At 39.4% G+C, this 65878-nt stretch overlaps 1 protein-coding gene across 1 annotated transcript; it reads left to right on the top strand.

Moving 5' to 3' along the window:
- Positions 1 to 20224: 20224 nt before the first annotated feature.
- Positions 20225 to 50039, top strand: SMCO2 (single-pass membrane protein with coiled-coil domains 2; the record flags this gene model as incomplete). The annotated part of the gene is given in 12 exon segments (XM_079714966.1): positions 20225 to 20341; positions 23870 to 23958; positions 25816 to 25930; positions 32110 to 32247; positions 33108 to 33225; positions 33228 to 33255; positions 38547 to 38637; positions 42077 to 42133; positions 43568 to 43624; positions 44646 to 44821; positions 49842 to 49864; positions 49867 to 50039. Coding segments are annotated over 12 exon segments (1182 nt in total).
- Positions 50040 to 65878: the final 15839 nt, after the last annotated feature.

Genomic DNA, 65878 nt, shown 5'->3' with positions numbered 1-65878 from the left:
ACTGGTAAAAGTAAACATACAGTTAAATTCAAAATACACTAGTGTTGTAATGTGGGTCTAAAAGTATTAAAAATTACTACAGTTTGTTAATGGATACACAAGGTAAAATGATATGAATTATGATATCAAAAACAAAATATGTGGGGGGCAGTGTAAAAATGTAGAGCTTTTGTATGTGTTCAAAGCTAAATTGCTTTCAGCTTAAAACAAACTTATAAATGTTTTATGTAAGTCTCATGGTAACCACAGAGCATAAGTGTATAATAGATGCACAAGGGATGAAGAGAAAGGAATTGAAGCACACCACTACAGAAAATCATCAAATCACAAAGGAAGAGAGCAAGAGAGGAAGAAAGGAACAACGGACTAAAAACAATCAGAAATCAATGAACAAAACAGCAATAGTAAGTTCATACCTATCAATAATTTGTTTAAATGTAAATGGTCTAAATTCTAAAAGACAGAGTAGCTGAATGGATTAAAAAAGACTCAACTATATGTTGCTACAAGAGGCTCACTTTGCCTTTAAGGATACACATACACTAAAAGTGAAGGGACAGAAAAATATATTCCATGCAAATAGAAACTAAAAGAAAGTAGGCGTGGCTAAACTTATACCAGCCTAAGTAGATTTTAAGCCAAAGTCTAAGAGACAAAGATGGTCATATAATGATAAAGGGGTCAATTCAACCTAAATATATAAAGTAAATATTAACAGATCTGAAGGGAGAAATAGGCAGCAATACAACAATAGTAGAGGACTTTAATACACCACTTTCAAGAATCCAGACAGATCATCTAGACAGAAAATAAGGAAATATTGAATATATACTACACACTAGATCAGATGAACCTAAGAGATATTTACAGAATATTCTACCCAACAGCAGCAGAATACACAGTCCTCTCAAGTGCACATGAAATGTTCTCTAGGATAGATCATATATTAGTCCACAAAAGGAGACTTAACTTTAAGAATATTGAAATCATATTAAGCATCTTTTCTGACTATATTAAGCATTTTTTCTGCCTATAAATGTATAAAACTAGAAATCAATCACAAGAAGAAAATTGGAAAATTCACAAACGTAGAGATTAAACAACATGCTCCTGAACAACCAATGGGTCAAAGAAGAAGTTGAAAGACAAATCAAATAACACCCTGAGACAAATGAAAATAGAAACAACGTACTAAAATGTATGGGGTGCAGCAAAAGAATTTCTCAGAGGGAACTTTATAGGGAAAAATGACCACATTAAAAAAAAAATCTCAAAATGACCTAACTTAACACCTCAAGGAACTAGAAAATTAACAACAAACTAAGCCCAAAGTTAGCAGAAGAGAGGAAATAAAGATCAAAGCAAAAATAAATGAAATAAAGACTAAAAAGATCATAGAAAAGATCAATGAAACTAAGCTTTTAAAAATTTTCAAAAATTTTTTATTTTGTATTGGAGTATAGTTGATTAACAGTGCTATGTTAGTTTCAGTTATACAGCAAAGTGATTCAGTTATACATATACATGTATCTATTCTTTTTCAAATTATTTTCCCATTTAGGTTATTACAGAGCATTGAGCAGGTTTCCCTGTGCCATTCAGTAGGTCCTTGTTGGTTATCTATTTTAAACATAGCAGTATGTACATGTCAATCCCCAAAACTAAGCTTTTTTAAAAAAAATAAACAATAGACAAACCTTTAGCTAGACTTAACAAGAAAGATGACACAAAATTGTAAACAAAAAAGGAAACATTACAACTGGTACCATAAAAATACAAAGGATCATAAGGCTACTATGAACAGTTGTATGCCAACAAAGTGGACAACCTAGAAGAAATGGATAAATTCCTAAGAACATATAACCTACCAAGACTGAATCATGAAAAAACAGAAAATCTGAACAGACCAATTACTAGTAAGGAGATTGGGAGGTTTTGATTACTGATTCAAAGTCCAGAAGTAGATGGCTTAACTGTTGAATTCTACCAAACATTTAAAGAATACATACTAATCCTTCTCAAACTCTTCAAAAAAAATTGAAGAGGGAATGCTTCCAAAGTGATTTAAGAGGCCAATATTACCCTGATACCAAGCTAGATGAGGACACAAGAAAAGAAAATTACAGGCTAATATCTCTGATGAATACAGATACAAAAATCCTCAACGAAATATTATAAGACTGTATTCAACAGCACATTAGAAGGATCATACACCACAATTAAGTGGAATTTAATCCAGAAATTCAAGGATGATTCAACACACACACACACACAAAAAATCAATGTGTTACACTATACTAATGTGAACAAAATGGGAGATAAAAATCACATGATCATCTCAATAAATGCAGAAAAAAGCTTGACAAAATTCAATATCCTTTCATAATAAAAAGCTGTCAACAAAGGTGGTATAGAGGGATTGTACCTCAACATAATAATGGGTACATACGACCAGCACACCGCTAACATCATATTCAGTGATGAGCAGAAAGCATATCCTCTAAGATCAGGAAGAAGATAAGGATGCCCATTTGTGCCACTTTTATTCAACATACTACTGGAAGTCCTAGCTAGAGCAAGCAGACAAGAAAAGGAAATAAAAACATTCAAATGTGAAAGGCAGAAGTAAAATTGTCTGTTTGCAGATGACATCATCTTATATATAGAAAGTGCTAAAGAATCCACCAAAAAACTATTAAAACAAATGAATTCAGTAATTTTCAGGATACAAAATAAACATTTAAAAATCAGTGGCATTTCTATACACTAACAAACCATCAAAAAAAAGAAAGTAGTCTCATTTGTAATGAAAAAAAAACAATAAAATAATTAGGAATATATTTAACCAATGTTACAAAAAATCTGTACACTGAAAACTATAAGACATCAATGAAAGAAACTGAAGAAGACACAAATAAATGGAAAGATATCCTGGGCTCATGGACTGGAAGAAGTAATATTGTTTAAATGGCCACACTACCCAAAACAATCTTCAGTTTTAATGTATTCTGTATCAAAATTCTAATGGCATTTTTCACAGACAGAGAAAAGATGTATGGAGCCACAAAAGAACCTGAGCAGCAAAGTAATCTTGAGGAAAAAAAAAAAGCTGTAGGCTTCTTTTTCAAATTATATTACAAATATCATGTATTTGTAATATATATTATATTCCAAAGAAGAATATACAAGAGAAAAGGAGAGTCTCTTCAGTAAATCGTGTTGGGAAAACTGAACAGCCACATGCAAAAGCAAGAAACTGAACCCCTACCTTATACCACACACAGTAGTCAACTGAAACTGGATTAAAGACTTGAATGTAAGATCTGAAACCATAAAACTCTTAGAAGAAAACAGAGGGTATGCTCCTTGACATCAGTCTTTGCAATGATATTTTGGATTTGGCACCAAAAGTAAAGGCAACTAAAGCAAAATAAACAAATGGGACTACATCAAACTAAAAACAGCTTCTGTACAGCAAAGGAAACCATCAACACAGTGAAAAGACAACCTACAGAATGAAGGAAAATGTTTGCAAATCATATATCTGATAAGGGGTTAATATCTAAAATATACAAGGAACTCATAAAACTCATTAGCAAAGAAAGCAACTCAATTTAAAAAATGGACAAAGGACCTGAATAGACATTTTTGCAAAGAAGACATACAGATGGGCAACAAATACATGAAAAGATGCTCAACACTACTAATTATCAGGGACATGCAAATCAAAACCACAATGACATATCCGTTCATATCTGTCAGAATGGCTATCATCAAAAAGACAAGAGACAACAAACGTTGGTGAGAATTTAGAGAAAAGGAAACGGTTGAACACTGCTGGTGGGAACGTGAATTGGTATAGCCATTATGAAAAACAGTATGGAGGTTCCTTTAAAAATTAAAAATAGAACTACCATGTGATCTAGGAATCCTACTTCCAAGTATATATATCCAAAGGAAATGAAATTAGTATCTCAAAGTGATATCTGCACCCTCACATTTACTGCAGTGTTATTCACAGTAGCCAAGATATGGAAACAATCTAAGTGTCCATTGGGACTTCCCGGGCGGTCCAGTGGGTAAGACTCTGTGCTTTCACTGCAAGGGGCATGGGTTGGATCCCTGGTTGGGGAAATAAGATTCTGCATGTTGTGCACTGTGGCAAAAAAAAAAAAAAAGAATTAAAAATCTAAGTGTCCAACAAAATGAACAAATGGAGAAAATGTGAGATATGTAATATTCGGCCATAAAAAAGAAGAAAATCCTGTCATTTGTGACAACGGATGAACTTGGAGGATATTATGCTAAGTAAAATAAGTCAGACAGAAAAAGGCAAATGCTGCATGATCTCACTTATACAGAGAATCTACAAAGTGGAACTCAGAGTAACAGAGAGTGGAATGGTTACGACCAGGGGCAGAGAAGTGGGAGAAAAGGGGAGATGTTGGTCAAAGGGTACATCAGTTAGAAGATGAATAAATTCTAGAGACCTAATGTACATCATGGTGACTATAGTTAATAACATACTGTATACTTGAGATCTGCTAAGCGGGTAGATTTCAAGCGTTCTCATAACGCACAAAAAAAATGGTAGCTATGTGATGAGGGATGTTAATTAACTTGTTTATGGTAATCATTTCACAATGTATACATAAATCAAAACATCACACCGGGAGACTTCTGGGGAAGATGGCGGAAGAGTAAGACGCGGAGATCACCTTCCTCCCCACAGATACACCAGAAATACATCTACACGTGTAACAACTCCTACAGAACACCTACTGAACGCTGGCAGAAGACCTCAAACCTCCCAAAAGGCAAGAAACTCCCCACGTACCTGGGTAGGGCAAAGCAGAGAGATTCCCGCACAGAGGATCGGTGCCGACCGGCACTCACCAGCCCGAGAGCCTTGTCTGCTCTCCCGCCGGGGCGGGCGGGGGCTGGGAGCTGAGGCTCGGGCTTCGGTCGGAGCGCAGGGAGAGGACTCCGGTTGGCGGCGTGAACACAGCCTGAAGGGGCAAGTGCGCCACAGATAGCCGGGAGGGAGTCCGGGGAAAAGTCTGGAGCTGCCGAAGAGGCAAGAGACTTTTTCTTCCCTCTTTGTTTCCTGGTGCGCGAGGAGAGGGGATTAAGAGCGCTGCTTAAGGGAGCTCCAGAGACGGGCGCGAGCCGCAACTAAAAGCGCGGACCCCAGAGACGGGCGTGGGACGCTGGGGCTGCTGATGCCGCCTCCAAGAGGCCTGTGTGTGAGCGCAGGTCACTGTCCACGCCCCCCTTCCGGGGAGCCTGTGCAGCCCGCCACTGCCGGGGTCCGGGGACCCAGGGACGGCTTCCCCGGGAAAGCGCACGGCGCGTCTCGGGCTGGTGCAACGTCATGCCGTCCTCTGCCGCCGCCGCCGCAGGCTCGCCCCGCACTCCACGCAGAGGCGGGGCCAAATCCAAAACTGAGACCCGGGAGCTGTGAGAACAAAGAAGAGAAAGGGAAATCTCTCCCAGCAGCCTCAGAAGCAGCGGATTAAAGCTCCACAATCAACTTGATGTACCCTGCATCTGTGGAATACATGAATAGACAACGAATCATCCCAAACTGAGGAGGTGGACTTGGAGAGCAAGATTTATGATTTTTTCCCCTTTTCCTCTTTTTGTGAGTGTGTATGTATATGCTTCTGTGTGAGATTTTTTCTGTATAGCTTTGTTTCCACCATTTGTCCCAGGGTTCTATCCGTCCGTTTTTTTGTTTGTTTGTTTGTTCTTAATAATTATTTTTTATTTTAATTACTTTATTATATTTTATCATACTTTATTTTATTTTACTTTATCTTCTTTCTTTCTTTTTGTCTTTCCTTCCCTCCTTCCTGCCTCCCTCCCTCTTTTCTTTCTTTCTCTCTTTCTTTCTTTCTACTTCTACTAATTCTTTCTTTCTACTTTTTCTCCCGTTTATTCTGAGCCGTGTGGATGAAAGGCTCTTGGTGCTGCACCCAGGAGTCACTGCTGTGCCTCTGAGGTGGGAGAGCCAACTTCAGGACATTGGTCCACAAGAGACCTCCCAGCTCCACATAATATCAAACGACAAAAATCTCCCAGAGATCTCCATCTCAACACCAGCACCCAGCTTCACTCAACGACCAGCAAGCTACAATGCTGGACACCCTATGCCAAACAATTAGCAAGACAGGAACACAACCCCACCCATTAGCAGAGAGGCTGCCTAAAATCATAATAAGTCCACAGACACCCCAAAACACACCACCAGACGTGGACCTGCCCACCAGAAAGACAAGATCCAGCCTCATCCACCAGAACAAAGGCACTAGTCCCCTCCACCACGAAGCCTACACAACCCACTGAACCAACCTTAGCCACTGGGGACAGACACCAAAAACAACGGGAACTACGAACCTGCAGCCTGCAAAAAGGAGACCCCAAACACAGTAAGGTAAGCAAAATGGGAAGACAGAAAAACATACAACAGGTGAAGGAGCAAGATAAAAACCCACCAGACCTAACAAATGAAGAGGAAATAGGCAGTCTACCTGAAAAAGAATTCAGAATAATGATAGTAAAGATGATCCAAAATCTTGGAAATAGAATAGACAAAATGCAAGAAACAGTTAACAAGGACCTAGAAGAACTAAAGATGAAACAAGCAACGATGAACAACACAATAAATGAAATTAAAAATACTCTAGATGGGATCAATAGCAGAATAACTGAGGCAGAAGAATGGATAAGTGATGTGGAAGATAAAATAGTAGAAATAACTACTGCAGAGCAGAATAAAGAAAAAAGAATGAAAAGAACTGAGGACAGTCTCAGAGACCTCTGGGACAACATTAAACACACCACCATTTGAATTATAGGGGTTCCGGAAGAAGAAGAGAAAAAGAAAGGGACTGAGAAAATATTTGAAGAGATTATAGTGGAAAACTTCCCTAATATGGGAAAGGAAATAGTTAATCAAGTCCAGGAGGCACAGAGAGTCCCATATAGAATAAATCCAAGGAGAAATATGCCAAGACACATATTAATCAAACTGTCAAAAATTAAATACAAAGAAAACATATTAAAAGCAGCGAGGGAAAAACAAATGACATACAAGGGAATCCCCATAAGGTTAATAGCTGATCTTTCAGTAGAAACTCTGCAAGCCAGAAGGGAGTGGCAGGACATATTTAAAGTGATGAAAGAGAAAAACCTACAACCAAGATTACTCTACCCAGTAAGGATCTCATTCAGATTCGATGGAGAAATTAAAACCTTCACAGACAAGCAAAAGCTGAGAGAGATCAGCACCACCAAACCAGCTTTACAACAAATGCTAAAGGAACTTCTCTAGGCAAGAAACACAACGGAAGGAAAAGACCTACAATAACAAACCCAAAACAATTTAAAAAATGGGAATAGGAACACACATATCGATAATTACCTTAAATGTAAATGGACTAAATGCTCCCACCAAAAGACACAGATTGGCTGAATGGATACAAAAACAAGACCCATATATATGCTGTCTACAAGAGACCCACTTCAGACCTATAGACACACACAGACTGAAAGTAAGGGGATGGAAAAAGATATTCCATGCAAATGGAAACCAAAAGAAAGCTGGAGTAGCATTTCTCATATCTGACAAAATAGACTTTAAAATAAAGACTATTAGAAGAGACAAAGAAGGACACTACATAATGATCAAGGGATCTATCCAAGAAGAAGATATAACAATTGTAAATATTTATGCACCCAACATAGGAGCACCTCAATACATAAGGCAAATAGTAAACGCCATAAAAGGGGAAATCGACAGTAACATTCATAGTAGGGGACTTTAACACCCCACTTTCACCAATGGACAGATCATCCAAAATGAAAATAAATAAGGAAACACAAGCTTTAAATGATACATTAAACAAGATGGACTTAATTGATATTTATAGGACATTCCATCCAAAAACAACAGAATACACATTTTTCTCAAGTGCTCATGGATCATTCTCCAGGATAGATCATATCTTGGGTCACAAATCAAGCCTAGGTAAATATAAGAAAATTGAAAGTGTATCAAGTATCTTTTCCGACCACAACACTATGAGACTAGATATCAATTACAGGAAAAGATCTGTAAAAAATACAAACACATGGAGGCTAAACAATACACTACTTAATAACGAAGTGATCACTGAAGAAATCAAAGAGGAAATAAAAAAATACCTAGAAACAAATGACAATGGAGACACAATGACCCAAAACCTATGGGATGCAGCAAAAGCATTTCTAAGAGGGAAGTTTATAGCAATACCATCCCACCTTAAGAAACAGGAAACATCTCGAATAAACAAAGCGAGAGAGAGGCATGGATACATATACACTACCAAACGTAAGGTAGATAGCTAGTGGGAAGCAGCCGCATAGCACAGGGAGATCAGATCGGTGCTTTGTGACCACCCGGAGGGGTGGGATAGGGAGGGTGGGAGGAAGGGAGATGCAAGAGGGAAGGGATATGGGAACAGATGTATATGTATAACTGATCCACTTTGTTATAAAGCAGAATCTAATACACCATTGTGAAGCAATTATACTCCAATAAATTTGTAAAAAAAAAGTCACATTGTACACCTTAAATATATACAATTTTTGCCAATCATACATCAATAAAACTAGAAAGAATTATTGTAAACACACTAAGAAAAAATAGAAAGTCACTTTTAAAATGCTACATGTATAACAAACATTTTGTTTTAACCTAAAAATTTCGCCTCCATTTATTAATAATTCTGAGTTAGGACCAAGGCATTTTTGGGGCCGTCCATTACCTGGAGTTCTGCAGAAACCATGCCAATGATTTGTCATTTGTGTTGTCCAATTTGAATTTCTTTAGGTGAAGCAATGTGAGTGGAAAATCCTACTAGATGTTTTGTTTAGGTTTTTTTTTTAACTCCAAACATTTAAAGTTGCCCTACCCACACCTACTTTAACAACAACAAAAAAAAGAAAACAAAAAAGGGCAACTCACCGTTTTAAGATTTTTTCCCCCAAAGCTTAGCTTTCATAAAAACAGCTCTTTACATATCCAAGGCAATGAGTACAACTGGATGAACAGGTCACAAGGGGAAAAGTTCCTTCGGCAGAGAGTCTGTGCACAGGGCTCCTGCCACACTCCACATCCTTGCACTGAGCCCACCTGTTCACCACGCACAGAGCCATCCGCCCATCCTCCTCCCCATCTGAACAGAAGAGGGCTCCTCTTCTTGTCCAAAGAGCCCTTCTCCTGGACTCTGCATCTGGTCTCCCAATACCTTAGTCACCTCAGTCTGTCTCCTCTTTGGTTTTCAACATCTCCCTCTTTTCTACCTCTCCCCCTTCGGTATTTAAACCTACGCTATTGACTCTTGGTAGCAAAGCAATCATCCTCAGTTCCATGTATTCCTCTTCACAGTTTGCCCAGAGTCCATGCTGCCTGCTTTCAGTTTCTCCCCTCCAAGGTACTTCTTCTCTCACACTCCTCACTGAATTTCTCATCAGGTTCACCAGCGACCTCCTTGTTGTCTCTAGCATTTCTTTCTTTGTAATATTCATTACTGCAGACCCCTTCCTCCCCTTTTTGAATCTGCTTTCCTCAGCTTCTGTGATATCTCACACCTGGTTTCCTTCTCAGCTCTCTGGCCATTCAAAGGTTGGAATTCCTTCAGGCTTAGTCCTAGGCTTTTTCTTTCCATGTGGCCTATATTCTGTGATCTCATCCACAACTAGAGATTCCCTACCACCCAACTGCTTATGATTCTCAAATCTATGATTCTATCCTAATCTTTCTCCTGAGCTCCAGAACTGTGTCTCCAACTGCCTACTGGTTACATCTACCTATTTGTTCCGGAAAGACCTTAAATGTCAACATGTCCAAAATGTAATTCATCCCTTTGCCCTTCCTCCTCAATTAGCTTTTCCTCCACTGCCCCTTGTTTTTCTGTAGCCACAAAGATTTACCCAGTTTTCAAGCCAGACACCTGTAAGGCATCATCCACTCATCACGCCTCTCATTTGATACATCTGATCAACCACATCATTCATTTGATAAATATTCATCTATCTATATTAATTCTTTATAGGTTAGAGTTTCCACTTTAGCAAACAAAAATATAGGACATCAGTTAAATTTTAATTTCAGATGAACAATGAATAATTTTTGAGTATAACCCATGCACTGTTTGGGACATACTTATAGTAAAAAATTATTTGCTGTTTATCTGAAATTCAAATTTAACTGAGCATCCTATATTTTATCTGGCAGCCCTATTCCAATTTCAATTTCAATTAATCATACCACTACCTTAGTTTAGGATACCGAAAAATGAAACAGAAGCCACAATTGCAAAACTGATAACTTGCAACACAAGCTATCTAAGCTTAGTTTGTTACAGCTAAAACTTGTTCAGACCCACGTGTTCCAACAGCATGAAGTGCTTTAACAATAACTCCACAGGGACCTCTTTATGAGACATTGATAGGGTCCAAGGAATTCTAGACTTTGATAAACTTTACAAACTGCCAAGCTGAGGCTCTCATTCCTCTTTTCTCATGAAAATAATAGGCAGATACAAACACATGTCATTTATTTTATCACTACAGATAGTTATTTACCATCTGCCATTTCTTCTCCTTCCAAAATTTCAGATCCCAGTCAGTTCTCGTTATTTATGGTAGTTACATTCTATGAAGTCGCCGTGAACACTGTGAATTAGCAAACAGTGAACAGCTGTTCTGAGGGCAAATGCAGGGCTAGGCTTCTGCGAGCCTCTGGTCACAAGTTTGTCATCAACTGATCAATACATAACCCCCTTTTATGTGTGTTTCTGTTTAAAGACACCATATTTAATATATATCAAGACTCATTAATATTGAACTACCAGCCAACAGCACTGTAACTCATGCCTGGATGAAGCTTACCTAATGCACTTTTTTTTTTCTGTAGGGCACATCACAGCCTTCTTGTACAAAGGAACACCAGACAGCACTGTAGCATTCTGCTTGGGGTCTGTTTTAAACAGTGAAATCAACAAAAAAAACACCAAAATGTGAAAACCATGGTTCCCCAAAGGGTGCTCGTTTACAGTATCAGAGCTGAATCAGGAAGGCAGTGCATCACCTTGCCCAGGCTCAACTGGGAACGTGTGGTCAGGAGACTCAAAATTTCCACTGCTCTGCGTGAGTCCACAGATGACTGCAAAAGTGTCAAGAGTTTTGATTTTGAAGTTTATAAATAAATTTTCGTGAGTCGGTCAGTTTGCAAATATGGAATCTGTGAATAATGAGGACTGACTGTATATATTCTTGGTTCCTCAGCCACCTCTCCCTCAAGTACCTTCATTCATTCTTGGTCTTCTCTTCTAGAACCCTCCTGGGCCTGCTTTCCTGATGCAAAGTCCTTAATCGAGTCCCTTCCCTCCCCACTGTTAAAGTTGGCTAATATCTACCACTCTCTGCAGGGAACATATGTGAACTCGCAGGAATTGGTTGCAATAGATTCAATCGAATTTAACAGGTCATAGTTGATATGATGCCTGTTCCAGAGGTATTTATGATGTAAAATCTGTTCATTATATTTAATGAAACTTTAATAAAAGGATTGCAGAGGGGAGGGTGGATTCTAAAGGAAATGAGGATAAGAAGGCATATTTCTGATATCCTATCATGTAAGGGGCCACCTACTCTGGGAACTGAAACTTTCTTCCTAGGCCCATGGTTGTAAAATATGTTCTGTGAAGTCTATGGTCCTGGAGTTCTGTCTGATGCCAGCAATCTCAGAGCGTGAGAGCCCCCAGACCACTCTTCCTGGGGTCTCTGTATTTCAAACTTTCATCTCAATGTCCAAGGAGAGATGTACCTGTCAGTTGGCCCCAAGTTTCTAAGCAGATGGGATTTTGGAGTTGAGCATCCCTCATACCATAGGAGATCGCTGGCGTTGGAGTACCTCCTCCAGTGGCTGGCTGGCTGGCTGGGAAAGCATGTACCATGACAGCCTTTCAAACGTGGTCCAGATTCTTTAGGGTGGCTTGGGTCTGCCATCTGTTGTTTAAAGGTTTATCATTATGAAAAGATGATTCTAACTAGGGCCTGCTGAGATAAAAGCTGTTGCCCCATCCCATGCTGGGGAATATGAGTGTTATTTCAGTGGCTGTGTGCACAGTTCTGTAAATCTATTCCTTGGATTAAAGCCCAGCTAGAGAATGGAACATTCGCTTGTATGTATTCCCTGAAAAACAGTCACAAATGCTCAGACGTGAAAGAACAGCAAGGCTGCCCCTGGCAGCTCCCCACATCGCAGAATTTCAAAAATGCCTGTGGTCTCATCAAAACCAACTGTCTGGGGCTTCCCTGGTGGCGCAGTGATTGAGAGTCTGCCTGCCGATGCAGGGGACACGGGTTCGTGCCCCGGTCCGGGAAGATCCCACATGCCGCGGAGCGGCTGAGCCCGTGAGCCATGGCCGCTGAGCCTGCGCGTCCGGAGCCTGTGCTCCGCAACGGGAGAGGCCACAACAGTGAGAGGCTCGCGTACCGCAAAAAAAAACAAACAAACAACAGTGAACTGTCTGAACAAAAGGAGGTCGGAAGCGTGAAAGGAGCCTGGATACTGGCTGCTTCCTCAGCCTCCCGGCCCCTTCTCCACCAGCCTCGCTCCTCCCAGATGTTTTCACTGAACTCCTGTCAGCCTCCTTGGCTTACTCTTTGACTCACTCCCCAGGGAGCTGTGTTCGAGCAAGTATGGCAAATGTGTGAATCAAGAAGAAAGATTGCCTTTTCCTAGTTAAGAAACTTTAGTTTCAGTTTGCTTTTAAAACGATACTTTTTTTCTAATTCTGAAAGTTGTCAGGCTCATTGCAAAAAGTGTTGAAGAATGCAGATAGGCAGCAAAGCAAATCACAAAAATCAAGTATAACCCCGTCTTCCGCATATAATCATTGACATTTTTGTTTTCTTTTAGCCTTTCTCTGTGAATCAGTGCGAATAAACATGTTTCCAGTGGGATTATATTGGGTATACTGTTTTGTATTCTGCCTTTTTCCCCACTTGGTAGTATATTCTAAATATTTTGCAATGACATCATGTATCTTCAGATTATAATTTTTTAAAATAGACTTTAGGTTTTAGAGCAGTTTTTAGGTTCAGAGAAAAATCGAGTGGAAGGCGCAGAGATTTCCCATATACCCTTTGCCCCCGCACGTGCACAGTTTCCCCATTTTCAGCATCCCCCAAACCACCGTTTTTAATAGCTGCATGGTCTTCCAGTATTATAATTCTCTTAACTAATTCCTATTGTTGAACGTCCACATTATTTCCAGGGATTATATGCAAAATACATAGAAAGCATTTAACAGCCCCAGGCATGGGCCAACCAATCAGAATGACCAGCCAGTCGGACCAGAGCTGGGTTCTGGAAGCTTCAGACTGCCAGGCATGAACCTTAGTTTAGTGTTTGTAGGGCAGGGATCTGGGGGAGGAGCTAGGAGGCAGGCAGTATACGGGGACTTGAGCAAAGGGAGGCAAGCAGCATTTCTTTATCAATCAGACAAAAGATTTTCAATATTTTAACTACCCATATGGTTATTTTGGTGCAAATTTTCTGAATATCAGAATATTTATCAATATTACAACTAGTAGAGCTATGAACATCTTTATAGAGATATCTTTGACAGATCTCTGATTATTCCCAGATGCACCTTTGTTGAGTCAAAAGATATGATACAGCCGTACAGCTTTCAGTATATAGTTCCACACTGTTTTTCCAAAGTTAACACAGTTTATACTTTTGCCAAGCATATTATCTCACCAACTTTACCATTAAAACCTGTGTGCCTGGGCTTCCCTGGTGGCGCAGTGGTTAAGAATCCACTTGCCAATACAGGGGACATGGGTTCGAGCCCTGGTCCGGGAAGATCCCACATGCCACGGAGCAACTAAGCCCATGCAATACAACTGCTGAGCCCGCGCGCCTAGAGCCCGTGCTCTACAACAAGAGAAGCTGCCGCACTGAGAAGCCCGCGCACCGCAACGAAGAGTAGCACCCCCTACTCACAACAACTAGAGAAAGCCCGCGTGCAGCAACGAAGACCCAACGCAGCCAAAAATAAAATAAATAATAATAAAATAAATAAATTTATTTAAAAAAAAAACCTGTGTGCCATGGGGTAGGTTTTTTTGCACCTCAATTCCTCTCAACCCAGCAAATCCACTTATAGGTTATGTATCCAAGAAAAATACTCTTGTATGTACAAAAAGAGGCATGGACACAGACACTCATTGTAGAGTTGTTTATTATAAAAACAACAATCCCCAAACTGAAAATAAAATAATATTCAGGAATAGGGGGAAATGGATGGTTTACATACTTTATGGTAATCCATAGTATGAAATATTATACAACGATTAAAAAGAATGAGGAAGATGTATAAGACTGACATGGAAAGTTCTAAGATATTGAGGAAAAAAGCAAGTTATAGGACAGAATATGCAGTATCAGAACAGTAATGTTATATTAAAAAGTATTTGAATATATAATGTAGATATGAATAGATAAGTATCTGGGAGAATACAGATCAAAATATTGATATGTACCTCTGAGGAAAGAAATGGGATTATAAGGCAAAATTTTTAGTCTGCACATTTTTATAGTGTTTTAATTCTTATAACATTAAACTGTTTTCATTTTGTGATTTTTAACAATATTCTTTAAAGTAGGAAATAAAAGGATTGAAGTCAGTTGTTTTCCTTCTGTCTTTTGTTGTCACTGTTGTTTTTTCTAGCAGAAGAAACCTTTCCCCTCCTAACTTTTAAGTAAAATTCCAACATATGTGAAACCTAAAATCAGCGTGGGCTTAATTACAAACCAGCTTCAAAGGCTTGAGATCTGCACAGTTACCTGAGCTCCACCCTTGATTTAGTGTTCTTCTGTTGCTGTCTTGACAGTCTTAATAATTTTTAATAAGAGGCCCCATATTTTCACTTTCACTGGGCCCCATAAATTATGTAGTCGGTCACGACAGTAGATTAGACACTCTCTGAGTTCCAAGAGTCTTCTTCGTGCTTTCAAAGTATCAGCACCACTCACTAGCCAACGAATGGTAGGGGGTTGGGGGATTGGGGGTTGAGGGGGATGGAGCCTTGGAAATCAGCCTCCTCAGCCAGAGTTCTGAGCAGCCGTCAGCACTCAGGTCCTGAAATCACAGCTTTAAATGACTGATGATTTCTGCCAATACATGGGCTCATATGTTCTACCTCCTTTTCTTTTTCTTTTTTGCATTAGCAGAAAAATTAAATTGTCTTCTCATGATTTACTGATATGGGCTTCCACAATGATCCCCTTTTTCTCATTTTACGTCAATTGCATTGTTAAAAATGTTTGAGGGAAGGTTTTTGTGTTCAGGAGAGACTAATGGCATCTCTGTCCTGCAAAAGGAAGTGAAATGAGTTTCACAAGGCTTGACTTGGAAAACCCACCCCAGTGCCCCCAAACCACTGTTTCCTCTTCTACCAGCTTGCTTAGAAGCCATACATTCCTTTCTTAAACCTTGCCTTGTGTTCCTACAGCATGACTTTCATGTCATGCCCTTTCATGGGAATACGAATTCCCCATTGCTGGTGGCCTTGTCTACCTTCCTGCCTTTCTTCCTTTCTCTTCTCTTTTCTGAAATCTGTACTGTACAGAAAAATCACAAAAAAGTCCACCACTCCATAATAGCCTCTTTTAAGCTTTGGGTGAACATCCTGCAAATTATCTACGTAAAGTAAAAATATAGATTCAGCTATAAATACATATTGACATAAATGCCTTTTGCCATTGCCTCCTTTTCTATTTAATAGGTTAAAACACCAATTAAATCATAATTGAATAAAATACAATGAAATGTGTCAGTAAAACTATCTCCTCATCAAGTTTTGTTTTTTTTTTTTCTTGCGGTACGTGGGCTCTCACTGTTGTGGGCTCTCCCATTGCGGAGCACAGGCTCCGGACGCGCAGGCTCAGGGGCCATGGCTCACGGGCCTAGCTGCTCCGCGGCATGTGGGATCTTCCCGGACCGGGGCACGAACCCGTGTCCCCTGCATCGGCAGGCGGACTCCCAACCACTGCACCACCAGGGAAGCCCATCAAGTTCTATTTAAGTTCAAACTTTTATGTTGGCATTTAAGACAGTTCCCATTCCCTGGAAGGATTTCTTCCCTATTCTTCATTTATCTGAATAATATTAAAGTCATACTCACTGTGTGAAATTCTTTAAAAGTATTAGAACAGCTGTCCTACCCCCATGTAGGCATCCATCCAATAATCCCTTATCGCCACGATCCTGTAGCAATCCTATATTTGCCACTCAACATATACTGACTGTTGTTGTTATTCACCCTCTTCTAAACTGAAGTAAAGACTGTCTTGCACATCCTTTTATCCCTTGCCTTCTTTAGCACATTGTCCTAGATTCAATAACCAGCTGATGAATATTTGATAAGAGGGGTGAGGATACTGTTACCACCACATAAGGGAACTTCACACAGATATTGATTCCTAAACATCTGTGGAGGTGCAGGCACTACTTTCCCTAATCTTTCTCTCTCTGCGAGCTCCCTAGCAATTTCTATATAGTTCCAACTCTGACATCACTCTTGTTTAGGGTCTAATGGAGAGTTTGGGCTTCCAAGATCTTTCCTTAACATCAGGCAAAACACAGTTTTCCTCCCTCTCCTTCTTATGCCCTTTCTCTCTTTCAACTCAGTATCCTTAAAATCAGTGACTTTATCATTTTATTAAAGGGCTGGAAGCCAGGGGCTTCCCAGATGCAGAATGAGTAATGTCTCCTTATCCCAAGCAATGTTCTCCTTGTGTGATCAAGACCTTCACATGAGGTTTTACGTATTCTATTCCTTCAGGCCGTCACTTCTCTTTTTCAGTGCCCACTGTGCTCCACGGACTGTACCAGGTGCTTTACACACAGCATTTCACTTCCTACTTACAATAAGCCTTCAAGGTCGATGTTCCTCCATTTTGTTGATGAAAAAAGGGAAGCTCAGAGACATGAAGTAGCTTGCAGGGATCTCTCTGTCCTGGCAAAGTTTTTTTGTTTTTTTTTTTTTTTTTTTTTTTGCGGTACACGGGCCTCTCACTGTTGTGGCCTCTCCCGTTGCGGAGCACAGGCTCTGGATGCGCAGGCTCAGCAGCCATGGCTCACGGGCCCAGCCACTCCACAGCATGTGGGATCTTCCCGAACCGGGGCACAAACCCGTGTCCCCTGAATCGGCAGGCGGACTCTCAACCACTGCGCCACCAGGGAAGCCCCCGGCAAAGTTTTAAAAGAGGCACATTCAAAGCAGATTTGATGAACTAACTGCTGGCTTCACAACAATGCTAGTAAATGAAAATATTGCAGAACCCTCCAAGGAAAGGTGCTCATTAAAAGTTCCTATTCCTTTGGGAATATACATAAACACATATTCACTCGTCTCTAGCTTTTAGTACTGAAATCTCTGGGCCCTCAGTGAGGCCTTTTGCCAACATACAGGGCTTAGGGTTTTCACAGGAATCCAACATCCTTCTTGATACTAAGGCCACTTCTCAGGACTCGCTGGGCTGGGGGTGGCCTGGTGACAAGCAGTGAGGACAAGCTGGGACCAAAACTTGCTGGGTGGGACAGATGCTGGGGTTAGACCTCGCTGAGGCCTGGGAGAAAGCCTATTTCTGAGCACCTAGCGATTATGACAGTGGACAAGAAGAAGTCGTTCAAGAAAACTGCCAAGGTCAAGAATTCCAAGATGCAACAGCAGGGATGCCCTATGACTGTGGTCGCTGCTGTTTAGGAGAGCGTCCTGTGTGTCTGAAACTTTACTTACAGTATCTATGATCTTAAAAAAGGGTTTCCCAAAGTGTGGTCCATGAGACACAGTGCTTTGAGCTCAGAAGCAGCTCTGGTGGAGGCAAATGAGTGTGAGAAACAAAGTGTACTATTTTCACCCCACCAAAAAAATTAGGTCATTAAAGCCTCTAAAGATAGAAAAATAAGCAACAAACAGACTAACAAAAACCTTGCAAACCAGAAGCCATACTGAAAGCATTTAGCATAAGAATATGTAATGAGCAACATACAGTCTCTGAAATGTTGAGACAATTTTTGTTAAAAGGAAAGAGACATAAAAGATGGTAGCTCAAATATACAGGATGAAGGATATTTTCCTACAAGAGGGGAAATAGGACCTGGTTTGCACACGGAGGCAAAGGGATAGGATAGAGGCAGAACTTGAAGATGTGAGAAGATGTAAGAAGATGTCTGTTTCCTCAAAGAAGTTGTGAGCTTCTTCGTGGGATGCCTGAAGTGGAGCTCAAAAAGAGTTTTTGAAATTGCAAGGGAATTGATCCTGATGGAATAGGATCCCGCCCTCCCCTCAAATAAACAAGGGTCTTCCAGGGAGCCTGAGGAAGGAGAGTGAAAAGAACTTTCTCGGAGTTTAGAAGGGCCGTGGGAGAGGATGAGGGAAACACGGTGTGCTCTGAATGGAGAAGCGCTACACGGAGGAGCTGTCTGGTGGTGGAGAGAAGATTCACATCAGGTGGCCTCCATCAGCGCAGTAATGCAGGGGCCGGGTCACTGCTGGCGGAGGGAGCTGGCAGCATTTGGGAGCGAGCCTGGCAGTGGGAAAGGAACGGAGCGAGACAGGAAACAGCTGCTGGGGCCCACGTGTTTGGGAAGCAACAAGAGACGCATAAAGTTTTGCTGAGTAACACTGAGAAGAACAGTCGTGTACAGGGGCGCTTAAGGACATGGTCCCTGGAGCCAGATTGAGCAGGTTTGGGTTTGAATCCCAGAACCCCCCCTGTTTGGAAGGTGGTAAGGATTAAATTAGGTCATATATGTAACACTTAGAAGAGTGCCTGGTACATTAGTAAACATTCATAAGTGTTAGATATTATTGTTGGTGTTGTTATTAAATTGTGGTGGAACCGCTCGTAAGAATCTTGTGATTTTTCCTAAAGAAACATGAGGTCACCTGGGCCAACAAAAGCTAGGAGCCTAGTCCTGATATGGGACAGGTACCCAAGGCTGAAGCTTAGCCTGGCAGGCACTGGGGGTGGGGGGGCGGGGGGGCAACGTGAGGGAGTCTGGGTTCCCAGCCAGGAAGAGAGCACAGGGAAGCCCAGGAGGGAGGTGAGACATCTCATATTGAGCTTCTATCTGAGGAAACGCTCAGGGTGATGACAAGACCTAATTTGTTGCCATAAAAATCATGGCCACCATATGTGCATTCATCCCATTCCTTTGACAAAATTTTGCTGAGCACCTATTATGTGCCAGCCACTCTTCTAGTGCTGGGGGTACAGCAGTCAACACATCACACAAACACCCCTGTCTTCATGGAGCCCACATTCTAGCGGGAGCACTAGCAATCGTCCAGCTCGAACATAAACTCCTTCCTTACACGATTACCTTCACCTTCTCGACACACCAATCAGGCACATATTATCAAACCCATTTTTCAGACAAAAAATTAAATTTTGCCGCAAATCAAATAACTAATAAATGTCAAAACCAGGTTTCCAACACTGATCTAACTCTAATGTTTATACATATGAAAAAACGTTCTGTATTTCATCTCCGTGCTGCTGAATAATTTTGGTAGGTGAAGGGGAAAGCCTTAACAATTGAGGGACTGAGAATCTGTAAAGTCAGAATGTTAGGCCCCTCTCATAGGTGCTAAGTTCCTGGAGAATGAGGGGAGAAGATGAGGTACGGAGGGAAATGTGAACTTACCACTGAAGTCCTGGAAGAATGAGAGTGGGCTGTGAAGGCGCTAGGCAAAGGCGAATAGGTGACCGAGCCATAAAGTAGGAGCAGCCCTGGTTTGCAACATGATCAACTGCTTCCTCATTCCTGCTGAGGTGGGGAAGGAGTAGGTGAAGTCCTGTCCTCCCTCGTAGAAGGTCTCAGATGCTTTGTTCAGGCAAGGAGATGAAAGGGCAGGCATGGGAGACGCCGAGGTTGGAAGAGCCTCCCAGAGCCTCCTGTCAGAGGCCAGTAGATGATAGACAGAGGGTTGGGGCGGGGGAAGGATTTTGTTTCCAGAAAGTTGGCAAGAGAAGCAAGGAAGCTGGGAGACAGGCTGGAGATGCAGGTAAAAGAAAACCAGGAGACCACTGCGTACCTGGAAACTTGTGAGAGGGCGGTGGAAGGGTCACGTGTGCCACATCCCAAGTAGAATGTCAGAGAGGGCAAGTCCAACTGCAAACTCACCTGCCGAAGTGTGCACCCTCGTCAATGGCCTCCTGTCTGCCTTTGGCGCTGGGGAAAGGCGGACCTGGCATCACCAGAATTTTCCAGGGAAACTTGACTGTTTCTAGTCTGCCCCACTGAACTTAGAGGTATTTGTGATCACCAAATTGGGAGGAGCAAGGATATCACCAGGTATAACCAATTTCACAGCCATACCTGCTCATGATAACCTTGCCTGGGCCAGGGTAACACCAAATCCCTGATTCTTGGAACCATGCTTTAAATTTTCTGATATCTCAAATTGTCCAGCTAACAGGCACTAAAGAAAGTTATCTGGGTGGTCTGGCCTAGAGGAAATGCTCACAAAATGTAAGTTAGAGATTTCATCGGTTGTTTTTTAAAACAGTTGATCTGTTCCTTTTGACTAACGCTTCACCAAATTTGCAATTTTAAAGGTTTTGATGAGGCGCAGGTGGAAGGAGGAGAGATCCATTCAGTTGCACGAAACAGTCCTAGAGGCCCATAGTGTAAACCTATAGGAATGAAGAGATGGGATGTAGGAAGGGGAAGACAGATTCCAGCTGACGAGCCCTAGAGTGCAGGCACTTCCAAACTTTAATATGACTAGGAATCACCTGGGATCTTGCGAAAATGCAGAGGCTGATTCAGTGAGTCTAGGGTGGAACCTGAGATTCTGTATGTTTAGCAAAAGCTCCCAGTTTATACTGATGATCTACAGACCGTACTTTGAATAGCAAGGATCCACACTACATAACTAGTCAAAAGTTAGCTTCAAAAGATGGCGCTTTTTTTTTTTTTTTTTTTTTTTTTTTTTTGCGGTACGCGGGCCTCTCACTGCTCTGGCCCCTCCCGCCGCAGAACACAGGCTCCGGACGCGCAGGCTCAGCGGCCATGGCTCACAGACCCAGCCGCTCCGCGGCATGTGGGATCTTCCCGGACCGGGGCACCAACCCGTGTTCCTTGCATCGGCAGGCGGACTCCCAACCACTGCGCCACCAGCGAAGCCCAGATGGCTTATTTTGAGGTAAGAAGGCTGCTAACCAATCCATTAAAACATATTGGGCATCAAATTTATGTTTAATAGTAGGATGACTGCAAAACCTGTAGCCAGAGGTTTGCAGGCTGAAATCCTGTTTCTACCAGTTTCTAGCAATAAAACTTTGGGCAGATCATGGATCATCTCTGAGTGTCAGTTTCTGCATCTAAAAAAATCGAGGTAATAAGATCTGCCTTGGTTGACTGACTCTACAGGGTGGATGTGAGGATCAAAGAAACAACTTAGTGAAAGTGCTTCTTAAACTGAAGGTGCTGCACGTGTGTAAGCATATTATTTGTAATATTTGAAGCCAAAGAAACCTTACAATAGCTCCCATTCCTACTGTTATAAATAGATAGATACCATTGCCCAGCTTTTGCTCTGTGTTAAACCCCATTCTACAGATGAGGAATGTAAGACCTAGAACCTTAAGATTAGGCCCAGCTGCTTAGTGTTGATGCTATGATACGAACTCAGCCTGACTCTCCAAAATCCAAGCTCTTATTCAATGTATTCAGTTGATTCATTGTAGCAAACACCCATAGAAAAAGCATCATAGAAAAAAGTGATGGTCTAGAACAGGGGTTGGCAACTTTTTTTTTTTTTTCTGTAAAGGGCAAGATAGTAAATATTTTAAGCTCTGCATGCCAAATTTAGGTCTGTCTTGCAACCATTCCATTCTGTCATTGCAGCCCCAAAGCAGTAACAGACAATACATGAAGGAATGGGTATGGCTGTGTTCCAATAAAATGTGGTTTACGGAAACAGATGGCAGGATGAATTTGGCCTGTGGACTATAGTTTGCCGATCCCTGGTCTAGAAAATTCTGAGTTGTCCAATATGGTAGCCATTTGCCACAGGTGGCTATTTAAATTTAAATGTATTTCAATTAAATTAAAAATTCAATTCCTTGGTTGCATTAGCCACATCTCAAGTGCTCAGTAGACACAGGTGGCTGGTGCTACTGAAATGAACAGTGTAGAAAACATTTCCATCATCACAGAAAGTTTTATTGGAGAGCCTTCATCTAGATCATCTTTAGGATGGGGGAGAAATTCCTTATGAGTAGCTGTGAGGATATGGAAGCTCTGGGTCCTGGCTTTGCTATATGACTCTAAGTACATCATGCGAACTCCCAGAGCCTTGGTCAACGTGCACAGAAAATGGGGCTAATACCTTCCCCACTGTGTTGTCGTGGGAACTGAACAAGGACATATGTGAGAAACACTTTGTAATTTATTAGGAGCCGCACAAACATAAGCCATCATTAGGACTCTCTTATTTGAAATGTGAGGAAATGTATGGAGGCAGAATTTGTGTAGCTACCTGAATTGAGAAGAATAGATTTTCCTTTTAAATCACCCAATGGAAGCCATTAGGATGTCAAAGAGTTACCAAAATAAGGAAACCTTATTATTTGTACAGGATTCTAATTTTTGGACAGGAAAGAGACTAGGTAGATCTCAGTGGTCATTGTCTTTCAGAGCTTGGAATTGTGTTAGTAATGCTTCAGGATACAGACAGACTGTCCGGATGGGAGCTGTGATGAGATCGGGCAGGTCACAGTGTCCTTCCTGAAAGAGATCAAAGGTTTATTCTTCTTTGTTGTGCTCAAGGTTCTGGCCTTTTCCTGCTGCTTCAACTTTACAGGGGTCCCCTTTGAACAACATCCACTGTGGATCCCCACACAGGTCAAAGAAAAAGCTCAATTTTGCCACAGAGTGACAGGCCAGGCCCTTGGTTGCCCAGATAATTCCAGTATCTCTGTGGTTCCCAGTGCCTCTCCTTCCCTCTGTTTCTAATCGCAGCCAAGCATCCATAATCACTCTTCTAGGACCATCCCTGCTAGTCACTTCCATTCCTGTCAGTCTACCGTCCCCTCTGTCCCTCAGGGATTCTGTCCCACAGGGTCCTGGGGACCAGACCACCCTCCAGTGACAATTTACTATAGTTACTCAGTTAAGTGCACAAAGGAAAAGGTTTCTTTCTGTTTAAGGCTGGGTACCACCCTCTGATCTCTGCTAGTTGCTACAAGTTACGTTTCGCATGGACCCTGTATTATGGCTTTTCATATGAGCTTCCTAGAACCTGTCTCACCCTTTTCTACCTTCTTTCCTATTTCCTTTTACTATTATTTTTCTCACTACAGTGCTTAAATACTCTTAACAATTCAATTCTCTGCTCTGCAGCTAACACTTGCCTATCAGGCTGAAATGAAGGTGCCTCTTCTCACACACAGCTGCCAGTAATATATATTGGTTGAACCTTTAGGAAAGCAATTTGGGAATATTTTTCTAAATCCTTAAAAATCAGTATATCATATTACCAGGAGTTCCACTTCTAGGGAAGTATTCTAAGTAAGTAATACACTGAATGCACTGAAATGCACTGAAAATTCCTAAACAAATATATTCATTAATATATTGTTTACAGCAGTGAAAAATTAGAAATAATTGTCAACGATAGGAAAAGAGTAAAACAAACATCAATTTACAAATAGAAAGAAATATACCATTGCCCCTGCAGTGTTGAAGAAATGGTTCTCACAAAGCTAAGTGTCAAGATGCTTCTGCAGATGAAGCCAATTGGGAAGGAGCAAGAATTGACAGAGAAAAACAATGGCTTTCTCCAAAACATCGATGCGGCTGAAGGCACAATGCAGAAGTAAGTCAGGGCTGAGCTCCCAGGGGCAGTTTCTGTGGTCCTGTCTGGAGACTTCCTCAGTCTGGTAGGACCGGATGATGAGATTTCCAAGTTCAGGGTTGGGGTTGACATTCTTCTCTATAATGCTTCTAATTTTGATCTCATGAATATCTAGTGTGGTAGGTCCTGTGAGATAGTAAAGGGACCTATGGTCATAAACTAGGCAGACATCAGTTGAATAGGAATGGTCAAGATGCTAGTCTCAATTTGTGAAAAAACGTTGATTGTTTTGTGCCTTCATCATCTTCACCTGCTAAAGATATAAACCATTTAATATGGTTTCTAGAGTAGAGGAAGCACACATTCATATAAATATTTGTTAAATATTTATGCATTTGTTAATACATCATAAAAATGTATACTAATACAAACCAATGGTTAACAACCTTTTTAAATTGGAAGAACTTTTCTAAAGAAAAAGATTTTCCAGAACCCCTCATATGTCAAAAAAGCTACTATGATATCAAGGATGTTTTAAAATCCATTTATAATTTATTAATAACAGTAGCATATACATTTAGAAACATTCAGCAGTATTTATTGAATCTATAGAAATGTATATACGTTCCAGGACCACGCTCTATCAGGGTAGGTATAGAATGCCCCCCAACTCAGGGTTCAAGACCCACAGATAGGAAACCACTGCCTTAGGCCTCCATCACAAGTATATTGCAATTCATTTAAAAGTATACTTGAGTGTGTGAGTGTGTGTGTGCACATCTATACACATATATACAGCCCAGCAAAATAATAGTAGTCCAGTAGGGAATGGGCAAGGGATTATCATAGCAAAGGAAGTACAAATGAGTTTTATACGTACAGGCAAAGATGCTCAACCTTACTCATAAAAAGAGATTAAAACTACAATGAGATACCAGTTTAAACATACCAGATTGGCGAAGATCAAAAACTCTCTAACACATGGTTTTAGAAAAGGAGTTGGAAAACAGGCACTCTCATCATTTTTGCTGAAAGTGTAAATGGATCTAACCTCTTCAAAGCATAATTTGGTAACATCTATCAAAACTTTAAAATATACGTATCTATTGACCCAGCAATTCTATTTTTAGGGTTATCCAATGGGTACTCTTGTACATATACACATAGATATGTAGGGATATTCACTGCAGCATTGTTTGCAGTAGCAATTGATTAGAAACAGTGTACATAAACGTTAATAAAGAACTGATTAGCAAATTATGATATAGCCTCATGATGGAATACCATATAACAATTTTTAAAAAGAGGCAGCTCTATAGGTACTAATATGAAATGGACTCCAAGATACTATCCTCTCATTTGTATTTAAAAAGGCATGTATATATTTATATAAACATAGCTGCTTATTTATGCATAGAATCTCTGTGGAAGAATAAAGAAGAAACTAGTAAACGTTGGGAGGAGGGCATCTTGGGTCTAGAAATCATGATGGTAGCACAGACTTACTCCTTTCCTTTGAACCATATGACACTTTTTAAACTCTACTTTTTGAAGAAGGCTATTTATTTATTATTTGTTTATTTTACACACACATTTGCATATACACACAAAGAGCTGCAATGGCTTCAGAATTCAGAATCTCACTTTGAATCATTTATTGATTCAGTCAACAAATATTTATCCAGCCTCTCTATTCCTATCTCGTGTAATGCACTACACTAGACATTATTCACACAGAATGAAATCAGTACAAGAGTAGCAGGTGCTCTTTGGGGCTGGAAAGATCCAGTGTTCTCCCTGTAGAGAAGTTTAGGGCAGGCCTAAACTATAGACCAAAGACATAATAACAGTATCTTTTTCAGTTGTGTGACTTAACAGTTTGCTAAGGGTATTTACCAAAATGGACCGCATCTTGGACAGATCAGATGATGAGGACATTTTCTCTGAAAACTCTCAAACTGACTTCCTTCATGATTTGGAGACTAAAAAATGGGTAAGGGACAGACTTAAATGTCACAGTGGGTGAAGAGAGGAACTTCATATTTCATATCTCAAAGCAGCAAGGATATTATCACAAGGTTTCCTCATAATAAGTGTGAGATGTTCAGGGCTTAAAATCAAGATGGAGGCATTCTCTCCTCTGAAGGCTGCTGTTATTACACAAGGGACTTACTAGTATTCCCATACAAAGAATTGTGCATTACCTTATTTTTGTCCTTGGGATTTGTGAAATAACTGTGACATTTTTTACCTCAGAGCAAATTACTGTAAGTAGAATTGTCCCCTGGATTGCAGATTGTCTTCCAATAGATGCATTAGAGAGATCCATTTACTCATTTTTAATTGAAATATGGCTGATTTAGAATATTATATTAATTTCAGATGTACAGTATACTGATTTAGTATTTTTACAGATTATACTGCATTAAAAGTTATTATAAGATATTGGCTATAATTCCCTGTGCTATACAATATATCCTTGTTGCTTATCTATTTTATATATAGTAGTTTGTATCTCTTAATCCCTTACCCCTAATTTGTACCTCCCCCTTTTAGTTAATCACTAGTTTGTTTTCTACATCTGTGAGTCTCTTTTTGCTTTGTTATATACATTTGTTTGTATTGTTTATTAAATTCCACATGTGATATCATACAGTATTTGCCTTTCTCTCTCTGGCTTATTTCACTAAACATAATATTCTAGATAGATCCATTCATGTTGCTTTAGATGGCAGAATTTCATTCTTTTTACAGCTGAGCAGTACTCCATTGTGTGTGTGTGTATATATGTATATATATATATAACATCTTCTTTATCCATTCATGCTGATGGACACTTAGGTTGCTTCCATATCTTCGCTATTATAAATAGTGCTGCTATGAATATTGAGGTGAATGTATCTCTTTGAATTAGTGTTTTCATTTTTTCTGGATATATACTCAGGAGTGGAATTGCTGGATTGTATGATAGTTCTATTTTTAGTTTTTTGAGGAACCTCCATGCTGTTTTTCATAGTGGTTGCATTAATTTACATTCTCACCAACTATGTACAAGGGTTCCCTTTTCTCCATATCCTCACCAACATTTGTTATTTGTAGACTTTTTGATAATAGCCATTCTGACAGTTGTGAGGTGATATCTCATTGTTGTTTTGATTTGCATTTCTCTAATAATTTAGCAATGTTGAGTATCTTCTCATGTTCCTGTTGGCCATCTGTATGTCTTCTTTGGAAAAATGTCTATTCAGGTCTTATGCCCATTTTTGGATTGGGTAGTTTGTTTTGATATTGAGTTGCTTATATATTTTGGATATTAATCCTTTATCGATCATATCATTTGCATATATTTTCTTCCGTTCCATAGGTTGTCTTTTTGTTTTGTTGATGATTTCCTTTGCTGTGCAAAAACTTTTAAGCTTAATTAGGTCCCATGTGTTTATTTTTGCTTTTATTTCTTCTGCTTAGGAGACAGGTCCAAAAAAAATATTGCTACAATTTATGTCAAAGAGTGTTCTGCCTATGTTCTCTTCTAGAAATTTTATCATTTCCATTCTTACATTTAGGTTTTTAAACTATTTTGAATTTATTTTTGTATATGGTGTGAGGGAATGTTCTAATCTCACTGCTTTACATGTAGCTGTCCAATTTTCCCAGCACCACTTGCTGAAGAGACTGTTTTTCCTCCATTGTATATTCGTGCCTCCTTTGTCATAGATTAATTGACCATAGATGTATGGGTTTATTTCTGGGCTCTCTATTCTGTTCCATTGATCTATGTGTCTGTTTTTGTGCCAGTACCATGCTGTTTTGATTACTGTAGCTTTGTAGTACAGTCTGAAATCTCAGAGGGTGATACTTCCAGCTTTGTTCTTTTTTTCTCGGGATTGCTCTGGCAATTCAGGTTCTTTTGTGGTTCCATATAAATTTTAGGATTATTTGTTTTAGTTATGTGGAAAACGTCCTGGGTATTTTAAATAATAGAGATTGCATTAAATCTGTAGATTGCTTTGAGTAGTATGGCCATTTTAATAATATTAATTCTTCCAATCCAAGAGCATGGGATATCTTTCCATTTCCTTATATCATCTTCAATTTCTTTCATTAATTTTTTTATAGTGTTCAGAGTATAGGTCTTTCACCTTCTTAGTTAAGTTTATTCCTAGGTGTTTTATTTTCTTGATGCAGTTTTAAATGGGATTTATTTTACTTTCACAAAAAATATGGAACATTTCACAAATTTGAATGTCACCCTTGTGCAGGGACCATGCTAATCCTTATATTGTTCCAATTTTAGTATATGTGCTGCTGAAGTGAGCACCCATTTACTCTTAATTCAGTCTGAACCTCTCTCAGTCTGAAATTCAGTCACTCAGCTGACATGGAATGGAGAAATTTGGACAAAATGCCTGAGATTGTCCTGGAGAGGGTTTATGCTTTCATTTAGTTGAAAACAAATGCATGGCCAAGACCCCTTTTATTATTGATGAGCAGATCTCTCCATAGATTCCCCAGGCTATTGGCTATAGAGGAAGGTGGTTTCAACCAGTCAGAAAAACATACAGAAATGATGGAGTGTGTATTTCCTAATCCTAGGCTTATCCAGCCCCCTATGGAAGCTCAGGATTCATCTCTTTGTCTACTTCTCTTTTGAATACATTTTGGATTCGAGGTTGGCTAACTCTACAATCCATAGAAGGAAAGGTCCTCAAAGAATATCCCAAACTGGACTTTCCCTTCAAGGACTCTGCAGTAGGGAAAAAAAGAAACAAAAGAAATAGAAGGGGATAGAAGGTGTGAAGGAATGGAGTTAGACGTGTGGAGTATAGATAATAATAAGACAAAAAGTGGAAAGAGACAGACAGACAGATACTTGTTATAAGAAAAAAAAAGAATAATAGGAACTGAATTAGAAGAGTAGTCTTAGGATGGGAAAAGAAAATAGGGAAATTGAGGTGATCATAGGGATGATCTTAGGGAACACATGAATTGAAGGTATAACTCTATAAATAGTGTCATCTGATTCTTTGCAGGGGCCTTGTCCCTGGACTCCAGGTAAGGGCTGCTACCATTAGACTTACTTTTCCAGGACAACTTCCCTGTACTTGTGGTTCAGTGAACCCTGCTGAATCCTGTTAGTCAGTGAATGGGGATATCATCACTTGTTGGCCTAGGACAGAATAAGTCTAATTAGATAATAAAATTATTCACTCTGGAAGAGTTTATCAAATAGTCCACACTCTCAGGGTATAAGGCATTGTTATAGACTATTTCTTACAAACTTCAAATCAGGGCATAACGGTTTAACAAAATATTTTTTTAATTTATGATTGTATTTCTTTATGTGTGTTTATGTGGAAAATTCTACAATTACATAAAAATAAATCATAGGCAATCACATAATTAACAAATAATTATTTAAAAATTTGGCTATCTGCTAACAAAAGGACAAATACATGACTTCTTGAGGAAGAAACCTTATTCTCTTATTCTCTGAAAACAAACCAGGAGGTTTGTCTATACTTTGCATAATCTTATCTTCATCTTTTATAAGAGAAAGATTTAAAGGACAGGTTCGGAAAATGGACAAAGAATTAAGAGGAGTAAAGAAAAAATTGTTGGTTTAATTAACAAAATAGGCTTTTTAGCCAGACTGCCAAAGCTGCCACATCTAACCATCAAAGCCCCCTAAAATACTTAGAAATCAATATTTTGCTCTGGTTTCACATTGCTAATCCCTGGCACTGCTACATACAGTGTCGATTTTGGATGCCAGGTCAGTGAACAGACTTTCCTATTTCCTGCTTTTGTTTGCATCTCTCACAAGCAGAATGTATTTGCCTGTTTCTGAAGCCTATTTATTCTAAAAGCGCTTACTGAGGATCCCCTACGTGCTCGGATACATATATATAAAATCCTTTCCCCTCAGTGAACTCACGTGCTAGGAGGGACTCAGACAAGAGCATGGCTGTGTAAGATCCACCCTAGAAGTAGCAGATGAGTTATGAAGTACACTGGAGGGAGGGCTGTACAGGGAGAAGACTGGAGATGTGACAACTGAGGTTTGAAGGATGAGCTGGAGGGAAGAAAAGCGTTTCAGAAAGAAGGAGCAGCACATGCAAAGATAATGAAGCCAAAGAGAAACTGTGTTGTGAGAGAGGAAGGGTGCAGGAAAAGGCATGAGAGGCAAGCAGGCAGACAGGACACAGAGGTAGGGATAGAACAGGATGCAGACGGGAAGCCAGGACATCAACAGGAGTCAAGAACTGATGAGGACTCAAAGTAGGGCCCTGTCTGGGATGCCATGAGTAGTGTTGCTGGGGGGATGGGAAAAAAGTACACCGCTTTAAATGACAGGTATTATTAGTGGATATGCACAAAGTGGATATAACATAGGTAATGAAGAGGGAAAAGAATGTCTCCCGTGGCAATTCAAGAACTTCTTTCAGGTTTCTGGCAGAGGTATCTGGATGGATAGGGAGACCATTTGCAAGGGTGGGGAACCCAAACAAGGTAGAGGGGAAATATGATGAGTTCCATTTTTTACTTTCTGAGTTTGTGGTGCCTAGGAAACATCCAAATGGAGACATGTGAGCTCTTCAAAGAGCTGCATGTAAATGGAAAATAATGCCCTTAGACTGTGTATTTCGTGCAAGTACACGTTTAGTCTGTTATTTAAAAAACACACACATTTCTTTATGTGTTCAGTCCTGCAGATTTTAAAAACTCTTTTTGTTTCTACTTCCTGCCTTTTGACTCTTTTGCAGTATATTAACCATTACCATGAAATGACTGATAAAGATAAGAAATATCACCATCGATTATTGGACATAGAACTCTAGAGATGATCTGGCCCAATTTTCTTACTACAGGCCAGGAAGCTGAGCTTTACAGTGGTTAAGTGACTTGTTCAACATCCACAGCAGTAGAACAAGACTTAGACCTCTGGTCCTCTGATTCCCAATGTGGTGTCTTTCTCTACATCACAGTGTTTCTGCTGCTTTTGAATATCCTGGTCAAAGATTTGGTGGAAAGAAATTGAAATTGTGGATGCTTTTTATTCATGAAGAGATAGATAAGAGATAGTGGAGTCGCATAATACTTGGAAAATCTAGCCTTGGTTTCTTCATCTGTAAATGTGATAATAAACCTACATCACTGGTGAAGTGACACTGGGTTGTGAGAGTGGCAATGGTAGGGACTAGGTATTCTTTAATCTGAACCCAAGTCCTAAATACAATTCCATGGTTTTGGAATCAGAAAACCTAGTTCAAGTTCTAGTCCATATACTTACCAGCCATGTCGATTGGTTTCCTGTGGCAGCTATAGCAAATTAGGCTTGGTGGTTTAAAACCACACACACACAAAAGTGTATTCTCTCATAGTTCTGGAGGCCAGAATTCCAAAATCAAGGGGTCAGCGAGCCCACGCTCCCTCTGAAGGCTCTTGGGGAGAATCTTTCCTTGCCTCTTCCAGGTTTTGCTGGCTCCAGACATTCCTTAGTTTGTAGCTGCATAAACTCCAGTCTGCTTCCGTCTTCATAAGAGTTTCTCTGTGTCTTTTCCTCTTGTTTCTCATTAGGACACTTGTCATTGGATTTAGGACCCACCCAGGTAATCCAAGATAATCTCATCTCAAGATTATTAACTTAATTACCTCAGCAAAAACCCCTCCCTTTTTCTTTTTTTTTTTCCAAATAATGTCACATTGTCACGGCCTAGTATTAGGACATAGACATATCATTTTGGGGTCATCACTTAACTCACTACACCATACGACCTTGACCAAATCACTAAATAGGAATGGCCTAGGGGATTTCAGTACCTACCTTTATCCACCTCAGGGCTATCATGAGAATTAAAAGAAATGATGTACATGAAGGCAATTTGTAGAGGTATGTGAATGTTATTCCTATTGACTTGGTCAGTGATTTACACAGATATTTCAATAAGAAACTGATCTGTTCTCTCTACTCTCCATGTCTCTGCCCCAGCCTTCCTCTCTCACAGAGCAGGAGGGTGTGTCAGCCTATCTCACAGATGCATCAGAAGACTCCAGCCTCAGAGGGGTCTATGTGCTTGCCCCCAGAGAAAGGGGCATGGGTACCATAGAGGGGCCACCACCTCTTGTGATAACCCTTTTGTTCTGCTTTGCTTTCTTCATGATCTTTATCAGGATATGTTGGAGTTGGAGGCTGGGCATGACCAGGACCTGCAGAGTGAACAAGATGAGCAAGAAAGAAATCATGTTAAACAAGAAGAAGATCCCCAGGCATCCACATCTTTGCAGTTTTCAAAGGAGAACATGCCTGAATAGTAAGCCCTGGGGCGTGCAAGAAGGAACATTTAATAATGTTTTATGGAGGGGAAAATGAAATTTAGCAGAGATCTTAGGGACAGCCTAGAAGATTTAAAATCCATACATGTCTTGAACCATAAAGCACTCATGTGCACAAGTAACTACCTACATGTTCCAGCAAGAATGCAGAAGAAGGACGTTTCTAGGGATATAGGAAAAGCCGTGGAGTTCTCTTTACACACTTCTCTTCAGAGCCTGGGATTAACACATATCTTATCACTCTCAGATAATTTTCTAGAGATGAAAATTATTATAATTACTATTAAAAATGTACAGTTAGGGCTCCCCTGGTGGCGCACTGGTTGAGAGTCTGCCTGCCGATGCAGGGGACACGGGTTCGTGCCCTGGTCCGGGAAGATCCCACATGCCGCGGAGGGGCTGGGCCTGCGCGTCCGGAGCCTGTGCTCCACAATGGGAGAGACCACAACAGTGAGAGGCCCGCGTACCACAGAAAAAAAAAAAAAAAGTACTGTTAAATCCTTATGGACCCTTTCCCTATTGTATAACTTCTTCTCCTTCACCAAGATGCAACCACCATCCTGAAATATTTAACATTCATTCCATGCAGGGAAATTAAAAATATATCTATATTTTTTACTGAATGTAAAACATGCTTTATTTTCTCCAGCCTTATGAAGATCTGTTAAAATGGATATTAAATAAATGTCCAAACTCCTTCTTGAAGCCTAAGTGCCTACCTGGCCCATTTTGGTGATAGAAAATGGTTAAGCAGACCAATTTGCCATCCAGAGAAAGAGGGTTTCAGGCTTTCCCATTTTCTACCTTAAAACTGATTGTAATACTATTTCTGTAGGGGTCAGGAGAACATGTTCTTCCAGCTAAACCACTGGAATACACAGATGGGTCCACAAGTGAAAGAACTTGGAGCTGATCACATAGGCTGGATGGAAAAAATTAAAAATATTATACAAAAATAAACCTAACAGAAAACACAGTGAAGAGGTAATTGTAGGGTGTCAGGGTTGGTCAGAAAATAATGAAAAGTTTCATAGCTTCAGAAACTTAAGAAATTCTGGGTTTAAGGTGGTAAAGTCTTTAGGATAATAAGTTATCTGCATCTTTGCTCTCTCTTCTCTCAAGGGAAGGTCTTCCCTCAGAGGCTCTCTCCTTGAAGCCACATTAATAGTTATCAAAAGGATGTATTGAAGTTCCCAATGATCCTTGAGTTTTATCCAGTATTGTCCAAAGGGATCCAACCAGTATGGCATGAAAAAACTATTAAAGTTTATTTGTTAATGCATATCTGAATTTAAGTGGAAAGTTTCAAGATGAAACAGAAGTGATGAAGTTGTTATTTGTCCCATCACTGGTATAAAGAGAGTGGGCTTTGGAGTCAGAGGGACCCAGGTTTGAATCCTGACATTGACATTTCTTGGATAGGTTAATCAACCTTTTTTAAGCCTTGACTTTCCTCTTCTATAAAAAGGGAATAATGACAGCCACCTCATTGGTTTACTGTGGGTATTAAATAAAATACCATATGTAAAGCATTTAATACAGAGCCTGGTACATAATAAACAATTAATAAATGGAGGCTATTTTTAGAAATAAATTCCTCTGGCCTTCTGAACCTTCCTGCCACATTCGAAACTCTTTCCTAATGCAGGGCTACTCTTCTAGATGTTTCTTTACCTTTCAGTTAAATATCTTCTTTACATTCAGTTAAACATCACCATACCTTACAGCTAAACATCTCTTTACATCAGCCTTATCCTGACTATCCTATTCAAAATGGCCTTTTGTTTTCTTCCAGAGCATGAATAATATTTGGATTTTAAAAGATTCTCGGGCTTCCCTGGTGGCGCAGTGGTTGAGAGTCCACCTGCCAATGCAGGGTACACAGGCTCGTGCCCCGGTCCGGGAAGATCCCACATGCCGCGGAGCGCCTGGGCCCGTGAGCCATGGCCGCTGAGCCTGCGCGTCCGGAGCCTGTGCTCCGCAACGGGAGAGGCCACAGCAGTGAGAGGCCCGCGTACCACAAAAAAAAAAAAAAAAAAAAGATTCTGAGTTTTTATTAATTCAAATTCTGCGCATTAAAATTTCTTTCCATTTTTGAAACTAGTGTAAAATTCACATACAGTAAAACTATATCTTTTATTCCATTATATAAATATACCACAGTTTATCCATTCACTAATTGAGACACATTTTGATTTTTTTAGCAATCATGAATAGAGACACTGTAAACATTCACATGTAGTTTTTTTGTGTGAACACACATTTTTATTTTCCTTGGGTAAATAATCAGAAGTTGGAATGCTGGGTCCTATAATAAGTGTACTTCTTTTGTTGTTTTTTGGTTTTGTTTGTTTGTCTGTTTTGGCTGCACCAGCTCTCAGTTGCGCACTTGGGATATTTTGGTTGCGGTGTGCAGCCTTCTAAGCTGCGGCATGTGAACTCTTAGTTGCAGCATGCATGTGTGATCTAGTTCCCCAACTAGGGATCGAAGCCAGGCCCCCTGCATTGGGAGAGCGGAGTCTTACCCACTGGATCACCAGGGAAGTCCCAATAGGTGTATGTTTATACTTGTATAAAACTGAAAAACTGTTTGAAAATGACTATGATATTTTGCATGATGTCTGCTTTCTTGCTGTTTTCCCCTGCAGTGGGGAGAGGGAGTTCTAGTCTTCCTCTTCTTATAAGGATATTAATCCCATTATGGGGGCTCCACCCTCATGACTATATCTAAACCTCCCTCCTCCCTAAGATCCCACCTCCCAGTACCATCCCATTGGGCCACTGGGGTTTCAAAATATAAATTTTGAGGAGGCACAAACATGCAGTCCATACCAGGTAGAGATCAAAGTTCCTTTCTTTTTTTTTTCCCAAGATCCCTTTCTTTTTTCTTTTTTTCTTTTTTGGCATATGCATATCCAGTTGTTACAGCAACATTTATTGAAAAGAGTTTTACTTTTCCTAAGGAATTATCTTATATTATTGTTGAAAATCAGTGGGTCATATATGTGTGAATCTATTTCTGGATTCTTTATTCTGTTCCAATAATCTATACGTTTATACTTTAAGTAATACCACACTACCTTGATTATTGTAGCTTTATATTAAGTCTTGAAATTAGGTAGTGAGCATTATTCAATTTTGTTCTATTTTTTTCTAAGTCAAATACTTTTATTATCTGATAACATTTTTCTTTTCCTTTTCTTTTTTTAAAAATTAAAAAAATTTTATTTTATATTCGAGTATAGTTGATTAACAATGTTGTATTAGTTTTAGGTGTACAGCAAAGTGATTCAGTTATACATACACATGTATCTATTCTTTTTCAAATTCTTTTCCCATTTAAGTTATTACAGAATATTGAGCAGAGTTCCCTGTGCTATATAGTAGGTCCTCGATTTTTGTTCTAATTTTTCAAAATTGTTTTGGCTATTCTTTTTTTTCTGCTTTTCCATGTAGATTTTACAATCAGCCTATCAATTTTGCTGTGATTTTGGTTGGAACTACCATTAATCTATAGATAAATTTGGGAAGAATTAACAGTTTAGCAATATCAACTCTTCTGATTCATGAACACAGTATTTCCGTTTATTTAGGTCTTCTTTGATTCCTTCCATCAGAGTTGTGTAGTGTTCGGTGTACAGATATTTCACATTTTGTTAGATTTACACCTAAGTATTTCATGTTTTTGGTTTTATTATAAATGGTACTTAAAAATTTTCAATTTCTTATTGTTAATAGCTAGTATATAGAAATACAGTTGACTTTTGCATACTGACTTTGTGTTGTGACCTTGCTAAACTCATTTATTAGTTCCAGTAGTTTTTATAGGTTATTTGGGATTTTCCACATAGATAATTATGTCATCTGCAAATAGAGAGAGATTTCTATCTTCCTTTCCAATCTGTATTCTTTTTTGCTTCTTTTTTTTTGCCTGATGATATTGGCTAGAACTTCTAGTACGATGTTGAATAGGAGGGGTGACAGCATATAGCAGACCTACTTACTTTGTTCCCAATCTTACAGGAAAAGAATTAAGTGTGATATTACCTGGGTTTTTGTCTGTTTGTTTTTAAGGATGCCCTTTCTCAGATTGAGAAAGTTTCTTCCATTCCTAGTTTACTGAGTTGTTTTTAAAATCAGAAATGATATTGGATTTTTTCAATAGCTTTTGCTGCATCTGTGAATGATCATGGTTTTTGTTTGTTTATAAGTCTCTTGATATGGTGAATTATAGTGATTGATTTTTGAATGCTGAACCAGCCTTGAATTCCCAGAATAAATCCTCCTTGGTCATAATATATTATCCTTTTTATATGTTGCTGGATTCAGCTTACTAAAATGGAACTTTTACATGTATGTTAATGAAAGATATTGACCTGTGTCTTTCTTTCTTGTAATATCCTAGTGTTAGTATCAGCATAATGCTCGCCTCGTAGAAAAAATTGGGATGTTTTCGCACATTTTCTATTTTCTGGATGAGTCTGTGTAAAACTGGCATAATTTCTTTCTTAAATGTTTGGTTGGATTCATCAGTGAAGCCATATTGCCTGGAGATCTTATTGTGGTAAGATTTTTAACTACAAATTTAATTTCTTTACTGATATATAGGGTTATAGTGCTACTCAGGCTATCTAGCTCTTGAGTATATTTTAGTGGTAGATTGTATCTGTCAAAGAATTTGCCCATTTCATCTAAATTGTCAAATGTATTGGCCTAAAAATATTAATAATATTCTCTTGTTATAATTTTTATTTTGAAATAATTATAGATTCACAGGAGTTTTCAAAGAAATATACAGGATAGTCCCATGCACCCTTTTCCCAGCCTTCCAAATGGTAACATCTTGCCTAACTCTAGTATGCCATCAAAACCAAGAAATTGATATTGGTATTATTGACTGAGCTTATTCAGACTTCACTAGTTACAATTGCACTCATTTGTGTGTGTGTGTGTGTGTGTGTGTGTGTGTGTGCGCGCTCATAGTTCTATGCAATTTTATCACAAGTGTAGCCTTGTGTAACCACCACCACAATCAGGATTCTAACCTGTGTCATTGCACAAGACTCCTTTGTGTTACCCCTTCATAGTCACACTCGTTCTCTCCCACCCATCCCTAACCCCTGGCAAGACAAATCTGTTCTATGTATTTATAATTATGTTATTTCATGAATGTTACATAAATCAGATCATGCAGTTATATATTTTTTTGAGACTGTTTTTTACAGTCAGCATAATTTCCCTGAGGTTCATCCAGATTGTCGCATGTATCAACAGTTCCTTCCTTTCCATCACTGAGTAGTATTCCATGGTATGGTTCATATATATATTCTGTCTAGTTTTTGGCTATTATGAATATAGCTATTTTGAACATTCATGTACAGCTTCCTGTGTGAAAACAGGTCTTCATTTCTCTGGGATAATTGCCCAAGAGTGAAATTGCTGGGTCATATGGTAAGTTTGTTTTTAGCTTTGACAGAAACTGCCAAATTATTTTTCAGAGTGGCTATACCATTTTATGTTCCCACCACCAATGTATGAGTGATCCAATTTCTCCACACCCTTACTAACATTTAGTGTTATCACTGTTTTTCACCTTAGCCATTCTGGTAAGTTTACAGTGATATCTCGTAGTTTAAATTTGCATTTCTCTAATAACTAATAGTGTTGGACATCATTTCATGTATTTATTTGCCATCTATATATCTTCTTGGTGAAAAGTCTGTGATGTCTTTTGTTCATTTTCTAACTGCAAGGATTTTTAATGTTGAGTTTTGAGAGATCTTCATATATTCTAGATATAAGACCTTTGCTGGATATATGACATGTAAATCCATTTAAAAGAGTCTTTGGCCAAGCAAAAGTTTTAAATTTTGATGAGGTCCAGTTTACCAATGTTCCCTCTTATGGGTAGCACCCTTGGTTTCAAGACTAAGAACCCTTTGCATAGTCCTAGGTCCCAAAGATTATCTGTGTTTTTTTTTTTTTCCTAGAAATTTAACTAAGCTTCCATTTTAGTCATTTTACATTTCTGCTCCTATATCCAGTTAGGACTACACTTCTGTACTATTATCTAGATTACTTAGAATGTTTTTTACTTTCTTGAATTGCATTTATGACTTCCCATTACAACACAATTACTACCCAAGGGTCCTCTTATATAGGAGTAGGATTTCATTTTTCAATGGTCAAAAATGATCTTTCAAGATCAAAAAAGATGATCCATTGGGGATTTTTCTTAAGCCACAGGACTTAGTCGATCTCTTGGTCTGTTGCAGCTTATTAAGTGAGGTGATGTCCCTGGAGGACCAAATTGAAAAGCTGAAGTCACACCAGGACCTTGACACTGATCAGGGGGCAAACATGGAGGTAAGCTGGAAGCCTGGAAAAAATTTTGGGAGGTTGTGAGGACTTTACCACCTCTTCCCACCCCGTTTATTGTTTAACAGGTTATAACAAGAATTAAAACTCATCTTCTGTCACAAGGAGGAGAGCTCTCTGGTGGTCAGTTCTGAGCACATTTCACCTGGGTACCACCACTTCTATTCTCTAACAACACAAAAAGTCTAGATTTTTCTGTTCTACCTAGAAACTCATTCAAATTTGGCAGGTTTATATCTCAATGCCATTTAAGATAATGATGAGTTCCTTAAGGGAAAACTTCTCTTAATATTTGTATCCCAGCACCTAACAGTACAGAGAAAACATGCAGGAAATACATATTTGTGAAGAACTGCATCCTTAGACTGTAAGAGATATATTTGTTTGTCTTTGATGTCTTCATGAAGAGTTCTTTTTTTTTTAATTTTTTTTTTTGTTTGTTTGTTTGTGGCTGTGTTGGGTCTTCGTTTCTGTGCGTGGGCTTTCTCTAGTTGCGGCAAGTGGGGGCCACTCTTCATCGCGGTGCACGGGCCACTCACTCCATGAAGAGTTCTTGTGTTAGTTTTCACAGTCTCCAAAGTTTTCCTGTTATTTTGTGTCCTTACATTTCTTAGAGACTCTTTTCTGAGAAAGGTTTAATTTTCCCTTTTTAAAAGAGTCATAGAATGTTAGAAAAGTAGTGACCAACTTTGGATAAGAATTAGACTTCAGAGCCCTGGCTGGTAGTTCTTCTCTAATAAACTTCAGGCATTTGAAGAAAAGCCTATAAAAATGGAAAAAGTCTGTATCTAACTACCTCTTTTTATTGAAATTGCCAGCCTCTGCTTTGTTCAAGCCAAATTTAAATTAAGTGGATTTCGAAAGAAGGAGAAAAATGCCTCTTTTATTGTTGGAAGGTAATATTTATTTAGACCCCTCCCATATTAAAAGCCATCTACAGATAAGCACAGATTTTTCACTGAGGAAAAAAAACTACTTTTAACTAAGATTTAGTGCAACATTTTGACATAGCAACCTCATTTTGTGCTAGTTGAAAAGTCAAGAGTTTTCCCACTGTCTAGGGCTTTGGAAACTTTGAAGAAAGGGAAGAGGACAAGGGGCAAGAAATATTCTGCTTTAAAAAATTTCCTCCAAAAGTCAGTGGTATTGCAGGAATGTAGATTTCAGCAGGAGGAAGGAATAGGAAGGGATGGATATCAAAAGAATGAAGAGAGTAAGATAGAAGAGCACAGAGGCAAATGAAAGTGAGGTTAAAAAACAAACCAACAAGGCATGGATAATATGAAAAGGGAAAAGAATCTGAAAAAGAATGGATATATGTATATATATAACTGAATCACTTTGCTGTGCACCTGAAACTAACACAACATTGTAAACCAATTATACTCCAATATAAAATAAAAAATTAAATTAAAAAATATAAATAAATAAAAACAGACATATTTTGAAAATGCAAAAAAAATATGAAAAGGGAAGGCATCACAAATATGTATGGAGATTCTCTATCCTGGAAATATACAGCTTTGTATACACTCTAAAAAAACGGGCACAGACTTGAAAACTAGAAACAGCCCAAATATTCATCAACTGGTAAGTGGATAAACTGTGGTATATGCTACATGAAGGAATGCTACTCAGTGATAAAAAGGAAAGGAATTCTTAATCATCCAACAACATAAATGAATCTCAAATGCATTATGCTAAGTGAAAGAAGCCAGACTTGGAAGATTAGACTCATGATTCCACTTCTGTACCACTCTGAAAAAGGTAAAACCATAGGAATAAAAAATAGATTAGTGGTCACTGGAGTCCAGTGGGGAAAGGGAGGAGGAGATTGACAGAGGGACACAAGGAAATTTGGGGTGTGATGGAAATATTCCACATCTTGTTGTAGTGGTGATTACATGCCAGTGACAGTATGCATATGTCAAAATTCATAGGGCCTCCCTGGTGGCGCAGTGGTTGAGAGTCCGCCTGCCGATGCAGGGGATACGGGTTCGTGCCCCGGTCTGGGAGGATCCCATATGCCGCGGAGCGGCTGGGCCCGTGAGCCATGGCCGCTGAGCCTGCGCATCCGGAGCCTGTGCTCCGCAGCGGGAGAGGCCACAACAGTGAGAGGCCCGCGTACCGCAAAAAAAAAAAAAAAAAATTCATAGCACTGTGCACTTTTAAAAGGTGAGTTTTACTCTATGTATATTATACCTCAATAACTGTGACTTAAAAAAATTTTTTTAACTGTTTTCATTTTTTAAAAAGTATTTATTTATTTATTTATTTTTGCCTGTGTCAGGTCTTAGTTGCTGCATGCAGGCTCTCTAGTTATGGTGTGCAGGCTTAGTTGCTCTGCGGCATATAGGATCTTAGTTCCTTGACCAGGGATCAAACCTGCATCCCCTGCATTAGAAGGCGGATTCTTAACCACTGGACCACCAGGGAAGTCCCGCCTTTAAAAAACTGATACAAGTTCTGTCCTAAGACTAAAGGCTGTTGGGAAAGGCTGCATAAAAACAACTACAGTAATATAATAAGTAAGAAATTTTAAATATAATTGTTACAGAAGCAAAGTCAGTAAGAATGGCTCTAGGTTTACTCTGGTGGAGGGAAAAGTGAAGACTGTTAGAAATAAATATAGGAATGGCAAACAAAGAGTGCAAAAATTAAAGGAGAAGTAAGTTAATAATAATAATAAAGTAATATCACATGTATTGGCTCATTTATTTTTCATGAGTAAATGGAATGACTCAGAAAGGCATGAAAGAGAGAGGAGGGGAAGATTGGTGAAAGTATTTAAACACACACACACACACACACACACACACACACAGAAGCAAATTTAAGAGGTCTTTAAGCTGAGGAAAGGACTTTGAAGTGGCCTTTGGGTGTTGCCTGATATTGAGCCCCCAAGTCCACGAAGCTTTCTGAAAACTCCATATGAATATAACTTTCATCCTGAGACTGACTCCTATCTCAGTTATCTTTGGTACAATTATCTTTGATAAGTATTGTGTCAAGATATTTATTATGTAAATAAGCTAGGGCACCATGTAAAACGTAATTAGTATCTCACAGCTGTTTCTAAATAATTAAATCACACAACTCTGGGGCTTGTGATGAATGAACTTGTTTTAAAAAAAAAAGTGTAGATTTTACATCCTCTATAAGCAGTTTGAGGGTAAACATTCACAACAAGCACAATGTCTAGCTCAGTGGCCACTTACATAGGATGTGGCCAGTGATGTCTTGTTGATTTGATTTAATGTTGATTTTAGTTATCAGCACCCAGAACAGTATGCAAAAAAAGTAGCTTCTAATAAATCTCGAACTATTTGATCATGAATGAGCATTCTTCTAAAATTCGTCATTTGTTCTGTTTCAATTCCACACATCATTCATTACAACTTTTGTTCTATATCCTTTAGTTTTAAAGGAGAAGATCATGGAAATTAAAAAGCAATTAGGAGAAATGGAAAACAAATTTGTCCAGGTAATGATAAATTGTCTTTATAACTAAGGAAGAAATACAGTTCTTCAAAGAAATCTCAAATTTTAGTGAATGGAATCCAAAATTCAATGAAAGAGACTCAGAATTTTAGACCTAGATGGGAACTTACTATTATTTAGTCTACGCCCTTATTTTCAGAAGAGAAAAGCGTAACTCAAAAACATGAAGTGACTTGTTCATATTTCCACATGAAAAGAACCAGTCTTATCCTTGCTCCCCCATTAAAAAATAGTTTTTTCTTCTAGCAAAAGTAATGCATGCTTATTTTAATAATTAAAACATTATAGAACTAGTTCATATAAAAAAGAAAAATAATCCCACTCCCTAAAAAATAAAGTGAACATTTTAGTATATTTATATTCTCCTAAATTTTTCTATACATATATTATCATTATTATTATTTTAATGGGATTATATTATATACATTGTTTTGCAACTTGCTTTTTTTCACTTAGCATTTTTTTCTTCAACAACTTTCTATGCCACTAGGTGTCATTTTACTTTTTCACTGTTTATGTGATGTAGGATTTGATTTTGGGGTTTATTAAATTTATTTTGTTAACTATTTGGGGCTTTATAATCAATGTTTACCATCACAAACTATGCCTCAGAAATCCATATCTTTTCTTGCTTTTGCAAGTACTTATTTAAGAATCAATTTCTAGAAATGGCACCTCCAGAACCCATCTTTCTTGAATCCCAGAACACTTTTATTTCTGCTCTGGCTTTGCTTTTCAACATACCCTGCAAGTCAATTATGGAATGATTAATTAAAAACCTTTCATAGCATTATTTACTCAGGACATATGTACAGTTGGCATTCACATCTTAGAAGAGGATGGTTTGCTTTCAGCCCATGTCTTGATCTTACTGATAGAAACCAACCTAAACCACCTGTTCTCTCTGATAACTTAAAGGAAACATGGGAAGAAAGGAGGAACCAGACACTTTTTGCAGACGCTCTTTTGCTAAACCATAAGGCCCAGGTATTCAAACTAACACAATGAAGACTTACATTTATATATTATAAATTTAAAATATTTAGAAAAGCATAGTTTTCTTTTTTTCTCAGAAACATACTATGTTTCTCCAACTAGTGTCCTGGTAGAAGTTTAAGGATCAAGGAGAGAGTAATGGATAGAGAAAAAGATGATTTATAATAAGCTGCTATTATGTAAATTTATATTTTAAAGCATTGAAAATAATTTATTAATCTTTTGGTGATACCTCCTGCAATTTATCACGATTGCACCATGAATTTGTTCTAAGAGGAAGGATTTTACTGAATAAAAAGTAAGTTTCAATGAAGCCTGTTGTACACAGGAGGTATCAGAGGTATCAGAATAAGTAAGGTTTTATTGTATAAACCAAAAAATATAACTTCTATTTTACCCAAAATTGTGGGTGTCTTTTTAGGATGATGCTTGTAATGAAGCTCATGAATTAAAGGAAAAACTTGTTGCAAGAATAGAGGTAAGATTTCACAGTTACACAAGTTCAAATAATGATAGAATAAAATGACTTAAATCTACACAGAGAGGTAATTCTTTCCCTAGAAGTTGAGAGTGTGCCACATACAGGTCTCTCTGTAGCCTTTTCACCTCTTCTCCCCTCCTGACGTTCTGCTTTGGGCCGACAGAAGATCTCACAGGTGTGGTGTACTTCCAAGCTCTCATACCCCTGGGCTGCTTCTACAGTTCCTCCATCTGGAGCTTATCCTCCATGTCTACATATTATCCACTCTTCAAGGCTCAGCTCAAATGTCCTCTCATCTCCCAGACCTCCCTTAATCTCCCCTAGCCAGAAAAATGACTCCATCTCGGAACTCCTCCCGCAAGATTTTGTATATGGAGGTAAATGTGAATGGCTGAATGAAACAGTGAATGAATGAATCAACCTGTCACTTGTTCAGAGGTGCCTAATCATCCCACCTATCTAGATAGAGTAGATGGTACCACCACCAAACCTCAGCTACTGTGTCATCACATTATTTACTTTCTTTTTAGCATGTATTTTAGTCTATAATATCTAATGTATATATGTGTTTAGTTGTTTATTGCTTGTCACCCAACCCCTGTAAATGCACATGTAATTCTTTGCCCATTTTGTTAAAAAAACACATGTGCAATAGAATGCCCATTCCTTGTCTATTTTGTTACCTGCTGTATCCTAAAATTGTGCCTGGTAGGAGTCAGTCAATAAATATGTTTTGCATAGATGAACAAATTGAATAGATTAATTCAATAAAAGGATAATTATCTTTCTATCTGAATAATCCAGTAGTTAAGAATTAGCAGGTGGGTTTCATTTAATTTTCTACCATGGTGCTACCTCACTCTGTGAATGTGTAAGTTTCTTAGGTGAGTACGCACCTGCCAGTGACCTCCTCATGTGATTCATATGTGATTGCAGTGTGGGCCCCTGAACTGTTCCGGAGGAAAGGCACTCTGCATCATCTCCAATTTTTCTTTAGTGATTGCTCTTTTCTTCGCAGAACTTTTGCAAGGATATGACTCTGCTGAATACAAAGTTTGGGAGGTACCAAATGCAAGAAGGGAAAACAGACTCTCAGAGTCCTGAAGAAATGGGCATGGAAGAAAGGGAGCCCCTGCTTCCTCAGGATTCACCACCCCCCTTAGGGCAGAACTCTCCTCCCTGCATTACAATGTGGTAAGTTAGAGATAGGGACCTCTGGGGGCTGACAGAGTCCCCAAAATGAATGGACTATAGTAAGATTGAATTTCCTCAAGGGTTGACTAAGAATTTATCTTTTTTAAAAAATAAATATTTATTATTGTTCTTTAAAAGTCTATTTGTTTATTAAGCCATAGTATTTTTCTTCTTATTTTTTAAATTCTCAATCAGTATTTTCTTTTATTTATTTATTTATTTATTGGCCCCATTGCACGGCTTGTGGGATCGTAGTTCCCCAACCAGGGATCGAACCCGGGACCTGGCAGTGAAAGCACCAAGTCCTAACCACTGGACTTCCAGGGAATTCCCAAGACACATACCTATTGCATTAGATATATAGATAATAGATATTTCTTTCCTATTGTTTTAGATAACTATATATACATAAATCTTAAAGGATGGTGTCTGCAAGTTATGATGCAGCCACCTCCACTGAAAGAACGTACCCACTAAGCAGATTTGAAAACCTTTGTTTAATGGACAGGATGCCTCCCCCTTGTACGATTTTGAAGACGTACATACTGTCAAATTCTGACTCTTTGGATCTCTTTCTGGAGATGCCACACTATCATATATGCCCTGAGTAGTACTCTCCTCTAAGAAAGCTTTATTTTTAGCTTTTTATTTTGCTTTATTCTTTCATTAGAGAAGATATGAAAGTTAAGTAGAATCTGGCTATGTTTTCACACACAAACATATATGTGCACAGGTATTGAGTTAAATCAATTTTTTATAAAATGGTATAAAAACCATTTTATCTCTTAAGAAAGAAAAGAAAAAAAAAGAAAGAAAGCTTTTTTGATTCTTTAATCCCCAACCACCAACCCAAGCAGAGTCTTCGGCTCTCTTTTTTTTTTTTTTTTTTTGTGGTACGTGGGCCTCTCACTGTTGTGGCCTCTTCCGTTGTGGAGCACAGGCTCCGGATGTGCAGGCTCAGCGGCCATGGCTCACGGGCCTAGCCGCTCCACGGCATGTGGGATCTTCCCAGACCGGGGCACAAACCCGTGTCCCCTGCATTGGCAGGCGGACTCTCAACCACCAGGGAAGCCCCGGCTCTCTCTTTTGAGTGTACACACTGTACCTGACACATAATCCTGACAAAGTACCCATGGCATATTATTGCAATTAAATTATTTGTATTGTAGTCTTCTCTTAATACTCCATGGGCTACTTGAAGACAAGATCTTGATCACTGGGGGATATGAAATATAAAATATGTTCATCATGCTCAACAAATATTAAATTAATTTATTTATTAATTAAATTAATAAGTGAAGAGTAATGTCAGTGGTGGAGTAAAGACCCCAGAAAATTTCCTCCTCCATAAAATCAATGAGAGAGCTGGAAAAAATTGTCAGAATCAGCTTTTTCAGAATTCTGGAAATTAAGGATTTAGTATCCAGACTCTATAAAGAACTCTTAGAACTGAACAACAAAAGGACAAACAGTCTAATTTTTAATATGAGCAAAAAACTTGAATAGACATTTCTTTACAGAAGATACACAAATGGCCAAAAAGCACATGAAAAGATTTTCAGTGAAAAAGCATAGTGAAAACATTATTGGTCATTGGGGAAATGCAAATCAAAATCATGAGATATTGGGAATTCCCTGGTGGTCCAGTGGTTAGGACTTGGTGCTTTCACTGTCAGAGCCTGGGTTAGATCCCTGGTCAAGGAACTAAGATCCCACAAGCAGCACAGCACGGACAGAAAAAAAAAGAAAGAAAGAAATCATAAATCATAAGATATCACTTTACAGCACTAAGATAACTGTAATTAAAAAGACAGACAATGACAAGCATTGGAGAGGATGTGGAGAAATCAGAATCCTCAGACATTACTAATGGGATAGTAATAGGTTAAACTGATTAAATAGGTGAACAAATGTGGTATATCCACACAATGGAGTATTATTCAGCCACAAAAAAGAATAAAGTTACCTATACATGCTGCAACATGAATGACCCTTGAAAACATTACACTAAGTGAAAGAAGTCAGACCCAAAAAGCCACATGTTATATTATTTTATTCATATGAAGTATTCAAAATAGGAAAATCCAGGTAGAAAATAGATTAGTGGTTGCCAGGCCTAGGGATTGTAGGAAATTGGGAGTAACTGTTCTTTTGGGGAATTTTGATGAAAATTTCCTGGAATTAGATAATGGTGATGGTTGTACAACCTTGTAAATAAACCAAAAGCCACTGAATTGTACACTTTAACGGGTAAATATTATGGCATGTGAATTATATCTCAAAAACAGACAAATAAGTAAATAAGTGAATGTGTTTTGATGATCACTTAATTGTGTTACATGGGCAGTTAATCCAGTTGAGTTGGCCATCATTCATCACATCATTACATCCTAGTTAAGATTGCCTGAGACCTTGTCCAGTCTCTTGTCAGATAACTGGTAACACACTGGTTCCATTTAAGCATATTTATACATTATCTTTTTTGAGGAGGTTTATCTTACAGACTAAGTCAATCATTCTGTATCAATTTTCCTGTTTTTAGCTTCAGAGCGTGGCCTCTTTCTGGTATTATCCCCAATCCCTCAGTTCCGTTATAGTCTTCCCCTATGTATTGACCACAAATAATGTGAACATTCTGGAAAAAAGATTAGAGGTTTTATGCATGGCAAGTTTTTTTTAATTGAAGTATAATTGATTTACAATGTTATGCATGGCAAGTTTTGAAAAATAAATAAATAAATAGTATTCAAAAGTCAAAAGAATGTTTTTATTCTTTACAGAAGATAAATTCAAAATGAATAATACTATTAATGACACTAACCTTTGGTTTTTATACAGGTGATATCATGAAAAAACTTATTTTGATTTAGTAGCTATGATGTTTTCCAAAGAAAAATGTCTGAGCCTTTTAAAATAAATATTATACATGTTCCTTTATTTGCTGAATAATAGAAAACAAATTTTTAACTTTAAGTTATATCATATAGACTTGTAAATAAAAATCAAGTGATTCAGTAGTATCAAGAAATAGATCTGAATCCATCCATACCTGGAGTGTTCACTGAAGGAAAGGGAAAACTAGAAGGACACATTCTAAACCAAAAGAAAAACAAACCAAAGAAAAACAAAATAAAAGAAAAAACAAAAAATTAAAATAAAATAGAAAGAATGAATAAATGAAAGGAGGAAAGGTAAGAAAGAAAAAAGAAAACTTAGCTGATTATATTAAAGTGATGGGATTATGGTTTTTTCATTTCTCTGTTTTCCAAGTTATCTGTAATTTAGAAAAAAACTATTTTCTCTTTAAAAAATTAATGTTAGGACTTTCCTGGTGTTCCAGTGGCTAAGACTCTGTACTCCCAATGCAGGGGGCCTGGGTTTGATCCCTGGTCAGGGAACTAGATCCCACATGCCACAACTAAGACCTGGCACAGCCAAATAAAAAAAAAAATTTTTAATTAATGTTAAAATGTGTTTCTTTGAGAATGTTCCACCTTAGCATTTCTGAAGATGATTAATATTGGAATTTATTTACTAGATATGTTTTGGTAGTGAGTCATTTTTCTTTTCATAAGAAAGAACAAATCTAGATTTAGTGCTCCCTGAGGACAGGACATCTCTGCTTCACCTTAGCAGCCATCAAAGTCTCTTCATAATAGAGTATTTTAAGAACATTGGCTCTTTAATAAATGTGTGAAGTAGAAGCAATGATTTGTGTAACTGCCAAGAGATAGTCAGTGGCAATAATGCCAATAAACTTGGCTCAGGTTCATGGAATCCACTGAGTTGGGTCACAAAATAGATCCATAGCTAGCTTTAACTGTGCTCTAGACTTGCTCTTCTGAAATCTATTATAGAAGGTAATTATCTCCAAGCAACTGGATTACCTGTGACATTTCTTTTGTTCTTTGTGTTCTTCTGGATTTTCCAGATCTTCTACCCCAATCATGTATTGCATTTATAATTAGAAAATAATAATGCAAGGACTTCAAAGCAAATAACTAAAATACAAAAAGGGCATGTCTGGTGCTGGGATAAAACTGTTGATAGAGAGAGCTGAACTCCACTTGTCACATGGTATTTAGTACCCTGATAGAGAGAGCTAAATTCCACTTGTCACATGGTATTTTGTACCCTGAGGAAAATCTAACTGCCTGTGCCTTTATTTCCCCCAAATAGGCATCCTGTACCTCACAAGTGAGGTAGAGATGGCAATAACTACTAGAATGTGAGAAGAACATTTCAAAGGAAAGAGCCCCACAGTAACCCAGGGATTCATTGTTTCATGGCTTTAGAATCTTAGAATTCCAATGCCAGCCCTACGATGGACTTAGGTCTATCTAATCCAAGTTCCTTCTTTTGCAATGTCAACAGAGTTTAAGAGAAATTCAGTTACTTACTTGAATTTATGGAGCTACATGGGTGGAGGAACCAGGAGTCACATCAGTGTGGTTTTCTTCAGAACGTTCTTTATTTGTTTGTTTGTTTACTTATCTATCGATTGATGTATAGCTGATATATAATATTATATTAATTTCAGGTGTACAATATAGTGATTCAATACTTTTATAGATTATACTGCATTAAAATTTATTACAAAATAATGGCTATATTTCCCTGTACTATACAATATATCTTTGTTGCTTATTCTTTTCTTTTTCTTTTTTATTTTTTTTTTGCGGTACGCGGGCCTCTCACTGTTGTGGCCTCTCCCGTTGCGGAGCACAGGCTCTGGACGCGCAGGCTCAGCGGTCATGGCTCATGGGCCCAGCTGCTCCGCGGCATGTGGGATCCTCCCGGACCGGGGCACGAACCCGTGTCCCCTGCATCGGCAGGCGGACTCTCAACCACTGCACCACCAGGGAAGCCTGCTTATTCATTTTATACATAATAGTTTGAGTCTTTTAACCTCTATCCCTATCTTGCCCTTCCTCCCTTCCCTCTCCCCACTGGTAACCACTAGTTTGTTCTCTGTATCCTTCAGAATGTTCTTAACACAGATGTTTTTCTTTCCTTCTAGCAAATGTGCACTGAGGATTTTCATCATGTTTATGTCCTCATCTTCACGGGAGTTCCATGTTACATACTATTTTTTGATGCTACGTTTATTTTTGAAAAGGTGCTCCCTACAATGCTTGGGTGCTGCAGAATGTGGGAACTGCGGGAGATTATTGCCCCTTTCTTGAATTTGGAAGTGGAAGACTTGTTACCCTCCTAAAGATACTGTTACCCTACTGACTTTCTTCCTAATAAAATTCTGGCTGTTCCTATATTACAGTGGTAAACTTATTTTTTTAAAAACACTATAGGGTGTTTTGCAAAGGACATTGTAGTTATGTGGAAATTGGTTGATAACAGAAAAAAATGAAAACAATTTATCTTTATCCTCATGACTCACAATGACATCTTGAATCTTTGCATGCATTTTAAAAAAAATTTTATTTATTTTATTTATTTATTTTTGGCTGCGTTGGGTCTTCGCTGCCGCACGCGGGCTTTCTCCAGTTGTGTCGACGGGTTTCTCCTTGCGGTGGCTTCTCTTGTTGTGGAGCACGGGCTCTAGGCGCACAGGCTTCAGTAGTTGTGGTGCATGGGCTCAGTAGCTGTGGCTTGCAGGCCCCAGAGCGCAGGCTCAGTAGTTGTAGTGCCCGGGCTTAGCTGCTCTGCAGCATGTGGGAACCTCCCGGACCAGGGCTCGAACCCCTGTCCCCTGCACTGGCAGGCAGACTCCCAACCGCTGCACCACCAGGGAAGCCCCTGCATACATTTTTTAAAACATTTCCTTCAAACCACTAGCCTCTCTTCTCTCCCACCCCCAAGGACACTGAGACTATCAGACATTAGCTTTCATGGGTGGTTGTTTCCCCCATTTTGACCTCTGATGTCTCAGAAAAGAAAGCACAGAATTCCTGCCCATTTTTACTTCAGTCAAACTGGGTCCATATTTTGAATGTAGTAGACATTTTTTGGTCTTGCTCCCTACCATTCATTTCTCCTTTTGGTAACAGTACCCTGATTTTGCTTTGAAAGAACTTTCTTTTCTCAGTGCGCATAGTTATAGGTGGCTTTTCAGTCTTCCTATTGTTCTCTGTTCCTATCTTCCTATTAACAAGAAGAAGGAATGTTCCCTGTCTTCCTATTAGCAAGAGTTGGGGATATGCTGAATCAGACATTCTCTAAGAATAAGAATTTTGAGAACAATCATACAAAGAAGGAAAATGATGGGAACTTCAATTTTGTGAACTAGCCCATGTCTTTTTCTGCTTAAGGTAGCCAGAGTTGGTTCTGTAGCGTAAGAATAAGAATTTTGAGAACAATCATACAAAGAAGGAAAATGATGGGAACTTCAATTTTGTGAACTAGCCCATGTCTTTTTCTGCTTAAGGTAGCCAGAGTTGGTTCTGTAGCGTATTTAAAAAGGAAGTCTAAAAAACAAAACAAAACAAAAAAAACAAAACGAAGTCTAATTGATACAGTAGTTTTGAAAGCCAGACTGGAGCATTTTTATCCCTAGCTTTGTAGGTAATGGGGAAATAGTGAATATTATTTGCAATATGAAAAATAGTTATAATTGAACAGTGCAAGATTAGTAGAACCATGAAGAATGAACTGGAGTAGGTGGGTGAGAGATCAGTTAAACGGCCATTCAGTGGTTCAGGTGAGCTAAAGAGGTGGGAATGGGGATAAAAAGGAGATGATGATATTGTAAGGGTGGATTTTATGATATTTGCTTGGGTGATGGATGTGGGGTTGGAAGGATGCTGACAGATGGAGGTGTGGAATGCAGTTCAGTTCTCCTCACATTGAATAGGTCTTGAAGGATAGATACTATTTTCATGGAAGAGATTGAGGAAAAGGCATTTCAGAGAAAATAACAGCATGAGTAAAATTTGAGCCATGGACAGAAGGCAGAATCAAGAAACTTGGTTGAGCAAATTGCTCAACAAACCAGTTTGTATGTTCCTTTTTCCCAGTCCCCTGCATCGGCAGGCGGACTCTCAACCACTGTGCCACCACGCTTTTTTTCTTTAATTAAAAAAAAAAAATTGGGGACTTCCCTGGCAGTCCAGTGATTAGGGCTCCGCTCTTCCACTGCAGGGGCCAGGGGTTTGATCCCTGGTCGAGGAACTAAGATCCCACGACCTACATGGCGTGGCCAAAAAAAAATTTATACAATTTTTAAAGGTTACTTTCCACTTACAGTTACTACAAAATATTGGCTATATTCCCTGGGTTGTATAATACATCCCTGAGCCTATCTTACACCCAGTAGTTTGTGCCTCCCACTTTCCCACCCCCATAGTGCCCTCCCCCACACACTGATAACCATTAGTTTGTTCTCTATATCTGAGTCTGCTTATTTTTTGCTATATTCACTAGTTTGTTGTATTTTTAATATTCTACACATAAGCGATATCATACAAATACTGATTTGTCTTTCTCTGACTTATTTCACTTAGCATAATGCCCTCCAAGTCCATCCATGTTGCTGCAAATGGCAAAATTTCATTTTTTTTATGGCTGAGTAGTGTTCCATTGTATATATACACCACATCTTCTTTATCCATTCATCTGTTGATGGACACTTAGGTTGCTTCCGTATCTTGGCAATTGTAAATAATGCTGCTATGAATATTGGGGTGCATGTATCTCTTTGAATTAGTGTTTTTTGGGGGGATATACCCAGGAGTGGAATTTCTGGGTCATACGGTAGTTCTGTTTTTAGTTTCTTGAGAAACCTCCACACTGTTTTCCACAGTGGCAGCACCAATTTACATTCCCACCAACAGTATAGCTTGTACATTCCTTTAAAACAAACACTCGGGCCTCCCTGGTGGCGCAGTGGTTGAGAGTCCGCCTGCTGATGCAGGGGATACGGGTTCGTGCCCCGGTCTGGGAGGATCTCATATGCCGCGGAGCGGCTGGGCCCGTGAGCCATGGCCGCTGAGCCTGCGCATCCAGAGCCTGTGCTCCGCAACGGGAGAGGCCACAACAGTGAGAGGCCTGCGTACCGCAAAAAAAAAAAAAAAAAAAAAAACAAACAAACACTCGACCTTGTTCATTTCATGGTCATTCTAGTCCATCGGCTGGATGCATCAGAATCACTTGGAGAGCTTTATATAGTAGAGATTTCCAACCCTGCCCCCAGATATTTAGATTCAGCAGAACTAATATGGGGCCCGGAACTTTATTTTTAAAAATCTCTCCAGCTGAATCTAATACAGATCCCAAATTTGGGAACCATGCTATGGTACACCTTATGACAATGCTGTGCACACAGTAGTTACTCAGTAAATACCTGTTGAAGTAAATTAAATTAGGTGCTCTTATCTTTGTGGCCTCCCTATCACCTCATTTAGTGTTACATTCAATATTTGTTCAAAAATTTTCATCATAGCCATTTTCCCAGTGTCCCCACATCTTCTCACACCCTTGAAGTAACTGTCAGGTCCTTTACTATCTTTTTGTTTTAACCTTCCAGGAATCACCAGGCCCTTCCAATTCTTCTACAGAAAATTTTCTCAGATCGGTCCCTGTTGTTTGCAGTTATAATGTTTCCATTCTGATAGGTCTTATCATACAAATGGATTATTGCTGAGAAAAGCCAGCCTATTGTTTCCACTTCCATAAACTGCTATTATTCACCAAGCTTAGAAAAGAATAGACTCCAAATGCCACTTTTATCCTGATAGTCTACAGCCAGCAAGCTACATCGGTAGCCAGAAATGTGAAATTTGCTTGTGAGTGACTCTAAAGCTGTGATATTTACCAGAATTCCACAGAGACTTTTAATTATACACTTGCCTTAGCATCACCTCCAGAAATTCTGAATCTTTAGATCTAGGGTGAATCGCTAATATTTTCTATTTTAATCATTTCTCCTAACATTTCGTGGGGCTCAAAGTTTAAGAACTACCATGCTATGCTATGGGCAAAAGTTACCTGGAATTACAGTTTGGCTGAGATCCCATACAAGGTTAAACAAGAGGTTAGTAACTTTGGGGGGCAGGCAGGGGGAATCAGGATATGGGGGGAGGGAATTTCCAGGACACACGGAAAGGAGAAAAGCCAAAAGCTCTGGGAACAATGCGTAATGTATTTAAAAGGTCTTGTGATAGTGAGAGAATATGCTGACAGATTAAAAAAAGTCACAGACTTGTTTACAGATAAAAAGACTGTTCAGGCCAATTTGTAGACAGAACTTGGTGTATGTTTTTTATAACCTTTAGGTAAATTATCATTGCTGGATACAGTATCAGCTGATTTATTTGTAAAACCAAAAATAGAAGCATTGAGTTTAAGTAGCTCAAATAAAACTAAAAGTCTTGCAAGAATCATATGACACTAGTGATGAAGTAAGGTAGGGGAACTAGATTATTTTGAAGACTAAATTAATATTTTACTAACTTCCAAGATACACTTTATTAGGATTTTCACTAAGAGGGAATCATTTTCCCTGGGGGATGAATACCCTTAAAGTGGAAATGGTGCTATTTCACATCAATTTATTTTCAATTTGTCAGCATCTCAAGCTGGAAAGCAGGATGTCACAATGTTCTCTATTGAGAGAGGGAAACACTTTGTAAAGTACCGTAATATTAAGATGATATAATTGTCTACATGTGGTAATTCAGTTCACTGCTGCTTTGGTTGGTGTTTTGTTTCAGATCTTTAAAATGCTGTATTCAACTGAGTCAACTGCTATGCTCAAGATCACTTACAAAAAAATGTTGACATCACTTTACAACATGGTCTTGATTTGGGGCTACGAGGAAAGAAAATGAGTGGTCACAGAATCTCCACTTGTCATGTTTTTTTTGAGTGAAGACAGCTATGCTGTAGTGAAAAAAGCTTTAAACTTGGGTTCAATGTTGAGTTACAGTCATGACCTGCTGTCAACTGTATGCCTATCTCCACCTCTCCCACACCCTCACAGCCCCACCCCAAAAGGGATCCAAGCACTGTTCCCCAGCTGCCCAGAGCGCTGGCTGCTGAGAGCTCACAACTAGATCTTCCCTTGCAATTACCTTTGGTCAAAGAGACCTGCTTCACCTAAGGTTCCTCTCTTTTCTTGTATCCAGTGACTGATCCAGGCCAGGGTACATTTCAGAAGGGCCATCCCAGACTCAGAGCTCCCCATAGGATCGGTTAAGGTCTCTAGTGTAACCGTACAGCAGTTCGATTTCTCCCTCTCTCCAGTCCTGTTCCCACCATACCCCTGAAATGCGATGATCTTGAGAGCATTCTCCAATAAACCTAAACTCCGGTCTTCATTTCAAGGTCCACTTCAGGGAAACTTGACTGAAGATACCTGTGGAAATGAAGACTAACCAAATGAGGGTAAACAAAGGCTATTTACTCAGAGCTTCCTAAAGAAAGCAAGGGAGTCAACTGCCAACACGTGCGTTTCAACAGAGACTCAGGAAGGCAGAGGAGTGGGAAAGCTTTATATTGGAAAAAGAGGAAGGCTTCAGGTGTGCCCTAACTCAGCGGTCCCCAACCTTTTTGGCACCAGGGACCGGTTTCATGGAAGACAATTTTTCCAGGGACTGGCAGGTGGGGGATGGTTTCGGGATGATTCAAGTGCATTACATTTATTGTGCACTTTATTTCTATTATTATTACATTGTAATATATAATGGAATGATTATACAACTCACCATAATGCAGAATCAGTGGGAGACCTGAGCTTGTTTTCACTTGCCACTCACTGATACGGTTTTGATATGAGTCTGCAAGCAATTGATTTATTGCGGTCTCTGTGCAGTCGAACCTCTCTGCTAATGATAACCTGTATTTGCAGCCACTTCCCAGCACTAGCATCACTGCCTCAGCTCCACCTCAGATCATCAGGCATTAGATTCTCATAAGGAGCGTGCAGCCTAGATACCTCGCATGCGCAGTTCACAGTAGGGTTCTTCCCCCTTGAGAATCTAATGCCGCAGCTGATCTGACAGGAGGCGGAGTTAGGTGGTAATGCGAGCGATGGGGAGCGGCTGTAAATACAGATGAAGCTTCGCTTCCTCGGCCGCCACTCACCTCCTGCTGTGCGGCCGGGTTCCTAACAGGCCATGGACTGGTACTGGTCCGTGGCCTGGGGGTTGGGGACCCCCGCCCTAACTGAAGGCTGTTGGCCTGAGGAAGATGCAGGTGGGCTGATCAGAAGCGGGGCATCCTATAATGGTTAGGGGTGCATGTTTGACTTTCTCTGGTTGGTCCTAAGTTAAAAAGGGGGACAAAAACTAGGGAAGCTGTCAGTTATTAACCACATCTTTGTTTACACATGTATAAATTGAGGAAAATAATATCTGCCTCATGAGATAGTTGGATTAAAGGACCTGTTTTTTTTCTTTTTTTGGCTGCTTTGGGTCTTTGTTGCTGTTTGTGGGCTTTCTCTAGTTGCGGAGAGTGGGGGCTACTCTTCCTTGAGGTGCGCGGGCTTCTCATTGCGGTGGCTTCTCTTGTTGCGGAGCACGGGCTCTAGTCACACAGGCTTCAGTAGTTGTGGCATGCGGGCTCAGTAGTTGTGGCTTGCGGGCTCTAGAACACAGGTTCAGCAGTTGTGGCGCACGGGCTTAGTTGCTCCACGGCATGTGGAATCTTCCCGGATCAGGGCTCAAACCTGTGTCCCCTGCATGGGCAGGCAGATTCTTAGCCATTGCGCCACCAGGGAAGCCCCTGATGTTTGTTAGGTTGTAGGGTGTTAATATTATTATTACTAATTATTATTATCATTATCATTATTATCATAGACAATATTTTTAAACATGTGAGATTACCTTATTAAGAATTTGGAGTCTGATCTAATAGGGAAGAAATGAATTTGAATATACTTCCTGATATACTATATCCTGATGTAAAAATGAAAAAACCACAAATTTTGACTCCTTTCTTTTTCATGTTTTGCTCACAGTCTGGCAGAAAATCTTGTTGATTCTACCTTAAAACATATTCGGAATTCAGCCACTTCTCACCACCTCCCTGATACCAACTACCCTGCAAGCCACCATTATTGCAAACATCCACCAATTGTCTCCTTGAGTCCCCCGATTCTTCCCTTGCCCACAGGTAATACAGCAGTCGGAGTGATATGGTTATAATGTAGGTCAGATCACGTCATCCCTCTGCTCCAAAACCCTTCAATGGCTTCCCATTTCTTTCAGAGTAAAAGCCCAAGTCCTTATGATGGCCTTCAATGGCCTGTGTTTGGCCTTCCAGTAGCTCCCTCACCTCACCCTGTTCTCGCCCAATTGATCACATCACTCCAGTTTCACTGTCCGTCTTGCTATTCCTGGATCACAGCAGACACACTCACCTCCAGGGTTTTGCCCTGGTTGGCCCCTCTGCCCGGCAGTCTCTTCCCCTGAATATCCAAATGGCTAACTCCTACAGGGCCTTCAAATCTTAGCTCAAATGTCATCTTCTTGGCTATAATCAAAAAGACAGATAATAAGTTTTTGGTGAGGATGTGGAGAAATTGGAACCCTGACGTATTACTGATGGTAATGTAAAATGATACAGCCACTTAGGAAAATGGTTCCCCCAAAAGTTAACACAGAGTTACCATATGACCTAGTAATTTCACTTCTAGGTTATATCCAAAAGAATTGAAAACATACGTCCACACAAAAACCTGTATATGAATGTTCATAGCAACATTTGAGAACAGCTAAAAAGTGGAAACAACTCAAATATCCATCAACTGATGAACAGATAAACAAAATGTGGTATATCCATACAATGGAGTATTATTCAACCATAAAAACAAAGGAAATACTGATACATGTTACAACATAGATGACCCTTAAAAAATTATGCTAAGTGGGAGAAGCCAGAAGCAAAATGTCACCTACTGTACGATTCCATTTATATGAAATGTCCAGAATAGGAAAATCCATAGAGACAAGGTAGATGAATGGCTGGGGGTGGGGAATGACGACTAATGAATACAGAACTTTTCTACAGTGAAGAAATATTTTGGAATTTGATAGTGGTGATGGTTGCATAACCTTGTGAATACATCAAAATCCACTGAATTGTACACTTTAAAATGGTGAATTTTATGATCTATGATCATTTTTTAAAAAATCATCCTCTTAATGAGACTTATGACCTATGAGACCTATGACAGTCTTGTTTAAAATTGCAGTCCTCCAATCCCCATTCCATCCCTCACAATTGCTCTTCTCTGTTTTATTTTTTGCCATGACTTCTAACATAATATAGAATTTATTAATTTATTAGGTTTATTGTTTATCTGTCTCTTTCCATTGAAATGTAACTTCCACAAGAGCAGAGGCTAAACTGGGACTTCATAGACACCACATTATCTATATGTGTAATATCAGAAAATACGTCCATTTGAACGTGGGGATACTAGCCTTATAATCACTAAGAAAAATTTCCTGAGAATGATTACTTTGCTCTGAATGTTCAGAGGCTGAAGAGGAATAAGCTATATCGTGGGTGAGAGAGTCAAAGTTTAAAAGGGGTAGGAAATCATGAGGGAGGAAAAGGGCTGGATCTCTGGGAGGCTTGCACCAAATAAAGGATTAAAAGGAAAAGAGGAAAACATGTTCCATGTATGGCAAGTGGGTTTCCCAGTTATGCTGACTCAAGTCATTCATATAGACCCTGTAACTATGCTAGGCTAGAGAGGAGAGAGCAGAATGAACAAATGTAGTACGATGTCCAGTACTTACCGGGCCCCAAGGAAGCAAAATTAAATTCATTGGCTGGTGAAATTTAGCCTAAGGTTATACTGCTCACCTTGGTTTGGGGCTGAATGAGACAGTATCTTCAAATTAAAGGTCCCCAGGTCTGTGGCCAAGCAGAACTGGGGAAAGGTAGAAATTGTCCACAGGACAATTAGTTTGCAATGGGGGATGGTGTGTCTGAGGGAGGCCTGTTAGTTGCCTAGGAGATTAGCTTCAATTTTGGCATAACTTCCTGAAAGGTGAAACCATGTAAGTTTTAAATACCTGCATCCTTTTCATGTGACACACAGCCCCTCAAAACTGGATTGTAAGCTCTGTAAGAGGAAGGGACAATGCCATGTTAAGCCCTGTATATTTAGCATCTAGTAGATTACTTACAAGATAGCAAGTGCTCAATAAATGTTTAGTAATGAATCAAGGAATTAACATTTGTTGTGTCAAGTACAGCTTCCACCAGTGCTGAAGCTTTCACATACCACCTGCCATGTTGCTGCTCTCTGGCATCATCTCCACCACTGATCGCTACTTCCAGGAGCCAGGAGCTGATGCAAAGGTCGTTGACATAGTCTTGGAATGTCCAATGGCCCGCTCTTCACCCAGCCTGTCTGTGAAGCACAGTTACTGAGCTACTCCAGGGACTACAAACTTTCCTGCTTCCTCCACTGTCTACTCCCCACACTGAATCCCCTTCAGGAAGCCAAAGCAAGTCTAAAGTCCAATAACTTTTTCTGATACTCAGGGCCACTCTGCACCAGAGAGTAGGGCTGGACCTCCCTTTTTCTTTCTTTCTGGGCATGAAGCCCACACTGCCTGTCTCAATCTGCCTGTGTTCCCTTTAGCTTCTGGCTGGTGAACTTGCCACACGCCCAAAATTCAGATTTGGTCCCATGACTTCTTTTCACTTGGAAGAGCTTTTGCTACAGGTGACTGATAGAAGAGCAAAGCAAATGGTTGCATAGTCTTATTTAATAGTAGAGGTTGAACAGTTGGGAGGTTTTTGTCTGCAATAGTGTACCTAAATAATATTGGCTTAAAGAATAAGGACATTGGTTACCTCATGTGATGAAATATCTGCAGCTAGGGTGGTTAATTAAGCTCATTGATGTAAGTGTTTTGAGTCACCTTATCTTATATTTTCTTGGCTTTCGCCTTACTATCCCAAGATGGCTGCTTCAAACATCTTCCCATGATACAATGTGCAACAGAAGAAAACAACAGAGGAAAAAATCTTTCTGAGAAACTCCCAGTGGACTTCGCCTTGGGAAACGCTTGGCCAGACCAGATCACAGGCCCCAACAAACCAATTACTGGTCCTGACCTGCCGCCCTCCCCCCTCCCTTGTTCTTGTGAGCATAACAAACACTTACCCTGCCCAGCTGTCACCAGTGAATTTCTCAATAGAAATCCAGTATACACAAAAGGTTAACAGTTACCTCTGGGTAGAGGGATTGTAAGTGATTCTTCTTCTTCAGAAAATTTTAGGCCATGAGAATGCATTACCTTTTTTAAAAAGGTTTCATTTTAAAATAATTTCAAACTTATAGAAAATTTGCTAGAATGCATAATGCCCATATATCCTTTACCCAGAATCACCAATATTTAACATTCTGCCACCATTTGCTTTCTTAATTTCTCTGTCTCTATATATTTTCTGAACCATTTGAAAGTCTGCATATATCATTTTTTTTTACTCTATACTATTTGAATGTATATACCCTAAGAACAAAAATGTTCTCTTTCAGAACTGTTTTTTTTTTTATAACAGTATGGTTAAAAAATTTAGGAAACTTAACATTGACACATTACTTTAATCTACTACCCATATTCTTATCTTGTCAACTGTCCTTTATAGAAATTCTTTTCCAGGAAGGATCTAGTCCAGGATCAGATATTACTTGTCTTATTTGTTCATCTGGACAGCTTTCTCAATTTTCTTTGTTCTCATGCCACTGATATTTTTTAAGAGTAGGCCAATTACTTTACATCATGTCCTCAGTTTGTGTTTGTTTGATGTTTCCTTATGGTTAGATTCAGATTATGCATTTCAGGCCAGAATGTTACCTAAGTGGTGTTGCGTGCTTCTCAGAGCATCCTATCTGGAGGCATATAAAGTTCATCAGTTGGTTAAGATGCTCTCTGGTTTCCCCACTGATGCATGAATTTTTTCGTATTTTAATAACTGGAAACTGAATTTAATAAAAAAGTATATGTCGTGCTCTCATTTAGACAAAGAGCACTCTTCACACCCCAACAAGAGTTACTGAATTTGAGACATAGAATGGAACTTTAAAGCATCACGTTGCAGGGAAGAAACTGAGGTCTGAAGAGGTAAAGTAACTTGCCCAATGTTAGTATCTAAGGCCAGAGTATACTCTATCTCTGATCTGCCACCACCACCCACCCCCTGCCCCCCCATTGTACCTGCGAAGCAAAGAACAACAAAGGCTTTCCCGGCCCATCGGTCACCAAAGAACCCTTTTCTTCGAAAGAAATCTGCTGCCTCCCATCCTTGCCACTCTGTATTATAATTCTCCCAGGTCTCCCGTCCAGACTCCAGATCCGTTCACGTTAAAACACTATCCACGTCCAAACTGGAAATGGCTAACCTGTTTTATCATTTAAATGGGTTACCTTACTCCCTGGTTATCTCCACAAACTCACCTCTCACTGCTCGCTGCTTACAGCTTGGAGCCAGCAAAAGAATGAGATAAAGAGGCTACACCCCGGCATGCTGGATGCACTCCACAGAGGTGCCTTTGTATAACTTGTGAGCCGAAGAGTAATGATTTTTTTTTCCCCCCTGGCTAGAATCGGAGTCAACTGGGCTATTTTGATATCTACCAAAAGCAGACCGTCCAAGAACCTATCATTGTAGAGAGGGACCATCTTTTCTGGCAGTGGTGTCTGTGTGTGCAGGTTGTAAAAGGCAGTACGGGCCCAGCAGTAGATTCGGTACCAGGAGGGCTGAGGTTTGGACCCAGTGCTATCATTAGACTAATATAGTTCCTGCACTGCCATGTTGTTTCACCATAGCAAGCACTGATCTTTCTGTGCCTCCGCTTTTCCTGTTGGTGGTGGGAAGAGCCACTCTTACATATTTATACAAGTATAAATATTTATACAGGTATTTGTGAAGACAAATAGAGCAGAATGAATGAAACATATCTTAGTGGTTCTTCTACTTACTGGTTGTTATGGGACTGTTATGGGCTGAATTGTGTGCTTCCCCCGCAGTTCGTGTGCCAAAGTCCTAACCATACCTCAGAATGTGAGGGAATTTGGAGATAGGATCTTTAAAGAGGTAATTAAGTTAAGATGAGATCGTTAGGGTGGGCCCTAATCCCAAAGACCATGTGAACACACAGAAGACAGCCATCTACAAGGCAAAAAGAGAGCCTTCAGAAGAAACCAGTCCTGCCAATACCTTGATCTTAGACTTCTAGCCTCCAAAATTGTGAGAAAGTAAATTGCTGCTGCCCAAGGCACCCAGAAACTTTGTTATGGCAGCCCTAGCAAACTAATACAGGGGACTTAGGAAAATTACATAACCTTTCTAGGCCAGATAGACTACATAATTTGTGGCACCCAGTGCAAAATGAAAATGTAGGGCCCGTCATTAAAAAATTATTAAGTATTTCAAGACGGCAACAGTGGAGCATTAAACCAAGTGCAGGTTCCCTCTAAGTGCCATGGAACACATTTCCCACCCACGAAGCCGGTTCTGATTCTAGATTTCAGTTTCCCTGTCTGGAAAGCAGTGATCATAATTGCACTTACTTTTAGGTTTGCTGAGAAGATTAGATCAGATTCTATGACTAAGCTCTCAGAGAACATGAAGGGGTGACCAAGAAAGGTGTTCAAAGTTTCACATTAAATGTCTTGCCTGGGTTGAGCCCCAGGATCACAAGAATGGTTTGTTTTCTTTATTTATGGCCAATGAGCCATTAGGTAGGGGAAGGGGAGAGTGTGTATGTGTGTGTTGGGGAGGGACAGTGGTGGGGGGAGGGGACAGGGTCATCTCAGAGCTGAGAGACGCTGCTGGGGTGAACAGTGCGGCTTATTTAATAATTTGCTTATTTATGGGCTTAGGGTCTCTGATGCAGGGCATGAAATTTCTTTCTCCCTCTCCTTCTCTCTTCCCTGCTCCTGAGGAAGTATGCTCCCCTGAGAGTGGCATATGGACCCCTGGAGCTTCCGTGTTGCTGCCTGACTTTCTGACAAAAGTGTTATTATTTCCACACATGTGACTCTTTTATTCTACAAATAAATAAAGCTTTAGAAGGCAACTGAACACAATCCTGATGTCTAAAATAGGACAAGACAAATACAGCTGATCCTTGTACATTTAATCCTCATTAGCAGGTAAAGAAAGGGGCTTTTGAGTGGCATTTGGGAAGGGGGAAATATTTTCTTTGACATATTTATTACCTTCTGAAAGCCAGTGGTTTGAAAGGATTAAAGTAAAATGCCCAACACTAATACTTTTTCAAACAATAATATCATATGGAAATAATCTTTGGTACAAGACATAAAGTTCTTAATCTTCTGAAATATTTCAACAGATTTTAATTTTTGGTAATCAATCTTTCCTAAGGCAGGGTTGAATCTAGGCTCCAACACTTTTCTTCTTAACATTATGCTGGAATCACTGATTCATAATACCCACTGATTGCCTTTTTGATAGCAAAGTTTAGCCTCTTGTAAATGAATCCTACAAGAAAGCAGCACCTGTCCTTGGACCAGTGGTCACTCTCACAAATGTATTCAATAAAAGCAAATTGGGGTTGACTGAGAGAAGATTTTGTTTTTAGTGAAACAAGAATATGGCAGTAAGATATGTCCTGACTTTGTTCTCATTATAATTAGAATAAACCTAAACTCCTTTAAGACCCTAAAAGATCTGGCTGCTGCTGTGAGAGGTGGTAGAAAGATAAAACAATATTCAAGCTCCTTTTCCTTTGGCTTTTATTCATTGTCCCCATAATCATAGGCTCTTCATTCTAGTTGCTTAGAGAAGGAATGAGGTAGAACAGGGTCATGTAATTAAATGATTATATTTAATTGATATGTAATGATAATTACACATTGAAAACAAATACATTCTGAAATTCCCACAGTGTGTGGCAAAATATACCACCAAGACAAACAGGCTGGCCCAAAGTGATGTATGAAAGGAACTTGATTTAGAGACAATCTTGACCAGCAGACCACGTCTTCAGAACTTTTACCTCATTTCAGAATAAAAACACTTCACTTTGTCCCATTTATTTCAGGGAAGGTAAAACGCTCTTGCATTTATCACCTCACTTGAAATCACGGTATTAGTTAGGCTCTTTCAAGCGGTAAGGAGTTAGAGTGTTCAGGTTACTTCAGGTGATGGAGATTTAGTGTGAGTACCTGGGGAATGAAGGAAATGCAGGGAATCACTGGACCACCAAGCCTGCACGTGGTTGAGGATTTAACAGGAACTCTACGTGTCTATCATTCTTGTAACTCAGCTTTTCTCCCAGCACAGACTCTGAGGCCAAAGTGGGTTGAGTCATGCTACTTTCTACCATGTGAGCTTGGGTAAGTTACTTAAACTCTCTGTGGCTTAGTTTCCACATCTGTGAAATGGAAACAGGCCTCACAGGGTTGAAGTTAATATATGTAAAGCATTTAAAATAAAACGAGGCAGGGCTTCCCTGGTGGCGCAGTGGTTGAGAGTCCGCCTGCCGATGCAGGGGATACGGGTTCGTGCCGCGGTCTGGGAGGATCCCACATGCCGCGGAGCGGATGGGCCCGTGAGCCATGACTGCTGAGCCTGCGCGTCCGGAGCCTGTGCTCCGCAACGGGAGAGGCCACATCAGTGAGAGGCCCGCATACCGCAAAAAAAAAAAAAAAAAAAAAAAAAAATAGAACGAGGCACACAGAAGCTGGTATGTCCTCTTATCATGATCATTTTTATTATTGTTGTTATATTTTTAATTACTTCTGCAGCTACTGTCCACTACCCTCGTGGTGTCTACTGCTTCATAGTTCTGATTGCTACCTTTTCTATGTGTGACTCCCTCACCACCTTTTTTACATGTGACTCTCAGCATCCATCCCTTTCTGCTTTATGTTTTACTTGAGTGACTGACTTTCTTCTGATTGCATTTTCTGTACCTCATGCTTCTCCTCATTCATGCTTCAGGAAACGCGTGTTTCCTGCCTTCCTTCTGTACGCTCCTTTGCGTTTTTCTGCTCTGCTCTATCGTCTGTTTTCTATGTGTCTCACATTCAATGTCTTGAGAGAGGATTTGATAGGGTGACTTAGGGAAACTTCAGTATGGAGCTCTGCTGAAGTGTCCTTATGCTTGTTTGCCCCAGGCGGCTGCCAAGTTTATACTGCACTGTTTTGATTCAGGAGGGCATCCACGGTCCAATCTGTACTGTTCAAGGTGGCAAGGGTCTCAGGATATTAACTGAGAATCCTGTGTGTAGGGAACCATATTAGACTCTGCCAGAAGGAGGGTAGCAACATCCAGGGTGTCACGGCTCCACCCCAATGCACTCTTTCTTTAGCATTATTGCCATCCCATTTATAGATGAAAAACCGAAACTCAAAAAGGTAAAGTGATCCTAGGCCTTATAACTCAGAATACCTGAAGTGCTTTATTTAATTTTACCAAAGAAGAGGTGGTATTTCTTCCTTTTATTCAGGAATGGGTGATGATCTTTTTCAGAAAGGACATCTTGCAGTGTAAAAGGTACTTTTTCTATGCCTATTACATTATATCTAATTCAGAATTCAAACAATGTAGGGTCAAATGGGAATTATCTAAGGTAACACAAGAGGGAAGTGATATAAAGCATTTAAAAGACAGACATACAAAAGTGATAGTTGTGACTCTTGCTCTTTGCTTCCTTAATACCTTGGCTAGTTTAACAAACCACAGTACCAATTATCTGGCAATTCAGGTCGTACACAATCAGCATTCATCAGTGGAAAGGCTCCTCTGGAGATAGAATCTGGAAGAACAAGGGAAAGCAGCAGAGAAACACATTTTTTTTTTATAGAATTCGGGTGATAAGATGCTCTAGCCTAAAGATTAGTTTATCAGTAACTCGTTTCAACTTGCAAGAAAGTTCCTTTAATGAAAACATTTATTGAAACCAGTTGTCCCATCCTGGTCTTACATCTGTTTTAGCTAAAAGTTACTCCTCTTAGTCATTGTAGACAGAGGTTTCTGGAGTGAAGTCTGACATGCCATTTTAAAATGTAAATTCTAGTTAAGTAGAAGAATTCTAGTTAAGGATTAGGAGAGACTGAATAAAGCAACAGTACATTAATGATTGTCCAGGTGAAAAGGTGAGT

The sequence above is a fragment of the Hyperoodon ampullatus genome, assembly GCF_949752795.1.
Source record: "Hyperoodon ampullatus genome assembly, chromosome: 11".
NCBI classification, from domain to species: domain Eukaryota; kingdom Metazoa; phylum Chordata; class Mammalia; order Artiodactyla; family Ziphiidae; genus Hyperoodon; species Hyperoodon ampullatus.
The sequence above is the reverse complement of the archived record's forward strand: the minus strand, read 5'-3'. Positions and strand labels throughout refer to the sequence as shown.